Source organism: Somniosus microcephalus, chromosome 3, assembly GCF_052327205.1.
Source record: "Somniosus microcephalus isolate GS21.2 chromosome 3, FLI_Smic_1.0, whole genome shotgun sequence".
NCBI lineage: Eukaryota > Metazoa > Chordata > Chondrichthyes > Squaliformes > Somniosidae > Somniosus > Somniosus microcephalus.
This window is the reverse complement of record NC_140989.1, coordinates 333,516,565-333,580,502: the sequence shown is the minus strand read 5'-3', so window position 1 is coordinate 333,580,502 and position 63,938 is coordinate 333,516,565. Positions and strand designations below refer to the sequence as shown.

The 63,938-nt window shown below is 44.2% G+C and overlaps 1 protein-coding gene across 1 annotated transcript; it reads left to right on the top strand.

Annotated features, from left to right (window-relative positions):
* Positions 1-12,974: 12,974 nt before the first annotated feature.
* On the top strand, positions 12,975-61,302 carry rad54l (RAD54 like). The gene is made up of 14 exons (XM_085983183.1): positions 12,975-14,714; positions 16,666-16,725; positions 17,677-17,796; positions 23,332-23,392; positions 41,856-41,991; positions 44,198-44,267; positions 45,219-45,507; positions 46,782-46,906; positions 47,983-48,133; positions 48,413-48,539; positions 49,135-49,209; positions 57,341-57,480; positions 58,919-59,029; positions 61,175-61,302. Exons 1-14 carry the CDS (start codon positions 14,712-14,714, stop codon positions 61,300-61,302), a joined length of 1,596 nt encoding a protein of 531 aa, XP_085839309.1. The 5' UTR covers positions 12,975-14,711.
* The last annotated feature ends 2,636 nt before the right edge of the window (positions 61,303-63,938 follow it).

Sequence of the window (63,938 nt, the reverse complement as noted above, 5' to 3'; positions counted from 1 at the left end):
GTAATGCTTTGGGCTGTCCTGAGGACATGAAAGGTGCTATATACACGTACATTCTTCCTTATTAAATTTTTATATGTTTGTTTTTAATGTGAGTGCTTATAAGTGGGGTAATTTGCAACCTAAACTGTAGCTCTGGTCGTAACCTGCAAGGTTGACCGTTTAGCAGGTGTACATGTAACAGCCACCGATGTGGCAGATTCTTGATTAGTATATGTTGAAAGTAACTATTTCCTTTCAGCATGTTTTTGTTATTTATTTCAGACCATTACTTATGGTGCATCATTTTCTTATCCCATCTGACTGCTATTATTAACCTAGGGATAATTTGACAGCTCTAGTACTCCATCTGCTGGTAAGGGGAAAAAATGCATCTTTCAAGATACTAGATGCAGAAGATGGCTTGAGAGCTGAAAACCCACAGGCAGTCCGTTCCAGTGTAAGTGCCGGAATTTGTGGGGTCATCCAATTTAAAGGCGAGTGGCAGATTGTGAGGACATCTGAAGAGTCTGCCATGGTGGCTAACCAGCAAAATGTGGCTGAGTGCCTGCTCCAGGGGCCTGCCAATGATCACCCTGCTCCCCCCACCCCTGTCTCCTCAGGAACATTACAGAACAGTTTACAATTCTCACAAAATCTTTGGGGGTCTAGGCCTGGAACGTGGGGCAAGTAGGGCCCACTTCTACCATTTGAGTGGCTAGTATGCTGCTTTCACTGGGTGTACTAGATGCCAGCCCTGCCCCAATCTGTTCCCACATCATTGAGATAGGAATTACTGTCGTGGGGTGCCTGGTCCATTATACACCACTGGCCTTCTAAGTCAGTTTAGTTCTGATAAAGGTAATTATTAAGATTTATTACATTGTCATGTACAGTAGGATACAAATAGGTAGAGTGCTTTCAGCATAAAAATGGAGCATAAACACGGGCATGGACCAGTTAGGCTGAATGGTCTGTTCCTGTGCTGTATAAATTCTATTTATAAATGCACTCCCCATCTAGTAGGCAATCAATATAAAACTGATGTTTCCTATCTTAGGCACCCCTAATCATCATCCAGTATCAAATGGCTACCATCGACCTGCTTTACATTTCATACAGCCAGACGCTGACAGCTCTCATAGGTAACATCATCTAATTAGTAGCTTCATAGAGAAGAAGAAACTATTGTAAATTTAAAACATATCTACTTAAATATAGGGGTAAATTTTGCCATCAATGCCAGCGGGAGACGAAGACATTATAGGAACATAGGAATTGCTAGATGAAAAAAGACCACGGTCCATCTAGTTTGCCTTCTACCATCTTGGTAGTCACATGGTACAGTAATATTGGGGTTCTCTCTGTTAACAAAAACAGTAACATTAAAACGGCACTACCTTAGAATTACCCTCCGTGCTAATGATGCTTGGTTGGTTTTAAATCATTCCTTCCCTTATCTGGAACTTTTTAGCAATGCAGCATGTTTTTAAGTGGCAGGTCAATCGGCCAACCTGTATCCCTGATTGTTCTGATAATTTTAGATAAGCTCCCATCTCCAGTAATTACCCAAACTCTTCACCACAGAGTTTTTCTGAACACAGTTTCATAGCTAACTTTTCCACTAATGACATCCTCTTCCCAATATTTGACATTGTCCATCTCCTTCCATAGAAAAATAGGAGCAGGAGTAGGCCATTCGGGCCTTCGAGCCTGCTCCACCATTCAATATGATCATGGCTGATCCTCTATCTCAATACCATATTCCCACACTCTCCCCATACCCCTTGATGCCTTTTGGGTCTAGAAATCTATCCATCTCCTTCTTAAATATATTCAGTGACTTGGCCTCCACAGCCTTCTGTGGTAGAGAATTCCACAGGTTCACCACCCTCTGAGTGAAGAAATTTCTCCTCATCTCAGTTCTAAATGACCTACCTGTAAAGTCTGTAGGTTGTGCAGTAAATAACTTCAGAGACTTTAGAAGTACAAACAAAACAGGTCTTTACTATTCAGAGGTCTGGGCGATTTCTGCCCTAGTTAACGTATTCCAACCCTTATATACTGGTGTGGTCACTATCGGTATTACAGTATACATGAGCCAATAAATAGTGCCACCCTAAAGTAGTGCTCTTAAAGGCGAACGGTCACATTCTATAGTTCCCTTAAAGGTAAACGGTTACATACACAACACTCCTCCCTTCCTAGCTTATTACTTACAGAATCCCGTTAACATACAATCTTCAATTTTATATAAACAGTTTGCAGCTATACTCTCGATGGAGTCAACGTCATATAACAATTTACAGATATACTCTCGATGGAGTCAACGTCATATAACTTCATGTTTAACATAACATAATAACATATATAACTTCATGTCAAAACAGATCACAGATTCAGTCTCTGTGGAAAACAGTTCATAGATTCAGTCTCTGTGGTGTAGTCGGTTCACATTGCTGGAGTGACTCATTCAATAGTCCTTCCATGGGTTTAACAGTTTGAACTTCCGAACTGAATTGGCTCCGTTCGGAGGGACCACGTGTGTGATCTGGTAGAGGTAATAATGGTTCAGATGGGTCATCTTCTGTTTCAACTTTTCCTTTTCTGCTTCTTGGAGACTCTCTGGGCTCCACTGTCAGCTGCCAGCTGCATGCGCAGTTCCTCCTTCTCTTCCTCCTTTTCCCGTAGTAGAGCCACCTTCTCCCGATGTTCCGTAGACTTTCGGTGCTCCTCCATGATTTCTGTATGGTGGGAGTCGAAGTTACAAGTTGGGCAGGACAGGACATAGTAATATTCGGAGTCGTCCTGAGCTAGGCCAGCGAGAGGGTCTTCTATGTCCTCCCTACCCAGCTGGACGTCAGCCAGCTTTTGTTCCAAATCCAGACATCTTTCCTGAAGAGACTTCTTCACGTGTTCCGCTTCCTCTAACTTTTTCTGGGCTTTCAGCAAGTTGTTTACTAATGACCTCATTTGTGATTTTAATACTTCAACTTCCTTTGGAGATTGATTGATCGGACTATTCAATCTCTCTACCGGAGCAGTTGTTTCAGCGTTCTGTTGTTCAACCTTGACATGAGTCAGCGTACTTTTGGTATCTAAGGGTTGCTCTGCTGCCATCTTCTCAGTCTGTGTTGCAACCTCGGCTATTTCAATAACTTTTGAGAGCTCCAAACCCTTCTCCTCTGACGATTTAAGCTCATGTTCATGGCCCATTCTTACGGTCTCTGTGTTTCTTACAGTTCCCTTTTCTTCCACTGAAAAGATTTCCAGTTGCATCTGTTCTTCAAGTCGTTGGACCTCGGCCATTGCCGCTTCATATTTATTTTGTGTTTCCTTTAATAATTTAACGAGTTCTTGGACATCCTGTATTCCCTGTTCTGGTATGTCTTCCACCACTAATTTTTTTCTTATGGATTGAATCCCTAACGATGAGTCAGCCTTGGCCTGAAGCTCATCAAACATTTCCTGCAGACTTTGTAATTCTTGCTTATGGTCAACCTTTAGTCGTTCATATGCTTTCACTAACACGAGCTTTTCGGAAGTTGCCAAGTTAACCCCTTCCAGGATTGTAGTCCGAGCCTGTTCATACTGTTCTTTCAACTCGTTACACTCTGCTTGCAACAAGTCGTAGAGGTGAACTGGAATACCATCCTGACTTCCTGAAGATTCCTCTTCCTTTGGATCGTTCTGTGTATATTCTAGTTCCTGAACAGCCTCCGGGAGATGTGATTGGTACTTGGCCACGATGGCTCTATGGTCGCTCTCTGCTTGAGCGAGCTGTCTCTGTTGTCTTTCCAGGGACTCCCATTCGGTGTCCCCGAACTTTTTTACCTTTTCCATCTCTTGTAGGAGACGGGCACTCAACTGTTCTAATTGTCGTTGTACTTTGACATAACGTTGAGTTCTAGCCCGGTGTTCCTCCGTAATGCATATGTCTGTAGCTTGAACAGACTCAGAATTCTCTGTCTTTATGCACGCCATCGATTTCCCAACCTTAGTCCGTGAGTTCATGTTAATCTTGTTTTTCATACATAAGCTGGACTTATCGTCTTCCGGCTCGGAGTCTGAGCTGCTTGTCTGCACCGAGTCCTCACTCGTCATTGCTTGTCGGTAGTGCCATTCCATGTCTATTTTCTTGATCCACTCCCGTCCCAGAAGTGGTGGTCCTCCCTCAGGTAGTACGTACAGATACATTCGTGGGTGTTCTTTACCCCTATCTCTCACCTTGACTCGTATTTTTCCCAGGGGGTATACATGATGCCCCGTGTATGTCTGTAATACGAATTTGGTATTTCTTAAGGGTATGTGAGAGAATAGCCGGTGATAGTCCTTTTGGTTGATGACGGATACAGCTGATCCCGTGTCCAGCTCCATTCGTACTTGGACTCCCGCTATTTTTAGTGTGACCCAGATCGTCTGTAGATCAGTGACTTTACCCACATGGTGGATTCTCAGACTATCCAGCTCCTGGCTGTTTGGGTCTGAGTCTGAATTTTGTTCGTCTGAACTCTTTTCAGCCACCTGATGCACCTTGTTGTACTTTCCTTGTGGTGGTGGCTTCCTTTGCTTGTTGGTCTTCTTTCCGGACCTGCATACCTTCGCGATGTGACCCAGTTTGCCACATTTCCTGCACTCTTGGTCCTTAAACCAGCACTGATTCTGGTCGTGCGTTGTCTTTCCACAACGGTAGCATTTGGGAGTGCTTGCTGTAATTTGGTCCACCCCGAGTGCCGCCGCCTTTAGCTGCATTTCCGCCGTCCCTTTCGCTGCGGCTTCGTGCGATGAAGCTATGAGGACAGCCCTGTCCAGTGTGAGGTCGTTTTCTTCCAGAAGTCGCTTCTGCGTTCCTTCTTTGGCCAAGCCGCATACGAACTTGTCCCGCAGCGCCTCTGTTAAATTCCCTCCAAACTGGCAGTATTTCGCTAGCTTACGCAGTTCGACTAAGTATTCCGCATTGCTTTCATCTTGCCTCTGGGTTCTGGCGTAAAATTTAAATCGTTCAGCCAGCATCAACGGTGTGGGGTTCAAGTGATCCTTCAACACTGTTACGATCTCTTCGAAGGTCTGGTCCACTGGTTTAACTGGTGCTATTAGATGTTTCAAAAGCCCGTATGTTTTTGCTCCCATCGAATTTAACAAAGTTATTGCCTTGTTGTCATCCTCAATTTCGTTGGCTACGCAATATATTTCTATGCGTTCCACATACGTGGCCCAGTCTTCTATTTCTGCATTAAAGTCATTAATATTTCCTCGCTTAGGCATCTTCTCTTTTTGAGAACAGTACAAGTATTACTTTACTTATTATTAATTTTCTTCTCTCTTCTTGAGAACACACCAGCCTTTCTGAAAAATCTTATTACTTTTCTGAAATTCTTAATAATTTCCAAGATGGCGGTTTCCCGCTTCTTCCTTCTTCTTCAGCGGTTTTCCCCGAAAAATGGCGGCTTTCCCGCGCTTCTCGCTCTCCCCGCCCACTTCAATGGCGGTTTTCCCGCGCTTGGCGGTCTTCACCCGGTCCCCCGACGCCGTCTGTCAGCCCGAGTGCGGCCCTTATCTATAATGCGATCGCTGGATCGCGAAGCAGCTGCCGGCCCTTATCTGTAGATCCGATCGCTCTCGCGGCTCTCGGCCCTTATCTGGAGATGCGATCGCTGGCTTGCAACGCCTCCCGCTCGGCTCTGGCTCCCCCGCTCGCGCGGCTCTCGGCTCTGACACTCCCGCGCCTACTCGCAGGCTCAGCGCTTCGTGGCAGCGGTTGCTGCACGGCTTCTCACATTGCCCGCGGTCCGGCTGTCACCCGACGCCGTTGGACCCGAATGCTTTGCCCTTCTCCTCCAAATACTTCTACCCCGTTTTTTTTTTTTTTTAATTTATTTGTTTTAACTACTCACAGTCTCTTCGGCCGCCTTGTTTTAGGCTGATTGGCTCGCTCAAGATGTGGTAGCAGGGTAATCTGTGCCTGTTGCTGCCGCAGCTTTGCTGTTAATCTTCCAGCTTCCAGTAAGTACTATACTTTTAGTAGACGGAGCCTCGTGTTTTCTTTTTGAAGCTCTCTGCTACTGGTTAGTCTTGCCGCAGGGTACGATCGGACTCGTCGCCACTGTAAAGTCTGTAGGTTGTGCAGTAAATAACTTCAGAGACTTTAGAAGTACAAACAAAACAGGTCTTTACTATTCAGAGGTCTGGGCGATTTCTGCCCTAGTTAACGTATTCCAACCCTTATATACTGGTGTGGTCACTATCGGTATTACAGTATACATGAGCCAATAAATAGTGCCACCCTAAAGTAGTGCTCTTAAAGGCGAACGGTCACATTCTATAGTTCCCTTAAAGGTAAACGGTTACATACACAACACTACCCTGTATCCTGAGACTGTGACCCCTCGCTCTAGACCCCCCCAGCCAGGGGAAACATCCTCCCTGCATCCAGTCTGTCTATCCCTGTCAGAATTTTATATGTTTCAATGAGATCCCCTCTCATTCTTCTAAACTCTAAGTGAATACAGGCCTAGTTGACCCAATCTCTCCTCATTCGACAGTCCTGCCATCCCAGGAATCAGTCTAGTGAACCTTCGCTGCACTCCCTCTATGGCAAGTATATCCTTTCTTAGGTAAGGAGACCATCTTGGTTTACCTCCATGGTTACTGCCTTTGCTTGTTTTCACTCCAACCTGTCCCATTGTAGTGAGTCCATCTCCTACAGTGCCTTCTGGCTCCAGCACAGTCATCTCAACACGCTACCTCTTGGTGATATTGGCCCTGAATTTGCGGTTGGAGGCCTACCAGAAGAATAAGGCTCCAAACCGAAAAAAAAATCCAAACGTACCTGGTGCCTCTGGAGCTTCGGACTCTTGCGGTGCTGGGCCTGCAGGCGTAGGCCTGCGTAAAGGCCCACGGATCCCGGGGTGCACGTGGTTCACAAGTGTCCTTGGGAACACGTGGGCCTGCCCAACCAATCAAAAAGGGGAATTCCTATGATGCTTAGAGGGATTCCATTTACGTACGGAATCCCCATAAGCATATCAGAAATCCCCAAATAAATAAGAATTCACACCACTTAAATAAAAATAAATGATCACATGTTCAAAATTAATTAAAAGACCCTTTAATTAAGCATTTAAAATAAAAATTAAATTTTTTGAAAAATAAATGTAAACATTTTAAATCGGTCCAAAATGTACCTAAACGAATTTTAAATATGTGTATTTTTTAATCATTTAAAAAAATGTATTTTAACATTTATTTTAACCCTTAAGCTGGTGAAAGAAGGCCTTATGCCTGTTTTTATCAGGCATAAAGGTTTTGTGGGCATTCGTTGGGCAGTAGTTGGACAAATAGCCAACTCTGTGCCAGTGAAAGTGTTTTTGCAGCGGATGTGGTGGGTCTGTCCAAGCAAAACTTGACAGATTGCAAGTTCTGGATTTTTGTGCATGTGGAAACCCAGAACTTGTGGGGCCTTTCTGAGCACTTACGACAGCGTACACTGTCATCGGCCACGTAAAATCCGGGCCATCATTTATAGGCATAGGGTCAGCTTTTATATGTATGTTGACAATATCCAGCTCTACTTCTCACCAAGGTAGCGGGGGGCCACTAAGAGATGAAGAAGGCAAGCTTGTATAGGGGAGCGCTAGGTTAGCATGTGTGACAAATTTCCTCTTGTGCTTGGAGAATCTATTTCCTCCCCCCCCCCTTCACCTTTTTCTGTTTATTGCGCATCTTCCATTGTCTGTAAAAGTTCACCCATCTGTTCTCTAGGGACATTAACGATGTGTTTCCAGTATTTTCTACTTTTCCAGCATGTAAAGTGTAGTGTATGTACCTTTAAGGGGAGAACTACTTTTTACAGCTCCTGTATACTGTAGTACCGGCAGTGACCACACCTGTATATAACCCTGAGTAGGGATCTGTACATTTAGTTTTAGAGTAACCCTCATCCAGTAAACACCTGTTGATTGTTCTCTGCAGTCTCTTGTCTAATTATTGAAGGACACACAACATCAAGATACACGGATCTAACATTGGCGACGAGAAGATTCAAACCTACCTGCAACTCTGCATCACCTCCCAGGGATTCGCTCCTGGAGAACAGTGAAAGAAGAAGGCCGAGTCCAGAAGCACAGGCGTCGACCATCCAGCGGAGACTCCAGCGAAACGGGCTGGCAACAGGTACGGCGCAGACCCTTCCCGGACAGCAGTGGCTAGAGCCGACCGACGGCACAGAAAAAGGCCGAGCAGTGTCGACGGGAGAAGAGAGAGGGTAGAGCGCACAGGGCGCAGCCGGTGTTCAGGACCGAGCGGCGTCGACACGAGAAGAGAGAGGCGCGTGCAGGAAAACGCGCAGAGTGCAGCCGGTGTTCAAGGGTCGAGCAGCGTCAGCGGGGAAGAAAGGAAAGCGCGGGAGACGCCATTTTGAGCCGCAGCGGAGAAGAAGGGAGAGCGCGGGAGACGCCATTTTGAGCCAGTCTAACCACACCCAGGGATGCCAAAGAGTGGCAGTGTCACAGCGTTCGACAATGAAGTCGAAGATTGGACGACATATGTCGAATGCATAGCAGTGTACTGCAAGGCGAATGAAGTGCCAGATGACAGGAAAGCACTGGTATTGTTGAATTCAATGGGTGCAAAAACGTATGGCTTACTGCGAAACCTAGTAACCCCAGAGAAGCCAGTGGAAAAGGATTTTGAAAACATAGTGTCAATCCTACAGGACCACTTAGACCCCACACCGCTGCTGATAGCGGAAAGATTTAAGTTTCACAAAAGGAACCAGCATAAAGATGAAAGTAATGCTGAGTTTTTAACGGAACTGCGCAAGCTATCGAAGCACTGCCAGTTTGGAACGGGACTAGCAGATACTTTAAGGGACAAGTTTGTGTGTGGGCTTCAAAGTGAAGGAACCCAGAAACAGCTTCTATCAGAAAAGGATCTCACGCTGGACAAGGCTTTCAGCATAGCAGTATCACACGAAGCAGCAGCACGGGGCGCGGCAGAGATACAACGGAGACCGCAAGAATATGGCACAAATGAAATGTCATATGGAACAGTGAAGTGCTATCGCTGCGGCAGAACAACACACAACCATAATGATTGCTGGTTCAAGGACCAAGTGTGCAGACAGTGTGGAAAAGTAGGACACATAGCAAGAGTCTGCAGGTCAGAAAAGAAAACCAGCAGCAAGAAATCCCCACAGGAGAAGTACAAGAAGGTACATAAGGTGACGGAGAGTAGTGCAGACGAACAGAAAAGTGATACAGACTCTGGAAGCAAGGAGCTGGGTTGTCTGAAACTACATAATGTGATCAAAACGGAGGATCACCAAACTATCTGGGTCATGCTCAAGATAGCCGGAGTCCAAGTGAAAATGGAATTGGACACAGGATCAGCCCTAACAGTCATAAACCGAAGGGACTACAAGCGGCTATTCTCACATATACCCTTGAGAGATACAGAGATTGTCTTGAAGACGTGCATTGGGCAAAAAGTCTACCCCAAAGGAAAAATAAGAGTGAACGTTATATATAACGGCAAGGAAACACCAAAAATGGACCTATATGTATTGCCAGATGGAGGACCACCACTACTAGGACGTGAATGGATCCGGAAGATACAGCTAGATTGGCATTCCATACAAGCACTGACTGTAGATGCCAAAAAGGATGACAACGTCACACCTGGACGACTGTCAAAAATGCTAACTGATGCACAAGAAGTGTTCCAGGAGGGACTCGGAACACTAAAAAGGCATAACAGCGACGATCAAAATAGAGGAAAATGCAAGCCCAAAGTTTTTTAAGGCCAGACCGGTACCTTATGCGATCCGCCCAGCCGTCGAAGCAGAGCTGGAAGGTTTGGAACGTTCAGGAGTACTGTCCAAAGTGGACTGGAGCGAGTGGGCTACACCCATCGTTCCTGTAATGAAGAGGTCATTGAGTAATACGCCTGGGGAACCAAAGAAGGTTCGCATCTGTGGGGACTTTAAGGTGACAGCGAACCCAGTCCTTCACACTGCACAATATCCGCTTCCGCGGATTGAAGATATTTTCGCCTCGCTATCTGGAGCGAAACGCTTCACTAAGATTGATCTGGCCCAGGCGTACCTGCAAATGGAGGTAGAAGAAGCCTCGAAACAGTACCTCACGATCAACACTCATAAAGGTCTCTACCAATACAACCGGCTGGTGTTCGGGGTAGCATCAGCTCCGGCTATTTGGCAAAGGGCAATGGATCAAGTCCTGCAAGGGATTCCAGGGACCCAGTGTTATTTGGACGACATCCTGGTCACGGGCGAAAATGACAGTGATCACCTCGCCAACCTGGAGCAGGTGCTCACTAGATTGAAGGAATATGGGCTCCGAGCTAATCACCACAAATGCGAGTTTTTCCAGAAGCAGATCTTGTATTGTGGCCACGTTATTGATGAAGAGGGGTTACATAAGTCCCCTGAAAAGATTGAGGCAGGAGTCAAGGCTCCAGCACCGGAAAATGTGTCACAACTGAGGTCGTTCCTCGGGCTGGTGAACTACTACCATAAGTTCTTGCCGAATTTGTCTACAGTACTACACCCACTGAACACCCTACTGCAAACGGGGTTACCATGGAAGTGGAATGACGAATGTAAACGAGCTTTCCAGAAGTGCAAAGAATTGATCACATCAAAAGAGGTGTTGGCTCATTTCAACCCAGCACTACCAATTCGGTTGGCGTGTGATGCATCACCCTATGGCATTGGAGCGGTGCTGTCGCACAAATTCCCGGACGGCTCGGAGAGGCCAGTAGCCTTTGCGTCTCGGTCACTAACCTCAGCCGAGCGTAACTACGCCCAGATTGACAGGGAGGCCCTCAGCCTAGTGTGGGGAGTGAAAAAGTTCAACCACTATCTGCATGGGCAGAAGTTCACCTTGTTGACTGACCACCAACCACTTGTCTCCATCTTTAATCCAAAGAAGGGCGTTCCGGTGATGACTGCGCAATGGCTACAAAGATGGTCCCTTTTTCTAGGGGCGAACCAATATGAAATCGAGTATAAGGGCACGAAACAGCCTGGAAACGCTGATGGGCTATCACGCCTGCCACTGCCTACTGCAGAGGAAGCACCAGCAGTGGACCCTGTCGAAATATTTTATTCGACTATAATTGAACGCTTGCCAGTAACTAACGCTGATATAGAGAAGGAGACCCGAAATGACCCGACACTGTCTCGGGTATATGACTTGACGGTGAAGGGATGGCCAACACATGGTGACTCACTGTTGCCAGCATTCTCATCCAGAAGAGAACAGCTGTCAGTATGCCAGGGGACCTTGATGTGTGGATCCCGAGTGGTAATTCCACCCAAGTTAAGGGAGAGAGTGCTCAATGAGCTTCACGAAGGTCATCTGGGAGGGGTGAAAATAAAAAGCCTTGCTCGGGCTTATGTGTGGTGGCCAGGGATCGATCAGCAAATCGAGGAACTGACAAAGAGCTGCTCAGGATGCCAGAAGGTCCAAAATGCACCACCACATGTCCCTCTACACCCATGGGAGTGGCCCTCATCTCCATGGCAACGGGTACATATTGATTTTGCTGGTCCATTCATGGACTCAATGTTTTTAATAGCCGTGGATGCGCACTCGAAATGGCCTGAGGTGATCAAAATGTCCTCCACCACCACGGAGAAAACTATTGCAGTCCTACGGACCATATTTGCCAGGAACGGCTTGCCAGAGCAGATTTGCTCTGATAACGGACCACAGTTTGTGTCTGAAGAGTTTCGAAGATTTATGAGAAGGAATGGGGTAAGGCATTACACATCCGCCCCGTATCATCCAGCCACAAATGGATTGGCTGAGAGGTTCGTACAAACCTTTAAAAAAGCAGTAAGGGCCATGTGCGATGACGACATTCCACTGCAGCATAAGGTGGACAATTTCCTGTTAGCCTACAGAAATGCGACACATGCAGTCACCAACCAGACCCCGGCCATGATGTTCTTTAACCGAAGGTTGAGATCTCGTCTGGATTTGCTCAGACCAAATGTACGAAGAGATGTTGAGAATAAGCAATTCCAGCACATCAATGAGAAGCCGACAAGGAGCTTCAATGTAGGGCAACCAGTCTTGGCCCGCGACTACCGAACAGAGAAATGGCAACCAAGAACGATATGCACACGGCAGGGGCCACTAATGTACACAGTGGATGTTGGGGAGAACATTGTGAGACACCATGTTGACCAGATCCTAGAGTCACAGGAACGAGTCAGCCCCATGTCTCGCGTACCTGGTGATGAACCCGACATACAGGTAGCATCTACCCCAGAAACAGTAGCATCGGAAGCTGATGAACCAACCGACGACAGGGGGCCAGAATCGCCTCCGCACCAAGAGCAAGACACTGAGGAAAGGCGCTATCCAGAAAGGATCAGGAAGCCTCCCCAAAGACTGAATTTATAAATAGACTATTTTCAGTTAATGTTGCATGTTAAAAGTGTTAATTGTAATTAGTTGATATTTAATTGTTAAATGAATGTTATGGTACTGTTAATCTAAAAGGGGAGGAATTGTAGTGTATGTACCTTTAAGGGGAGAACTACTTTTTACAGCTCCTGTATACTGTAGTACCGACAGTGACCACACCTGTATATAACCCTGAGTAGGGATCTGGAGAGTTAGTTTTAGAGTAACCCTCATCCAGTAAACACCTGGTGATTGTGCTCTGCAGTCTCTTGTCTAATTATTGAAGGACACACATCAAGATACAGGGATCTAACATAACTAGAATATGTTGTACAAATCTCTATTTTTCCAAACTCCCAAACATAAGGTGTTAACAAATTGGCGAACACCATTTCATGAAGACAATGTCGCTTTAAAACAATTGTTTAGAAGTTAATGAAACTTCTTCGATTCCCAATCGAGCAGAGACCTCTCCCCGACTTTAATGGCAGGGTTTGAGGACAAACTGAATGTCAGCGCAAAAAAGCAGAAACAGATTTTTACTTTTCCGTTAAACCCCCTAACGACAACTTGAGAGAGCCCCTCCTCCCCGCCACTCACGGACCCGCCCACTGGGAACTGCAGAATCGGTTGTGAAACGCGGTCCAGCTCAGCGGCTGAGCCTCGGCAGCACCCGTAACCCGGGACTGCGCAGGCGTGCGGTGCTTTTCCGCTTTCTGGGCGGCAAATTTGAGCGAAAAATAAAAAAGAGCGATAGAAAGAGAGGGTGATAGCGAGAGAGAGATAGAAAGAGAGGGTGATAGAGAGAGATAGAAAGAGAGGGTGATAGATAGAGAGATAATGGAGGGAGAGGGATAGTGATAGAGGTAGAGATAGAGAGATACCCCGAGTCACTGCCAGATAACGGGCAGAGTGTGGCGCAGAAGTAAAGTGGTAAAGGGGGAGAAGAAGAAGCAGGCCTGGGAATAGGAGATAGGACAGCACTCGCTGCATTGCCTGAATTAGAGAAAGAACTTGGGCAAGGCGAGAGAGGGGCAGGTGCACAGAGAAACTGACCTGAGCCCTGGCCTGACTGACCTATAACCTGGGGATTGGGACAGGAAGACTGACCTATAACCTGGGGATTGGCACAGGGAGACTGACCTATAACCTGGGGATTGGGACAGGGAGACTGACCTGTAACCCGGCGATTGGCACAGGGAGACTGACCTGTAACCCGGAGATTGGCACAGGGAGACTGACCTGTAACCCGGAGATTGGCACAGGGAGACTGACCTGTAACCCGGAGATTGGCACAGGGAGACTGACCTGTAACCCGGGGTTTGGCACAGGGAGACTGACCTGTAACCTGGGGTTTGGCACAGGGAGACTGACCTGTAACCCGGGGTTTGGCACAGGGAGACTGACCTGTAACCCGGAGATTGGGACAGGGAGACTGATCTGTAACCTGGGATTGGCACAAGGAGACTGACCTGTCATCTGTGGATTCGCAGAGGGAGACAGCTGCAATCGAAGGACTGGAACGTAGAGAAATCAAACAGGGGAGGGACACGCAGTGTAATCCAGAGATTGGGATAGAGGTATGCTTTTTAAACAGTTTGAGTGGGACAGACCGTGAATATAATGGTGCTTTGTTTGACTTAATTATGTCTAAGAAATAAGGCAAAACAGCTAGTGGATTTTGGGCTAATCATGTTTACATTGCATAATAGATGTATTGTAGGAGAAGAAGTGATTGAGATTATTAGTATTTATTGAAAAATTGAGAATATAATTGATATAAAATAACAAAGTGAGATTGTAAAATGAAATGATACTATCCAGGTGATTTTGTACTATAAAGAAAATAAGCAATTAATGAGAGAGGGGAAAATAAACCAGCTCTACATAAAGTTGATAGAACAAGGTTGTGGAAGGATTTCTAAGGGAACAGTGATTTATAAAGTAGCCCAAATTTATCAGAAAATGTTAGCATTTTAAGAAAGAGCTCAGTCCAAAGGGAGAAGCTATACAAGTGGAAACTGGAAAATAATTGCCAGGTGATGGTTAAGACCTGATAATTGGAGTTGCAAAAGCAGTGAATAAACTGCTCAGAAATGGAATAGCGAATGGAAGCGAAAGAACTCCCATGGTTCAATGATTATGGACTAGAAGTTGGATGAGACAGAGACACCTGCGGTTCAGCTAGCTGTTCAAGTAAAGAACATCATGGATTTTTGATGGGGGGAAAAAAATAAACTTTAAAACTGATTGAATAAATAGATATTCTGAGTTGCATTGGAATCACAGTTACAGAAAATGGTAAGTAAAGTAGGAGAGTGATTTGAGCTAGCCGAGTATTTAGGACATGCCTTTCAACTGTCCTGTTTTTAATCCGGATGTCCCAACCAGAACTGCTGAGAAAAGTGTCAGCAGCATATTTATTTGGTAGCGCACTCACCTCTGAGTCAGAGCGTTGTGGGTTCGAGTGTCACTACAAAACTGGAGCACATAACATAGGCTGAGGTTCCAGTGCAGTGCTAAAGGAGTGCTGCATTGTCTGACATGCAATCCTTCGAATGAGATGTTAAACCCAGGCCCCATTGGTCTTTTGTGGCTCCGGTGGGTGTTAAAGACTTCATGGCACTATTTGAAGCAGAACTGCATTTTTCCATGATGCTGGTCAACATTACTCCCTCAACCAGTACTGCCAAAAGCAGATTAACTGCAGTTTGTGAAATCTTGCTGCGTGCAATTGGCTGCTGCCTTAACCTAAATAATAGTCACTGCACTTCAAAGTAATTCATTATTTGGAAAATTTCTGAGAAATGTGAGAAGGCAGTATATAATGCAAACCTTTCTTTCATACAAGATTCCCAAGCTGGCAAAATCAACCGATTTGCTAACTGTGCAGAAAACTGCACTCTTGCCCCAAATACCAGCTTAAGTTCTACCCACCAACACATTGCAGGTTGGATGTATGTTTAGGGCTTGACACCAATTTTTGTTATATTTACTTAGCAAGCAAATGATCCCAAGTTTTTACTTAATTGAGTACAGTACCTGCTTTACACTTAAAATATACTCGCAGCATTTCTTAGATGGGTTGCCATTTGCATGTAAACCAAAATGTTAGTTATTTAACACTTTATGGAGACCTTTCAAACAGATGCAAAAGCTAAATTGCATTTTTGAACTCTTGACTGTTTGCATGCTGTAGTAATTTGAATCTTATTTCAATGAAACTTGTCCTAATCAATATTTATCTTTCAACCAACATCACTAAAAAAAACATTATCTGGTCATTATTACACTGCTGTTTGTAGGAACTTGCTGTGTGCAAATTGACTGCCGTGTTTCCCATATTACAACAGTGACCACACTTCAAAAGTACATTAGATGTAACACCTGCCCCTATACCAACCCCCTTCCCACTGTCCAGGGTCCCAAACACCCCTTCCAGGTGAAACAGCGATTTACTTGTACTTCTTGCAATCTAGTATACTGTATTCGCTGCTCACGATGCGGTCTCCTCTACATTGGGGAGACCAAACGCAGATTGGGTGACCGCTTTGCGGAACACCTCCGTTCAGTCTGTAAGGGTGACCCCGAGCTTCCGGTCGCCTGTCATTTTAATTCACCGCTCCATTCCCACTCAGACCTCACCGTCCTTGGCCTCTTGCATTGTTCCACGGAAGCTCAACGTAAATTCGAGGAACAGCACCTCATCTTCCGATTAGGCACTTTGCAGCCTTCTGGACTCAATATCGAGTTCAACAATTTAAGATCATAACCTCGGCCCCTATTACATTTTTACTTATATTTTTTTTCCACCCCTTTGTTTTGGGTTTCCCCCCCCCCTTTCCTCTTTTTTTCTCTCTCCCACATGGCAGCTGTCTCTCTTTCTGCCAGTACACTTCACACCTAATCTGAGTCATCTTTTGTCTCCACTGTCCTATTACCATCTCGTCTGGTTTTGAATACCTCTTAATGTCTCTTTACTTCTTTTGTTCTATCGCAGCCCTGCCTTCGATCTATTTAATTTCCCTTCCAGTTTTGAAGAAGGGTTCACCCGAAACGTCGACTCTACTTTCTCTCCACGGATGTTGCCTGGCCTGCTGAGTTTTTCCAGCATTTTCTGTTGTTACTTCAAAAGTACATCATTGGCTGGAAAGGGCTTTGGGATGTCCTGAGGTTGTGAAATACACTATATAAATGCAAGTCTACCTTTCTTTCTAACTGTTCTTGTAAATTTGTCACTTTCCTTCTATAGAGAAGAAGTCTTGCCCCGAGTCAGCTTGCCAAGCGACATTTGTCTGATGACGAGGATGCGGTACAGTAAACTAATGCAAATTTGAAATGGCTGAACTATTAATGTCTTTTATTTATGTGCTTGTGTGTGTAAGTTGATTCGGTGCTCCTGAGCTGTGCTTTGTAAAAGAGTTTTTTCTAATTGATACTGCACCTGGTGCGAATAACATTGTGACAAAACAATGGAATGTGTCCTTTATAGTACATCAGGCACTAAAACATTGGTTAGGGGTTGGCAAATGTAAGGATGCAGCTCTCTGGCTACGAAGAGCAGAACATCCATGTGATGGCTTCTCAGTTGATATTGCAGTTCTTCAGGTGAAGCCTATTGAAATTCAATGAAAAACAAGTTAAGTCAAAGAAAACATGTTCCACACTTTTCCTCTTATACAAAAAAACCTGGCTTGTCTGGACCACATTTTGCAATTGATCATGTTCAAAATTGCAATATAGTGGACTCTCCTTTTTACCTCATTTCCAGCACTAATGGGACGTGCTTCAGGAGGCCAGTGGGTTTTTCTCATCTTATACTTTTCTTATGCTCTTGGGAATATCACAGGCAAAGCTTCCGGAAAGAATTTCTTCCTCAAGCACTGAAAATAATCATAAATGCTTAAAATATATTAAATGATTTATAGAGGTGTGAAATCAAATAGGCAAGGACAGGCGGAGTGAAGGTTGGCCAGAATTGAAGGTATTTGATTTTATTGATCTGTACACTTTAGGCTGGTAGGTCAATTCTTGTCTTAGTTTCCCATCTGACAGTAGGGAGTCACTGGGCTAAAATCCACATAAGATTACTTCTGCACCACATTGTGTCAATACATGATGGCGCTCTTGAACGTACAGTATCTTTGAAATCTCTGATGTTTTGTCTGTATGTATGAATGAATGGATGGGAGAAGAATATGTAGTTTGCATAAAATCAAAAAGTGTAAGATTTTTTAAAAATGGAATTCACCTTTTCTTACAGAATCCAAAAAGGCGAAAGCTAGGATCCGAGCGTAACAACAGTGAAAGTTTTGTATCACCATTTCGGAAACCACTAGCTCAGCTGACCAATCGGCCTGTGTGCCTTGACAGCAGCCAGCATGTGAGTGACCAGTGCTACAAGTAATTGATTATGGGGAAGGAACTTGGGAGTGGGAGGGTCCTGCAGGTGTATCATTGGGTAGAGCTGAAGGTGATTGACTTCTGTTGATTCCATTTGTAGCAAACTTTACATTTGCAGTGAAATCTACATAAATACAACAGTGGTACTGTACAAGCAAAGATTCTGCTCCAACTGGTACATTTTATGGATTCAATAAAGGTTTAACTGTAGTGTATTGAACCTATTATCTTCCATTCTAATCATCTCTAACCGATATGAGGGCAGGTAATCTGGGCTCCAGAATGTTGCCTGAGCCCACTCACCGTGTGGTGTGGTACTGAGGTACATAAACCAGGAAAATCTTAGGTTTGTACCCTAGTCCAGGATGTCCAGGCATTTTGCCTTTGGGGTGCGTACCATGGAGCTTTGGGGGCTATGTATAATGTTTCAACCCGTGATCCCATTAATTTACACACATGTTAAATTGCTGATACTAACAGATCTAGGTATTCTAATTAGGATTCATTCAATAAGACAACAGTAAGAACAGCCCTTTCCAGGCCTATAAAATAAAAACCGGACAAGACAACACAGGAGAAATATAAGTGCAAATAGGACTGAGCTGCCTGGGCTTCAAGACCAGAATTGTCTGAGGTGGGGCACGTTTTGAACACCCTTGCACTAGACTGTGTTGAATTGGCTGACCTTGATGGCGGTAGGACTGCTGCAATTGGTCTTGCTAGCCCTGGACTAAGGAGGGGAGAACACAAGTTGCCTGGAAAGTGTAGGTGTGGACAGCAAGTGAGGATAGGATTGGGTTTGGTTGCGATGCCTTTCACGCCCATGATTGGGCACTCGAGTGTAAGCTTATGTGTTTCTAAAAAGTAATTATTTTCCCCCTCCGAAGAGGAAGGGCGAAAACGAACAAATTTATAAACCATTGCTCTGGCTGCTTGGAGATGCATGAGAATAGCATGAGTTCACTTGGCTTTCAAATTATATATTACGTAAAAATAAATTAATTCCCAAAGCATGTTGCCAGGGTGGCTCGGTTGAGAACTTACAGTATGGTAATGATGTGTTTCAGGAGTAGGAGACAGAAACCTGGATTCTGTACGTTACAATACTGTGCTTTGTTGCACCAAGGTGCTGCGTCATTGGGCTGCTGAGGAAGCTGTTAGTCATAGAGTCATAGAGTAATACAGCACGGATAGAGGCCCTTCAGCCCATCGTGTCCGCGCCGGCCATCAAGCCCTGTCTAATCTAATCCCATATTCCAGCATTTGGTCCGTAGCCTTGTATGCTGTGGCATTTCAAGTGCTCGTCCAAATGCTTCTTAAATGTTGTGAGGGTTTCTGCCTCCACAACCCTTTCAGGCAGTGAGTTCCAGACTCCAACCACCCTCTGGGTGAAAAAGTTCTTTCTCAAATCCCCTCTAAACCTCCCGCCCTTTACCTTGAATCTATGCCCCCTAGTTATTGACCCCTCTACTAAGGGAAAAAGCTCCTCAGCATCCATCCTATCTATGCCCCTCATAATTTTGTACACCTCAATCATGTCCCCCCTCAGCCTCCTCTGCTCCAAGGAAAACAAACCCAATCTGCCCAGTCTCTCTTCATAGCTGAAGCGCTCCAGCCCTGGTAACATCCTGGTGAACCTCCTCTGCACCCTCTCCAACGCGATCACATCCTTCCTGTAGTGTGGCGACCAGAACTGCACACAGTATTCCAGCTGTGGCCTAACCAGTGTTTTATACAGCTCCATCATAACCTCCTTGCTCTTATATTCAATGCCTCGGCTAATGAAGGCAAGTATCCCATATGCCTTTTTTACCACCTTATCCACCTGTTCCGCCGCCTTCAGGGATCTGTGTACTTGCACACCCAGATTCCTCTGACCCTCCGTCTTGCCTAGGGTCTTACCATTCATTGTATATTCCCTTGCCTTGTTAGTCCCCCCAAAGTGCATCACCTCGCACTTTTCCGGGTTAAATTCCATTTGCCACTGTTCCGCCCATCTGACCAACCCATCTATATCATCCTGCAGACTGAGGCTACCCTCCTCGCTATTTAGCACCCTACCAATTTTTGTATCATCCGCGAACTTACTGATCATACCTTTTACATTCATATCCAAGTCATTAATGTAGACCACAAACAGCAAGGGACCCAGCACCGATCCCTGTGGTACCCCACTGGCCACAGGCTTCCAGTCACAAAAACAACCTTCGACCATCACCCTCTGCCTTCTGCCACTAAGCCAGTTTTGTATCCAATGTGCCAAGGCACCCTGGATTCCATGGGCTCTTACCTTCTTGACCAGTCTCCTGTGCGGGACTTTATCGAAGGCCTTACTGAAATCCATGTATACCACATCCACTGCGTTACCCTCATCCACACACCTAGTCACCCCCTCAAAAAATTCAATCAAATTAGTCAGACATGATCTTCCCTTGACAAAGCCATGTTGACTATCCCTGATTAATCCTTGCCTCTCCAAGTGGAGACAAATTTTGTCCCTCAGAATTTTTTCCAATAATTTTCCTACCACTGATGTTAGGCTCACTGGCCTGTAGTTCCCCGGTTTTTCCCTACTTCCCTTCTTGGATAATGGTACTACATTAGCGGTTCTCCAGTCCTCTGGCACATCCCCTGTGGCCAGAGAGGTCCTGAATATATGTGTTAGAACCCCCGCAATCTCTTCCTTTGCCTCACCCAGCAGCCTGGGATACATTTCATCCGGGCCTGGGGATTTATCCATTTTTAGGCCAGCTAAAACCGCCAATACCTCCTCCCCCTCGATGTTAATATGTTCGAGCATATCACAGTCCCCCTGCCCTATTTCTATGTCTACATCGTCCTTCTCCATCGTGAAAACAGATGCAAAAAATTCATTTAGAACCCCTCCTACATCTTCCGGCTCCACACACAGATTGCCACTTTTGTCCCTAATGGGCCCTATTTTTTCCCTAGTTATCCTCTTACCCTTAATATACTTATAAAACATCTTAGGATTTTCCTTTATTTTGCTCGCCAGTGCTATTTCATGGCCCCTCCTTGATCTCCTAATTTCTTTTTTAAGTATCCCCCTGCACTTTTTGTACTCCTCTAGGGCTTCCTCCGTCTTTAGCCTTTTTTATCTGCCAAAAGCCCTCCTTTTTTTCCTAATCCATTCTCGTATATCCCCTGACATCCAAGGTTCCCTGTGGCTTTTGGAACCACCCTTGACCTTTACGGGAACATGTTGCCATTGTATGATCTCAATCTCCCTTCTGAAAGCCTCCCATTGCTCCGATGCGGATTTTCCTACAAGTAGCTGATCCCAGTCCATTTTGGCCAGATCCTGCCTTATCCTATGAAAATCGGCCTTCCCCCAATTTAGAACCTTTATTTCCGGCCCATCCATGTCCTTTTCCATGACCACCTTAAATCTTACCATATTATGGTCACTGTCACCAAAGTGCTCACCTACTAGCACTTTTTCCACTTGGCCAGCCACATTCCCTAGAATTAGGTCCAGTACCGCCCCCTCTCTTGTAGGACTTTCTACATGCTGGCTCAAAAAGCTCTCCTGGATGCACTTTAAGAATTCTACACCCTCTGAGCCTTTCACACTCTGACTATCCCAGTTAATATTGGGGAAGTTGAAATCCCCCATTATTATTACCCTATTATTTGCACATTTCTCTGAGATTTGCCTACATATCTGTTCCTCTATCTCCCCCTGGCTGTTTGGAGGCCTATAGTACACTCCCAGCAAAGTGCTTGCCCCCTTTTTGTTTTTAAGCTCCACCCATATGGCCTCATTAGAGGAACCTGCTAATATATCATCCCTCCTTACTGCAGTAATTGACTCCTTAATTAATATTGCGACACCCCCTCCTCTTATACCTCCCCCTCTGTCTCGCCTGAAGATTCTGTACCCCGGAATATTGAGCTGACAGTCTTGCCCCTCCCTCAACCATGTCTCCGTGATAGCAACAATATCATACTCCCATGTGTTTATCAACACCTTCAGTTCATCCACCTTATTTGCAAGACTCCTTGCATTAAAATAGATGCCATCCAGCCTTGCCCTTATATGTTTGCCCTGTTCTGAACATGCCTCTGTTATCTAATAAAAAAAAAGGCCTTCACATTACCCAAATATTCTCACTTTAGTTTGGATTATTCAGTGTGAAAAGTATGGTCCTAAAACATCAGACAGTATTTTATTCTGTAATTCCTAGAAACCTAATGATATCAGGCCACCTACTGGTTCTCCTACTGGCATTGATAGTGACCCAGGTAATAAAGAATTTGCATTTGTATAGTGCCTTATTACCTCTCAGAAATATCCCTTTACTGCTTTACATACAACGAATTGCCTTCAAGTGCAGTCGTTGTTGGTGTATTGATGAATGTGGCAACTATTTTTTGCACAGCAAGATTCCACAAACCAATCAGATGAATGATCAGTTAGTCTATTTTTGATGGTATTGGTTGAAGAAATAATGTTGGCCAGGATATCGAGGGAAAGCCCTGCTGTTCTTTTGAATAGTGCCATAGGATCCACTTAAATCATCGGAACAGGCAGACACAGCATTGATTTAACATCTCATCCGGAGGACAGCACCTCTGATAATGCAGCACTCTCTCAGTACTGCACTGAAATGTTGGCCTCAATTATGTCCTCAAGTCCTGGAGTGGAGCTTCAACCCACAACTTCCTGACTGGCTGTAACCCTCTATTCTGATGTCTTGGTTTGTGGGATCTTGCTGTATGCAAAATAGTTGTCACATTTATCTATACAACAGTCACTACAATGTGTGAGAATGGCCTTCAATTCCCCCCCCCCCCCCCCCCCCGATTATTAAGGTGAACACGAGAAATGGAACACCTTTCCATGTTTGGCACCCACTCTCGGCATCACACAATCATAGGCCAGGGACTGTGCTGATTAGATGCAGAGTAAAGCTAACTGCCTCAGCAATCTCGGAAGACTGCTTCTTACTTTACCAGTGTCACCATTCCATTGGCCGCATCAGCCATATTTGTGGTATATCTGAGTGAGACTGCCTATTTAGTGCTAAATTTGGGGTGATTTTGTGCTGTGAATTCCCATCCATTTGGAACTTGATTGAGGTGGCCTATACCTCTTTATTGTAGAACCCATATAGCCATTGGATACTGGTGACTTTTATCTATCCATTTGAGCTGGATTTGAAGTCCGATCCTAGAGATGAAATGACACTGCACTTCCAATCTGTTTATTTTGAGGTTTTGCACTCCTATTTCCCTAGTGGGGAGCCTTCACTTGAGAACTACATCAGGTCATATGACTAACCTTAGGAACTTGTCACAGTAGAGGGAAATCTCAAAAATCTCAACATTACTATTCAGGATGTCAATAGAAATCTAGATGGATTGCAATGGTCTTTTACAATCCTGTAGTCAATCTCAATGGCTATTCGAAACATGTTTCAAAGCGATTTATTATAATTGTATTAGTAAGAATGATGTACTTGTTGACATTTTCTTTTTCTGTTCCCCACAGGAGGCTTTCATTCGCAGCATCCTGGCCAAACCTTTCCGAGTGCCTATTCCAAACTACACAGGTATAAGCAACAGCCTTTCTGGAAAGATCTGCTTTGTCTGTGAAATACTATCAATAGCCTCTGGTAGAATAGCTACATGATAGCGTGACTAGATAAAGTAACGAGATTATATATTAAAGAGCTGTAATGTACTAGCTGCCTCAATAGTAAGAATTTTTAGTTGATCTGTTAACTTTGAAAATTGTAACTGGGTCACTTTTATTTATGATATACAGGAAACTTTGTGCTATCCGTCACCGACGGGACCGAGCTGTTGCCGTTCCCTCAAAACTGCCGGACATACCAGCGTTAATGTTGAAACATACGGAAGCTTTTGAGCTCCGTATCTGTCAACAAACCCACAGCTTCTAAACAGTCCAAGCGTCTCTGCAGCTTAGCAACAGCTTCAGCGAGACCTAGCAGAGCTTGACTGTTGAGAAAAAAGCAACGAGAAGAAAAAAAACCTAACGAAACGGCTCCTGATTTTTGCCGGTGGCTCGAGCATTCCAGACAGTTAGCCTCCGGATAACACAAAGTTTCCTGTAATGGATATGCCAAAGTGAGTTCCAAGACTCTAATCTAATTAAGAGGCTCGGATGGCTTTTATATAGAATTATTGTGCAGCTTTTGAGAATTACTACAGTAATTTAACCAAGGAGATCATAAAGAGCAAAGGTGAAGCTTGAATAATTCACACCATTCTGCTATTAAATTGTAACCATGAAATAATTACCTGGTGTCTAATATTATTTACAATATTGATCTCTTATGACATTGCTTATGAAAAAAAGTAATTAAACTTAATTTTAAAATATTAATATCAAATATAATCTGTTATCTCCTAATTGTTATACATTATTTGCTCTCAATATCAAATTTATTTTTAAAATGCCTTCCTTCTATTCCAATATTTAGCTTGTAATCCTCAGTTTACATTTGTACTTGATGTAATTATCTTTCTGTCATAATTCCTTCTATTGCTTTAAAATGTTGAAGAGCTGGAGTCCGAGCTTCAAACACTGAGACACATCAGGGAGGGGGAGAGTTACCTGGACTCTGTGTATCACGAGGTATTCACACCAATTAGATTAATTAATTCAGATGTAGTCCGTGGCCAGGGTCAGGATGGTGTGACTAGAAGTGAGGCAGGTACGGGGATCCAGGAGGTAGTGTTGGAGGAGCCACAGCCCTTGCACTTGTCCAACAGGTTCGAGGCTCTTACTCCCTCTGAGGATGGGAACAGGGACTGCGGGGAGGACGAGCAACCTGGCCACAGCACCGTGGAGCGGGGGGCCATTCAAGTGGGGGGAGTTAAAAGAAATGTTGTGGTAGGGGATAGTATCGTTAGGGGGATAGATAGAGTTCTTTGCAGCCGAGAGCGAGAGTCCCGAAGGCTGTGTTGCCTGCCCGGTGCCAGGGTTAAGGACATCTCCTCTGGACTGGAGAGAAACTTGGAGTGGGAGGGGGAGGATCCAGTTGTCGTGGTCCATGCTGGTACCAACGACATAGACAGGACAAGGAAGGAGGTTCTGCTGAGGGAGTTTGAGCAGCTAGGGGCCAAATTAAAAAGCAGAACCACAAGGGATTATTACCTGAGCCACGAGCGAATTTGGCTAGGACAAATAAAATTAGAGAGTTAAATGCGTGGCTCAAAGACTGGTGTGGGAGAAATGGGTTTTGCTTCCTGGGACACTGGCACCAGTACTGGGGCAGGAGGGAGCTGTTCCGTTGGGACGGGCTTCACTTGGCCAGTGCTGGGACTAGAGTCCTGGCGGATCATATAACTAGGGCTGTAGAGAGGGCTTTAAACTAACTAGTGGGGGGGAGGTTCCTAGAGAGCAAATAATAAAAATGACAACAGAGAAGGTCATAGACTTAGGTAGCAGTGGGGAAATTAAAAACCAGAACGTGTCAGGAAGGGGCAGAGGGTATGGAGTAAAAGGTAAAGTAATAAAAAGGGCAAAAGCAGGAACTAAGTGTCACAAAACATCTTTGAAAGTTCTCTATCTGAATGCACGTAGCATTCGTAACAAAATAGACGAGTTAATGGCACAAATAACTACATATGGGTATGATCTTGTGGCCATTACAGAAACATGGCTGCAGGGTGACAATGCCTGGGAATTAAACATACCAGGTTATTTAACGATCAGGAAGGACAGGCAGGAAGGAAGGGGAGGTGGGGTGGCTATGTTAATAAAGGAAGGAATCACTGTAATACAGAGAAATGATATTGGGTCAAAAGATCAGGATAATGAAACAGTTTGGGTGGAGGTAAGGAATATTAAGGGGAAAAAAACACTAGTGGGCGTAGTCTATAGGCCTCCGAACAGTGGCAACTCTGTTGGACGGAGTATCAATCAGGAAATAGTTGAGGCTTGTAATAAGGGAACATCTATAATTATGGTGGATTTTAACTATCATATTAATTGGACAAATCAAATTGGGCAGGGCTGCCTTGAGGATGAGTTCATTGAGTGTATTTGGGATGGGTTTCTTGAGCAGTATGTAACTGAACCGACCAGGGGGCAAGCAACCTTAGATCTGGTCCTGTGTAACGAGACAGGATTAATTTTAAATGTCCTAGTAAAGGATCCCCTTGGAATGAGTGACCATAACATGGTTGAATTCCATATTCAATTAGAGGGTGAGAAGGTTGGATCTCAGATAAGCATGCTAAGCTTGAATAAAGGAGACTATGAAGGTATGAGAGCGGAATTGAGTAGAGTGGATTGGGAAAATAGATTAAAGGGTAAGACGATACATGATCAGTGGTGTACATTTAAGGAGTTATTTTACAACTTCCAAAAAATATATATTCCACTGAGAAGAAAAGGGTGTAAAAGAAAAGACAGCCATCCATGGCTAAGTAAAGAAATTAAGGATAGTATTCGACTAAAAACAAGGGCATATAAGGTAGCCAAATCTAGTGGGAGGATAGAGGATTGGGAAAACTTTAAAAGACAGCAAAAAATAACAAAAAGATTGATTAAGAAAGGGAAGATAGATTATGAAAGTAAATTAGCAAAAAATATAAAAACAGATATTAAGAGTTTTTATAGTTATATAAAAAGAAAAAGGGTGGCTAAAGTAAATATTGGTCCCTTAGAGGATGAGACCGGGAAATTAATGGTGGGAAATATGGAGTTGGCAAAAACACTGAATGAATATTTTATATCAGTCTTTACAGTCGAAGACACTGTTACCGCTGAGTTGGAGCCTGAACGGACCAAGTGATATACAAGGTCGACGTATACCCAACCTCAGCTTGATAGAGTAATAAGACTCAGACGACTGTGGTTTGATTGAAATGTGAGAGTACACTTTTATTTGCAGAGCGCTCTGGGAGAAGTGCTATGCACCCCTGTGCAACCGCCAAGCTTCTCGTTTCACACTCTAAATGCGTTTACCTTTATACACAAATGAAAGGTTAAGTGGATTAATCACAGAAATGCCTCATGACATTGTAGCAGTAAAATATTGTAAACAATGTTCAGCAGAACTAGGACTTCTTTGGACTTTTTACCGCGAGATAGGATAAGCAGAAATAAAAACAATTAGCAGACTGTCTGTCCTTGCAAGATAACCGAAGTACAAAACAGGATGCAGCTGGCACTACTCATTCCAGGGTACATGCGCAGCTCAAGGTCCAGTTTTAGCCTGTAACGAATGTCAAGTATCCCGACGAGCTTTGCAAAGTCCTTTAGTACCGAAATTCCCTCCAACAAACCCTCCTTTTGGTCCTGGAGCACGATCCTCTTGCTCCAGGCGACCACCAATCTTCTTTCTTCACAGTGTCGATCTTACAACCACTGACTTAAGGGGGAGTCGGCCGGATTAGCTTTGTCCTCCGTTTGCTGTTCTTCAGGCAATAGCTCGTCTATCATACTGACTGGCATTAACTGTGCAACAAGTTTTTAAGATGGTTAACAGACAGCATATTGCAACACATATCGCGACAATAATTACCAGCGCATGCATTATCCAGGGGCCCCATCCCGTTAGTCCTAGCCAGTCCAACCATCCCTGCCCGGGATTGGTATGGAGTTTCTTCACTTCATCCCTCCTGTGGGTTACTAGGTTTGTGATATTCTCGGAGCTATCTGGGATATATGTACAACATTCCTGCCCTATCAAGGCACATGTACCCCCACCCCCCCCCCGCTCCGCTAACAGGTAGTCTAATGCCATCTGGTTCTGTAAGGCAACCGTCCGTATCGCCGTCATCTCATCACTTATTTCTGCCAGTGCCTCCTCGGTGTCATTAGCTACCTTTTCTAACAATGACGCGACAAGCTGGATTTCTTTTATGGCTCTGCCTGTCCCATAAGGAGGGAATAAAATGGCGAAATACCGTTCGGTTTCTGTAATGTCGCGTTTGGCTCGATAGTGACGGTGGTCAGTTAGGGAGGACAGATGGTAAACATATAGTAGCACATATCCCAAATAACAAGATCCAGTCCAAAACCGGGGGAGCCACGGGTAGGCTCTGTGACTCCATATAAAATAGGTCCTATTATATGCGGTTAGATTGTCACCCAGTGACTTACGAATCCTCCACCTCCATCTGATTTCCTCCCCTTCCCATGGTCCCCCAGTTGTTTTATTGGGGGTTCCGATATGATTTAATTGGAAGAAACCTTGGCCGCAGCCTTCAGTGAGGTTGCATTTTGTTATATTAATCTCTTGGAAACATTTACTGCGTCCTACTTCTGTGCCTCCGGACACATTCTTCGTTAAACATATTGGCCCCTCCGGCCTACCAACCCCTGAAGTATTAGTAATGATTAAGAATGGAGGCTGCCTATTCCGATTATAATTAGGCTGGTACCACCCCTGGAAAGTGGTTAGGTCATAACCTGCCGACTTCCATTTGTCTCTGTCACCCTCCTGGTTGTATGAATCTTTATAATCGCCGCTGATGTTCTGGCGCATGACCCATTCCGCCATCTCTGAGGCATTGAACGGGATGGCTCGCAACGGAATTCCTCCTTTACTATGTGACTACAGACCCAACAGCTGGACTGTCCCTTTTCCTTAGCATACTCATATGACATATATATATATATAAGTATTTACATGTAATTCCCACTTACATAGCGGTCTTCCCCCGGCTACCGTAACAATGCATATTATCGCAACTAAACATATTACGGTCTCCCTCATCTTTTATTAAATACTGTTGTTCTGGTGTTATTTTAATCTTTCTTTGGCCCTCCCGATAACACTCTTGTATTAACACGTTTAAGTAAAAGCACATAAGCACAAATGATGCAATAAGCCACAAAACAAACGCGCACACAGATCAAAGAATCATACATTAATCAGCCGTTATTGATCTGTAAGACAAGTACAAAGGATGTGTCATTAGTAATTTGCTACACACACACACACCCTCCTTTTGTTCATTATATCCCACTCGACTCATCTTCCCTTTGCTGAGGTTCTCTACTGGTATTACCATCCCCGGGATTTTCTTCCTGTATTGATGGTTTGGGCTCGACTGAACCCGCCCTTTTCTCGTAAACCTTCCGTTGAGTCCAATGTTTCCAAACCCCCTCCCTCTTATGTCCAGACAGGCACAGGTGTCTCCACTAATTATAACTTCATACGGCCCGCTCCATTTTGGAGCGAAACCTGGTTTTGCAGGCAACATCTTTACCATGACCTTTGTTCCCGCTGGGGGTACCTCGGGGAGCATATTGAGCCGTAGCTCCTCATCTCGCTCTCTTTGGTGGTCTCGGACTTCTTTGCGCATCTCTTTTAACTGAGTGCCTAATTCCAAAACGTATCGTCTTAATTTATCTTTTAATGGGCCTACGTCGGCCCCACCTGTTATGATACCTTCGGGTAATTGCATCGCTCGTCCTGTCATTAGTTCATAAGGGGTCAAACCGGTTGTCCGGTTTCTGGTGGCTCGGAGTTTAGTGATTTCTGGTATCCATCTGTCCTGCAAAAATTTATTAATTCTAAAAATGCTCGTATTCCTCTTTTAGTGGTAGGTTCTGGATGTTGGGATATTGTTTGGATCCTTTCTGAGAGCAGGACTTTTTCATCTGGTGTCAGAATGTGTCCTTAATACGTGACACACTTTTTACAAAATTGAATCTTTGCTTTTGATACGACATACCCTTCCCTTGACAAATGGTTCAAAATGAATTTTGTATCTATTTAACAATCCATCGCTGTTGCCGAGACTGAGCTGAAACCAATAATTCCCCCAATCTCACCAACGTTTGAGTGATAATTTCATCATACTCTGATGCTTCATCGTATGGCAATTGTTCAAAAGCTTGTTTCGTAATTAACATATCCTGCTCTACTTTATCCACAGCTACCTTCGTGTCTTTAGCCGATTTCTCAGCCATCGGGTACATTCTCATTTCGTAATTCATTGCACATTAGTTGACACACACACGAACCATGCAACTTCAATCACAACTTCTAGCTGCAGTCATGATCGCGAGAGAGAGAGAGAGAGAAGCACAGGCTTTTAAAGGGACAGTACACTGAAGATGAATGAGCACACACTCGGCAGGTTTTTTATTATTCTTAACTACATCTTACACTCTCAATCACTTTCCTTTAATTATCATTCATATCTCATTCATGAGTCCTGGAGAAACTTTACTGTCCAGTACAATATTTAAGATAGAAAACATAGATCAAACGTTCTCACTTGATCCAAGTTATTAACACTTTTTTATTTATCATTATTTTAGAGGATATTTTATTTTCCCAAAAGTAACCCAATATATATATTGCCTGAGTCCATTTCGTCATTTCAAAATTATCCCAAAATCCAAACAGCAGTATTATTGTACCAGCAGGTTTTATCAATGTTCAATTTCATTTCTATCAATTTATCCTCCATTTCCAATTTCAGAAACAAGTAATTCTCAGGCTAGGTAGCTTACACAGTGTTTTAACATTAGTGACAGAAGTGCTGCAATTAGTTTACAAGGTAACTTCCATATAACAAAAGAAAGAAGAGACTCCATTGTGACTCTGCTTAGAGCCCAAGGTTAAGTTATCAAATCATAAATTCCTTCTGTCACTGGGGAAATATTAACTTAAAATTAAGAAACTTAAATTATTTAACGTCCAATATCTTTAAACTTCATACTAAAGTTGGGTTAACTCCTTTGCAGGATTCTAAGAAGGTGGAGCAACACATTATCAAATGCACGCAACTGCGTCAATTCACGTAAATCAAAAAGAACTTTCCCTATCGAAAGACAGTTGTGTTTTCACACTTTAACTAAACACGAACACGGAGGTAATATGGACAAAGACGGGATTTGAGCAAAATTCACAAGCTAAGTATTATTCAATTCGGTCTACACAAATTCACACCAACCAGAATTTCACCGTGGCCACAATGAAAGTCTGGTCTTAATAGGTTAATTAACCTCAAAACTCCAATTTATTCCAGATCTTGTAAACATTCAAATTAATTTTTTCTTCCAAGCACATTGGCAACTGTAACTTTAAGGCAGAAGCCCATCTTTTGTAAAACTATGAACAGACAAATAAAACAAAATAGCACACTCTTGCAGAAAACAATAAATTATGTCATATTAATTTTCTTATTGTCCTTTCTTCAGATGTCTTTCCAAAATACTGTAAAAACATTGAATATAACTGGAGAAAAATTAGTTTTCACATTTAAACAAATCAAACTGCTTTGGAAGATTTCACCATAGCAACCACGACTCCAAGGTTAAATCTTAGGCTGAAACTTAATCTTTTGTTAAACAAACTTTTTGTTGTTCTTCTCAGTTTTTACACACCAGCTTAATTTAAATTGTAGTTCAAAGATTTTTTCTCTTGGGGCACAATCTTATTCGCACATTCTTAAAACTTCCAAAATCCAAGACAAGACAAACATTTTTAAGTGCTTTTAACACAGAGAAGTGGGTGGAGCTTTTAAAGACAGACTTTTCAGACAAAAATACTCTAACTTCTTAAACATTCAGAGTCAGAAAAACAGTCACACTTTAACACACACTTTCACACAAACTGAAATTCCAGCATTTTTTTAAGGTTCCTTTCCTCTATCCCAGGGGCACTTGGTCCTAGGGGGGCGTACGGGGGAAGAGGTTCATTATTCCATTGTCTGGACCATCCCCCTTGGTACGCTAATGTCCTTTCTTGTTCTTTATTAATGCTTTCCAAAATTTCTACCTTCTTTCTTAGTTCTGCATTTTCCTGATTTTTAGCTTTGATTAATTCTTGCACTTTCTCAACCTGTTCTATTAATCCAGTCAGTTGATGGACCAAGAGTACCCCTACCTTCTTGGTCCTTTCTTTCTTTTGCTTATCTAGCCACTTTCTTTGTGCTTCCAATGTCTGTGATACATCCCATCTGTCCCTCTGCATTTTCTCAATTAACGAACTTCTATCTGTCATGTAACTGTAAATGAGGGAGCCCGGAGGCCCCCCTCCTAAGAATCCTTACCTGACATCAGTTGCTCGTCCCGAATCACGGTCTCCGAAACCCCCGTTACCTTAACTGGCGGGTGTCGTCACGTGCTAGTGGCAAAGTCTGTCCGGACTCCTTTGCCGAAATTCCCAGCCTTAACCTAAGCTCCTTCTTAAGTTAACCTGAGACCAAAAAAATTAATAAATGCAGACGTGCAGATGTCTAGAACCACATAGTGTTTTCTCACATTCCGATGGCCCACTTACTTTGTTCTTTGGATCACTCGAGCACGTTAGCACTTGATCAGGGTGTTTGAGCACTCGGTGACCCTGCTCGCAGCGCCAATTTTTTACCGCTGAGTTGGAGCCTGAACGGACCAAGTGATATACAAGGTCGACAACACTAAGATTCTAAGAATATCCCAACACTGGACAAACAGGGGGCTAAAGGGGAGGAGCTAAACACGATCAAAATCACTAAGGAAGTGGTACTCGGTAAAATAATGGGACTCAAGGCGGATAAATCACCTGAACCTGATGGCTTACATCCTAGGGTCTTGAGGGAAGTGGCAGTAGGGATTGTGGATGCATTGGTAATAATTTTCCAAAACTCCCTGGACTCGGCAAAGGTCCCGGCAGACTGGAAAACTGCTAATGTAACACCCTTATTTAAAAAGGGCAGTAGACAGAAGGCTGGAAACTATAGACCGGTTAGCCTAACATCTGTGGTAGGTAAAATTTTGGAGTCCATTATGAAGGAGACAGTAACAGGACATTTGGATAATCATAATTTAATAGGACAAAGTCAGCATGGTTTTATGAAGGGGAAGTCATGTTTGACAAATTTGCTGGATTTCTTTGAGGAAGTAACATATAGGGTGGATAAAGGGGAACCAGTGGACGTAGTGTATTTAGACTTCCAAAAGGCATTTGACAAGGTGCCACACAAAAGATTATTGCTTAAGATAAAAAATCACGGGATTGGGGGTAATATTCTGGCATGGATAGAGGATTGGCTATCTAACAGAAGGCAGAGAGTTGGGATAACTGGTTCATTCTCAGACTGGCAATCAGTAACTAGTGGTGTTCTGCAGGGGTCAGTGCTGGGTCCCCAACTCTTTACAATCTATATTAACGATTTGGAGGAGGGGACCGAGTGTAACATATCAAAGTTTGCAGATGATACTAAGATGGGAGGGAAAGTAGTGAGTGAGGAGGACATAAAAAACCTGCAAGGGGACATAGACAGGCTAAGTAAGTGGGCAGAGATTTGGCAGATGGAATACAATACTGGAAACTGAGGTTATGCACTTTGGCAGGAAAAATCGTAGAGCAAGTTATTATCTTAATGGCAAGAAACTGGAAAGTACTGAAGTACAAAGGGATCTGGGGGTCCTGGTGCACGAAACTCAAAAGGTTAGTATGCAGGTGCAGCAAGTGATTAAGAAGGCCAATGGAATGTTGGCTTTCATTGCTAGGGGGATAGAATATAAAAATAGGGAGGTATTGATGCGCTATCAATTACTCATAAAAGACTGAGAGTTAGAAGAATAACCAAAGGCTTTTATTAACAACAGAATGGAGGTCTGCCTCGAGTGGTCGACCGGTCCAGAAATACAAAGGGCTGGGGAGCAGTCACCTTTATACTAGGACCTGTGGGAGGAGTCAGCCGAGGCATGTCCAGGCATGTACACAGTGGAATACAAACAGGACAAACAGGAATACAAACAGTGGTTTACCACATTCACCCCTTGTTTAAAATTGAGTCCGGCGGGGTGAAGTGTATTAAAAGTTAGTGTATTGGAGTCTCTCCGGAGGTCTTGTCTGCCGCTGTGATCGGCGTGGCGACGGCAGGGGTAGTGAAGCTTCCGGCGTCGAGTCCAGCGTAGGCTGTGGCACAGGCGTGTCGTCCTCGTAGATGTCGAGCGGGTCGCGGGGCCCCGGCCTGCCGTCTGCTGGGGCTGGATATCGGATCGTGGGGGGGGGGGGTGGTAGTGGGTAGTGGGTTACTGCGGCCCCCGAGGGTGCAAGGTCTCTTATGGAGACTGTGTCCTCCCGCCCGTCCGGGTATGCGATGTAAGCATACTGGGGGTTGGCGTGGAGGAGGTCGACCCTCTCGACCAGGGGGTCCGTTTTATGGGTCCTCACGTGTCTTCTCAGTAGGACCGGCCCTGGGGACGTCAGCCATGGCGGTAGCGATGTCCCCGATGTGGACTTCCTTGGGAAGACAAACATTTTCTCATGAGGGGTGGCGTTAGTGGCAGTGCAGAGCAGTGACCGAATAGAGTGGAGCGCATCGGGGAGCACATCCTGCCAGCGGGAGGTTGGAAAGCCCCTAGACTTTAAGGCTAGCAGGACGGCCTTCCAAACTGTCGCATTTTCTCTTTCCACCTGTCCGTTCCCCCGGGGGTTGTAACTGGTGGTCCTGCTTGTGGCAATACCCCTAGTTAGCAGGTACTGACGGAGTTCGTCGCTCATAAACGATGAGCCCCGGTCGCTATGGATATAGCTGGGGAAGCCGAACAGGGTGAAGAGGTTGTTCAGACATTTAATGACCGTGGCACTGGTCATGTCCGGGCAGGGGATGGCGAACGGGAAACGGGAGTACTCATCAATAATATTGAGGAAGTACACATTGCGGTCGGAGGAGGGGAGAGGCCCTTTAAAATCAACGCTCAGGCGCTCGAAGGGGCGAGTGGCTTTTATCAGGTGGGCCCTGTCTGGTCTATAAAAGTGCGGTTTGCACTCAGCGCAGACTTGGCAGTTCCTGGTCATGGTCCTGACCTCCTCAATAGAGTAAGGCAGGTTGCGGGCCTTGATGAGGTGGAAGAACCTGGTGACCCCCGGGTGGCAGAGGTCATTGTGGAGGGCCCGCAGTCTATTGATCTGCGCGCTGGCGCAGGTGCCATGCGATAGCGCATCCGGGGGTTCATTTAGCTTCCCGGGCCGGTACAAGATCTCGTAGTTGTAGGTGGAAAGTTCGATTCTCCACCTCAAGATCTTGTCATTTTTGATTTTGCCCCTCTGCTTGTTGTTAAACATAAAAGCAACTGAACGCTGGTCAGTGAGCAGGGTAAATCGTTTTCCGGCCAGGTAGTGCCTCCAATGACGCACAGCCTCCACAATCGCCTGGGCCTCCTTCTCAACAGCGGAGTGTCTGGTCTCCGGGCCTTGGAGGGTTCGTGAAAAGAAGGCCACGGGTCTCCCCGCCTGATTGAGGGTAGCGGCCAGGGCAAAGTCGGACGCGTCGCTTTCCACCTGGAAGGGGATGGATTCGTCCACTGCGTGCATGGTGGCTTTGGCAATGTCCTCCTTGATACGGTGGAAGGCTAAGCGGGCCTCTGCCGTCAAGGGAAAAGAGGTGGACTTGATCAGCGGACGGGCCTTGTCCGCATAGTAGGGGACCCACTGGGCGTAATAGGAGAAAAACCCTAGGCACCTCTTCAGGGCCTTGAGGCAGTGGGGCAGTGGGAGTTCCATAAGGGGACGCATCCGGTCAGGGTCGGGGCCGATGACTCCGTGTTCCACAACACAGCCAAGGATGGCGAGGCGGTTTGTGCGGAATATGCACTTCTCCTTGTTATATGTCAGGTTTAGGAGTTGGGCGGTGCGGAGGAATTTTTCGAGGTTTGCGTCATGGTCCTGCAAGTCACGGCCGCAGATGGTCACATTGTCCAGATATGGGAAAGTGGCCTGCAACGCATTTTGATCTACCATCCGGTCCATCTCCCTTTGGAAGACGGAGACCCCGTTGGTGACGCCAAAGGGAACCCTAAGGAAGTGATAGAGGCGGCCGTTTGCCTCAAAGGCAGTGTACTGGCGGTCCTCAGGGCGGATGGGGAGCTGGTGGTACGCTAATTTCAGGTCAATGGTCGAGAAGACGCGGTACTGCGCGATCTGGTTGACCATATCAGCTATACAGGGGAGTGGGTAGGCGTCCAGCAGGGTGTAGCGATTTATTGTCTGGCTGTAGTCGATGACCAGGCGCTGCTTCTCGCCGGTCTTAATGACCACAACCTGGGCTCGCCAGGGGCTGGTGCTGCCCTCAATAATCCCTTCTTTCAGGAGCCGCTCCACTTCGGTTTTAATGAAAACCCTGTCCCCGGCACTGTATCGCCTGCTCTTTGTGGCGATGGGCTTACAGTCGGGGGTGAGGTTAGCAAACAGTGGTGGGGGGGTGACTCTGAGTGTGGAGAGGTTGCACCTGGTGCGCGGCGGGCAATTTGGAAGCTGCTGGCTGCGGACTGTGAGTGGGGGTAGGGGTCCACCGTACGCCATCGTAACACTTTTAAGGTGGCACTGAAAATCTAACCCCAGCAGGACGGCAGCGCAGAGGTCAGGCAGGACCAGAAGTTTAAAATGATCGTACACGGTCCCGTCTACTACGAGTGTCACCACGCAGTAGCCGCCGATGTCCGCCGACTGGGACTCGGAGGCCATAGAAATCCGCTGTTGCGCAGGCAGGACTGGGAGAGAGCAACGCCGCACCGTGTCGGGGTGGATGAAGCTCTCCGTGCTCCCAGAGTCAAAAAGGCAGATTGTATCGTGACCATTTACCTTAATGTCCATTGTGGAACTGGCCAGTTGGTGCGGCCTCGCTTGGTCCAGTGTAACGGATGCCAGCGTAGGGGTCGGTGTGTCGCTGCGGGTATCAGATGAGGCGGTGTCGGGGGCCTGCTGCGTCCCGGCTGTCGTCCAAGATGGCGGCGTCCATGATCCCCATGTGGCTGGAGGCGTCCAAAATGGCTGCTGTACCGGTGATTCGCACATGGCCGGGGAGGTCCAAGATGGCGGCCCGCATGGCCCACACGCGGCGCTGCTGGGGTTCGGGGTGGCTTTGGCCCTGCAGACGCGAGCGTAGTGTCCCTTCTTCCCGCAGCCCGAGCAGATCGCGTTTTTCGCCGGGCAGCGCGCTCTGGGGTGTTTTGCCTGGCCACAGAAGTAGCATTTCTGGCCTTGGGGCACTGCTGTCTGGCCTTGGGACACTGCTGCGGTAGTTGGGCCGTTGTTGGGGTGTGGCTGGGGTGGCACGGCGCTATGAGGCGGTCCTACCGTGTCCCAGGCTGTCATTCCCCACGGCGTCCACGGTGCAGAGGAGTAGGCATCCATGCCCTGGTAGGCTGCATCCAACGATAGTGCGAGTTCAGAGGCCTTGTTGAGGTCGAGGTTACTCTGCTCCAACAGTCGCTGTCGGGTGTAATTGGATCTGTGGCCCGCTACAAAAGCGTCCCGGATAAGTTCCTCTGTGTACACGGCGGCCTTTACATCCTTACAACCACAGGCCCGGCCAAGCACAGACAGTGCCTGAAGGTATTCCACGGTCGATTCCCCAGGTTGTTGTTTACGACTCCCCAGGAGGTGCCTGGCATACACTTCGTTCACTGGGCGCGTGTACTGGTCCTTGAGGAGCTTGATAGCGTCCGCGTACGAGGTCGCGTCTTGGATGACCGAGTACACTCGGTGGTTCACTTTGGAGGTCAGGACATCCAGTTTGTCCTCGTCCGATTTGATGGCTTCGGAGGTGGTCAGGAATTTTTCGAAACACTTAAGCCAGTGAGTAAACTTGGTGGATGAGTCCGCCTCCCGATGATCTAAGTCCAGGCATGCTGGTGTGAGGATCTTCTCCATTATAAAAATGTTGTTAATAAAATTGATGCGCTATCAATTACTCATAAAAGACTGAGAGTTAGAAGAGTAACCAAAGGCTTTTATTAACAACAGAATGGAGGTCTGCCTCGAGTGGTCGACCGGTCCAGAAATACAAAGGGCTGGGGAGCAGTCACCTTTATACTAGGACCTGTGGGAGGAGTCAGCCGAGGCATGTCCAGGCATGTACACAGTGGAATACAAACAGGACAAACAGGAATACAAACAGTGGTTTACCACAGGTATTGCTTCAGTTGTACAAGGTATTGGTGAGACCGCACCTGGAATACTGCATACAGTTTTGGTGTCCATACTTAAGAAAGGACATACTTGCTCTCGAGTCAGTACAAAGAAGGTTCACTCGGTTAATCCCGGGGATGAGGGGATGGACATATGAGGAGAGGTTGAGTAGATTGGGACTCTACTCATTGGAGTTCAGAAGAATGAGAGGCGATCTTATTGAAACATATAAGATTGTGAAGGGGTTGGATCGGGTGGATGCGGGGAAGATGTTCCCGATGATGGGTGAAACTAGAACTAGGGGGCATAGTCTTAGAATAAGGGGCTGCTCTTTCAAAACTGAGATGAGGAGGAACTACTTCACTCAGAGGGTGGTAGGTCCATGGAATATGCTGCCCCAAAAAGCTGTAGAAGCTACATCATTACATAAATTTAAAACAGAAATAGACAGTTTCCTAGAAGTAAAGGGAATTAAGGGTTACGGGGAGCGGGCAGGAATTTGGACATGAGTCTAGGTTCGGATCGGTCATGGCCCTGTGGGTAGCGGAGCGGGCCCAGGGGCCGTGTAGCCTGATCCTGCTCCTATTTCGTGTGTCTAATTCTGTTAGATTCAGGAGATGGTTCTGTGATAGTGGATTGGCGGTTAGGATCAGATCAGCCATGATCTTATTGAATGGCGGAGCAGGCTCGAGGGGCGATTGGCCTACTCCTGCTCCTATTTCTTATGTTCTTAAAATATTTACTTGTGTTAAATTATATTTACCTTTTTCTATTTAGCAACCTATGCATATGGTTTTTAAGGTATATATTCCTTAACTGCATAAATTTGAGATTTTTATTAAAGCTATTGTTATGTTCACATAGTTATAGAAGGAGTGAGCATTGACGTTTGAGGCATGCATGTGGCTAGGGCCGGGGTGAGGAGAGGGAGTGATGAAGCCTGGTATTGTAGTGGGGCTCAAGCCTATAGCAAGGCGTGCTGCTAGGCAGGAACAGGGATTTGAAGGTATGTGTGTGTCTGGACTGAGGATAGTGGGAGAGTGCCTCATATTAGGAATGAGAGTGGAAGAATCAGTTATTATGTGGGGCATTGAACAGAGCCTATAAATTGGGAGTGCAGGCTTGGGAGTGTGAGACAACCAAATTGGGGTTAAGGCTGGGAGGGAGGAGCAAAGTGTGCAGCTTGAGCAGCTGTAGGTTGGAAGGGAACGAAGGAGGCTGCGGGGATGTCCAGGACCTGGAGTCGTACATTGACTTCTGGGAGTTGTAGTCTGGTTATATCATAGCAGCCTCACAGTTGTATTTGTGTTTTTTGATCATGTATTCTGATAGAGGTTGAGTCGTAGGAGTTGTATGGCTCAGAACCATGGACCTCAGCTGGACAGTTTATGTCCAGGGATCCTGGGGGAAGCAATAGCAGAGGCTATGACTATAAGTTTCCAAAATTCTTTGAACAGGAAAATTTTGGCAGAGGACTGGAGAATGGGTATTGTGATATCTGTCTTCAAAATTGAGGCTGGGATAAGCCAGAAAATTAGTCTTACTTCAGTTATTGATAAACTGCAGGAGTCTGTAATATAGGATGAAATTACTAAGCACTTGGAGAAACATGAATGCATTAGGACCAGTCAGCATGGATTTCTAAAAGGCAGATCATGCTCGACCAATCTTGTAGAATTTTTGAAGAAATATCCGAAAAGATACACAAATGAAATGGAGTGAATGTGGTTTATATGGTTTTTCAAAAACATTTGATAAGGGGAATGTGACCACATGCATAGAGTAAAAGGAAGTTTCTCAATGGAAAGATGTTCGTGCTGTTCCATATGGATCAGCTCTTGTTCATTTTTACATAAACGATCTGGACTTGGGAATTAAAATTTGCTGATGACACCAAAGTGAGGCTGTGGCAAATTGTGACGAGGATTGTGAAAAGCAGCAGGATGGACAGATAGGTGGCTGATCAAATTCAGTGCAGAAATATGTGAAGTAAGACATTTTGGAAGTAAGAATAGGGAAAAGGAATACACCTTAAATGGGAGGTTTTAAGTGGAGCAGAGGTAGCTTTATTTGTAGATAATACTTGTCATTAAAAGTGCGAGTAGACACGGCACAGAAAGGCAAACAGAATCTTGATTTTTTTACCTAGAGGGAATATGAACACTGTGATCCAGGAGGTCTCGAGCACCCTGACCTCCCTCAATTACACCCTCGGACAGATTCTACGGTCTCCTGCAGTCGCCGACAGAGTGGACAAGAATAAAAGTAGCAGCATCCATGACACATCACCACTAGAGCAGTTTTAGGATCTCTCTCAGGATGGGAATTATCTAACTCCCTCTACTAGTCATAAAGTCTCAGAGAAACATAATTGCAGGATAAAAGCATCGTGGTTGCTGCCAGGATAGTGGGCATTGACTCCACAAATCATTTTATAAATGTGCAGCTTATAGTTTTCTATTAATGTTGTAAAATCAATGTTAATGCAGGCTTTGTGTGGCTTGTGTAAAGTGTTTGTCACGACCGTGATGCTCCCCATGAGTTTTAGAAACTGCTTTTTTGTAGAACATTCATTGACAAGCAGGGATTGCAGCATTGAACACTTGCAGGTAGCATGGGAGAGTATGTCAGCTCTTTGGTCACAAAGTTAATCCTGCTCCAAACTTGCTGAGTCGTGCAGCAAAGTCACGTTTGTTTGCTGAAGAGGAGTATTAAACAGGATGGGAAGCGAGCAGACCATGGAATTGCGTAGAGTGGCTCATGAGGCTACGATTTATGTATTTTGTGTGTTTGCTTACTGAAATGCCAATCAAAATGTAGGATGGAAAATGTAACCCTCCAGAAGAGTGGTGCCTGCTCTGAAGCCATGGATATGAAGTGCATCATTACATATGTTCAGTCTAATTTAGGCTCTGTATTGGAGCTGCCCTCTCAGTGGTATCATGTTACAGGAAACTTTCGTTTATCCGGAGGTTAAATGTCCGGAAAGCTCTATCTACCGGCAAAATTCAGGAGTCGGTTCAGATAAGTTTTTTTCTTTTCGTTGCTTCTTTTCTCCAGTCCTGGCTCTGCAAGCGTCTCTGTAGCTAAGCAACAGCTTCAGCTAGACGCTTGCAAGCTGCGCCGACTGTTTTGAAGCTGTTGCTAAGCAACGGGGTTTGTTGCTTCACACGGAGCTCAAAAGCTCCGTATGTTTTAACATTAGCGCTGGTTTCTACGGCAGTTTTGATCTAACGGCACCAGCTCGGTCCCGTCAGTGCCGGATACCAGAAAGTTTCCTGTATTAACTTTTCCAATGCATACACACATATGCAATGTTTGGGCATCCATCACTGTATACACATGCAACCAAATAAATGTGTACCAGATTGACTAACACTTGTACCTCTGGGTCAGAAGATGGGGTTGAGCTCATAATTTAGGCTGATACTCCAATACATTAATGAAGGATTGCTACATTGTCAGAGGGACCACCCTTTGGGTAAGATATTAAACTGAGGCTCCATCTATTTGATGTTGAAGATCCCCTGGCACTATTCAAAGAAGAGCAGGACACCCTTCTGGTATTCTGGCCAACATTTCTTTCTCGACAAACAACTAGACATCCATTTTATTACATGTTTGTGGAATGTTGTTGGCATAGAATGGCTACAGTCTTTGTATATGTAATGATCACTGCACTCCAAAAGTAATTTAATGTATCAGAAGCAAAACACTGGATGCTGGAAATCTGAAATAAAATCAGTAAATGCTGGAAATACTCAGTAGGTCAGGCAGCATCTGTGGAGAGAGAAACAGAGTTAATGTTTCAGGTCGTTGAACTTTCATCAGAAATTAGTGTGTGACATCTTGACAGAATGTGAATACTAATGCAAGTACTGTAGTTTTTTTTAAAGTTCATTAATAAGGAGTGGATGTCAGTACATTTCTGGTAATCACTGACACTTCAATGCTTCCAGAATTGTTCATAGCATGAAACCTATCCCAAGGTTAATTTTATGTTGGGTCCAATTCAGAGCCAAGAACCTAATCAGTCTGGAGGCTGAATCTGCTCTGGACACCAATTTTCATTGTTAAAGGAGTGAAAGAGCGAAGACCTGGATGGTTTATTCTACATCAGTGATATGTGAAATTTTTGTGACTAACTATCTCTTGCCTGCATGTCGTACTTAAGGTTCCCTTGGACTTAAGGCACTGGGGATTAAGCGTGCAGGAGCCAGGCGATCACTCCATGATCCGTATGAAGAAGGTGCTTTGGTACTCTATGAACCCCCACCTCTGAGTGCACACGACCAGCTAAAAGCTGACAAGTGAGTAATAAATATCAATTCTTCTTTGTCAAAAGATTTATGGGATATCCCAATAACATCGTTATCTTACACTTAAATGTTTGTATCAAGTTATCTCAATCAACTGCAGTGTGTAAAATCCATGATAATTTTATCCATTTTCCTCATTTTGTCATAAGGGAATCTGTTAAGTAGAGTCTGTGCACTTAATCAAAATATCTGATCTGACTGATTGTACTGTGGTGGGTTCAGTCTTGAGCTAGGCAGTAAAAGCATAAGATTGGAGTGTGGATGATTTTGGAGTACTAGCACATGACAGATTCCTAGAAGCTGCTGGTGACTGTTGGTCATTGCATGGGACTGTTTCAGCATACCAGACCTCTGGATTATAATTTGTATTGCATTAAACTGTACAGTTCAGTTTGGACAGACCCTTTCCTCCTTTTCCCCAAAGAAGAATGCCGTGTTCTCCATGTTGCTGATAAAATTGGTGGAACCTGTGACAAAAATAGGTATTTTTTGTCTCGTTTTGGCTTAGTGGCTGTCCCTTTTTAATTCAGTCACTAGTCATAAGGAATTTTTGTTTTAAAGTAGCTACAGTTGGATTCTTATCCGAAGCTTAACTCAATACAAATGTTGCAAACTTCTTTGGTTGTCTGCTAAGTTTGAGGGAGGAATCAAACTACTTTCAATCAAATTCCCCCTGTATGATTTGTATTAGCCTGTATCAGTCGTGCATATGACAGCCAGTTATTTTCAAATGTGGTAGACCATTCAAATCTAGGAAGTCCCTGCCAATGGCCTTCAGGGCTATTTAAGCAGCTGCTGCTGTTTAAATCTGAAAGTCAGTTTACAACCTGCAAAAGATGTCATTTAGACTACCACAGCTCCTGCAATGCTAAGAAATACAAATAGCAGTGCTTATAAAGGTTAGCTATAAAAGAACAGCCCAGCGTTTAGATTCTAACCTTTTATTACTTTGCTTTCAAAGAGCAAAATAGAAGGATTTCTACTGTAAGGAAACTTTCGTTTAACCAGCACCTAAATATCTGGAATTCTCTAATAACTGGCAAAATTCTCACTCTGAAAACTACAGTATACAGTTGTTTATAAGTTTTGTTTTACTGTTAAGTAATTAAAGAGTTATGGATTACCCTCAACTGGCATTACTGTACTTAATCAAGCATCTTCCACCACCCATTTAACACAACATTCTGTAGGTGAGTACCCAATTATACTGCACACTTCTTGATTTTTTTATTTTTGTTTGTTAAAAATAGCCTCGGTAGATATACCGCTCCGTTATCTGGAATTTTTAATCAACCGGCAACACGCCGGTCCCGTCGGTGCCGGATACCAAAGAGTTTCCACATATATATATATATATATGTCTGTCTGTATATTATCACTTTTATACGCTTATTCATCTTTTGTTAAATAAATTTGCTTATTAGCTTAAACTTAAAATGAGGTCTGATGTTGCGATGCTCTATTGCTTATTGAAGATCCTATGGAAGCACATTTTAAGTTGAGTAGCTAAAATAATTAACAGAAGGTTGTTCCGTTCATTACCGAAAGCTTACAGAGATAGCAAGGTTAGTGCTCTAAAAGACGTAAGAAGTTGGGACTCATTTTTGAAAAAAATGTCAAATATGGAGACTGAGACTTTTAAAGTAATAATATAAAAGACCCAAAAATATATCAGAACCCAGCACTGCTCGTCAGTTTAAAATTCCCTCCATTTGAAAGTAGTGTAAATCCTACTAAATGATTGCCTTTCTTCATAAATGACTTTTACAGTGCGAGAATGAAAGTGGGGAAAGTTCAGATCAACGCATTGGGATTGTACCTACGATCATTTGACTTAAAATGATTGTACTGATTTTTAAGTAAACAAGAATGGAAAGAGAGGAATCTAAATATAAGAAAATTAAACCTGACAGAACTGGAGAAACAATTCGAAAATGATTTGTACATTGAAAATATTTGTGATATTGGAGCAGTAGAAGGACTAAAATTGCCTTGCACAGCTTTCTTTACTGCAAATTTTAAACATCAAAAAACAGATAATTAGGAAAATAAAAATATGCACAACAAACATAAAACGAGAAATGTGATGAGTGTCGGGTAATTAAGTAGCCAAGCCAGGCAGTGGACAGCTATTAATGCCAAGATCAACCAACATCATTTGCGTAATTCTGATACTTGAATTTTCCCCTTCCCTCAGAGAGAAACTTCCAGTACATGTGGTGGTGGATCCTGTCTTGTCTTCTGTCTTAAGACCACATCAGAGAGAGGTGGGTTCAGGAACATTTTTGGTGTAAAGCTGTTAATGTCATTTGTGGCTGAGAAAAAGATGCTTTGTTGATTTACTGTGATGCACTTGAACATAATTATTGCACTGCTTAAAGAAATGGACAAACCCTCAATTCATATGAGACTAATATGAAATAGATTTATCTTGGTCCGTGGGAACATAAGAAATAGGAGCAGGAGTAGGCCGTTTGGCCCCTTGAGCCTGCTTCGCCATTCAGTAAGATCATGGCTGATCTTCTACCTCATCTCCACTTTTTAGTGTTGGGGAGGGAAGTTAAATGTTGTGGTGTCACAACACACTGGCATGAATCTGGGCTTGTGCCTGCAGCTTCTCCACACTGTGAGTTGTTGCTCTCGACTATGTCACTACAGGGAGGTGCAGAGCGGTAGTTCGTGTTTCCCTGCAGAGAGAAGAAAAATGAAAGGGCCTGATCTAGGCAGATCTTGGGTATGCCCTCGCATCCAGTTATAACATGGTAGTAACAGTGATCTGAGAGTATGTGCCCAATCCATCCTCTCAGCTGCAAAGATTTGTGGCACGGAGAGACGACCGATGGGGAAAAGAGGAAAGAAAACATCCCAGGAAAAAACTCAACCGTTTAAATCTGAATATTCCACTCTTCTCTTGCTCTGTAACAAAAAAGGTCAGGGGTGCAATCTGCTTCTAAATCTCTGCTGATGCAGTTTGTGACCTGGTTACTAGTCGGTGCACCAGAGTAGAATGGGGATGACACTTTGTATTTTCCCTCCGCCCTCCCTGTGGAGGAAGGACCTGGCCTCCATCGGTGTCTTCTATCAGACAGCACGGTTGAAATTGGGATCTGTTTAAAATAATGAATGTAAACCTGTGCCTTTCCATTTGAGATCCCAATATTAATTTGCTGCCTCTGCCTAGCTTGAAGTAGTAGTTAAATTACGTGTCTGTCTTTCAGGGTGTGAAGTTCATGTGGGACTGTGTGACAGGCCGGCGTATTGTGGATGGCTATGGCTGTATTATGGCAGATGAGATGGGACTGGGGAAGACTTTGCAGTGCATTTCCCTGATGTGGACCCTCTTGCGACAAAGCCCAGATGCCAAGCCAGAGATTGAGAAAGTCATTGTCGTGACTCCATCCAGTTTGGTGAAAAACTGGTATAATGAGGTGGAGAAGTGGCTGGCGGGAAGGTTACAATCACTGGCTATTGATGGAGGAACTAAGACAGAGATTGACAAGAAACTGGGTAGGTAAATTAAAATTGTTTTTGCAAGACAGTTTTTCATTGGCTCAGCTTGTAGCATCGTCATCTCTGAGTCAGAAGGTTATAGTAGTTTCAAACTCCACTCCAGGACTTGAGCACCTAATCAGCTGACATTCAAGGGTTTGCCATCTTTCAGATGAGGTGTTAAATCAAGGTCCTACATAAATGTCAAGGTGGATATTTTTTTTTCAAAACTCTAATGAGAGGATGGTACTCTGGAAAGATGAGATCAAATGGGCTGAAGGTTTGGATGCCGAAGGCTATACCATGTGAACAGTAATTTCACTTTGCAACTTTTTGGCTGGAAGCCAAGTGTAGTTGGATAAAATGGACTTCTGCTTGGTGGCTACTGACTGTACTATACTGCAGATTTGGACTGATGGGAAGCATGCTTGGCAATAGTGCAGGAAAACATACTGTACAATTAATTGGAATTTTAAAAAAATATTCAGCTAATCCTATTTACAAGGTTTCTCTTGTTTAATTTTGCTAAGACTGGAGTGAATGTTACATTCCCCTATGAATTCACTCCTTACTCTAAGTGTCAATGTGTTCAGTCTGTTTAGAGACTGAACTTGGGCACATTTCTCTCTGTTTTCAAGGTGTCAGCCTTGGTTCAGTGGTAGCACGCTTCTGTGTCAGAAGGTTTTGAGTTCAAATCCCACTCTAAGAGACTTGAGCACATAATCTAGGCTGACACTTCAGTGCTGTACTGTGGGAGCACTCCACTGTTGGAGCTGCTGCCTTTTGGATGAGATGTGTACTGAGGCCTTGTCTGCCCTCTCAGGTGGATGTAAAAGATTCCAAGGCACTGTTCGAAGAGAGAAGCAGAGTTCTCCCTGGTGGCGTGACCAATATTTAGGAAGGGAGAGTTCAGGGTGGGAATTGCAGGCTGGAGGAGCTTACAGAGTTAGCGAGGGGTGAGGCCATGAAGCGGTTTAAACGCCAGGATGTGAGTGTTCAGTTTGAGGTGCTGGGGAATCGGGAACCAATGCAGGTCAGTAAGGTGATGGGTGAGTGCGGCTTGGTGTGGGATAGGATACAAGCAGCAGAGTTTTGGATAAGCTAAAGGTTACAATTGACAGCAATTATAAAAAGTTTTAAGAAAATTAATACTGCATAAAATTATTTTACTGATAAACCTCATAGTTTGAGAATACTCAAGCTTGATGAGCCTCCATTGTAACTTGCCGCTTTAAGTAGAAACCTATATTTTGACTGATTTATTCATCTTCATCTTTTATCTCCCTGCACAGCTACGTTCATGAGCCAGCATGGGTTGCGGATTCCAACTCCAATCCTCATAATCTCTTATGAGACATTCCGGCTACACGCTGAAGTGCTTTGCAGGGGTGCTGTTGGTTTGGTCATCTGTGATGAGGTAGATTGCCATGTAACTTAGTTTAATCTTCATGTTATTCTGTAATTTAATCACACTGTCATTCTGTGTGAAATCTGACCAAATTGGGTATATTTGGTGCTTGACCAACATACATTTGCTTCATATTTTGCTTGTACTAACAGTGTCTCAACATGTATATGTGATTGCAGACCTACTCACTTCACAAGATTACAAGATAATTACAGATGGGGCAAGGCTATTTGGCCCACTTTAATTCATCCATCCGGAGAGATCCTAATTAATGTCCCCCGCCATTGTAGCATCAAATTGTTTCTTGAATGAATTCAGGGTTTTTTCCCCCCACTGCTGAAGTTAATTCCACATACTGATTACTCTTTGTATGATCTCAGTCCTAAAATTACATTTTACTAGTATGAACCCATGTCCTCTAGTTCTACGCCTACAGTTTAATTTAAAGTAACATTCTGGGTTACGGTTTTCCATACCCTCAGCAATCTTATATGCCTTTATAACTTCACTTCCAGACACATCCTTTCCAGGCTGATTGCAAAGGTATCTGTTCAACCAACATTTATTCACAATGTTGCTTAAGTTCTACATTTTATCTACAGATTTGGAACATCCCACCTGCAAGCTGATTATTCACTCTTGACATATGCCTCAGTATCAGTTCTTGTTATATAGTGTGCAGCAAAAGCTAAGGTTTCATTTAGGTCTGGTATTCTATGGGTTGTGTGTGGTGCTGTAGATTGCGTAACCTGTGTACCCACCATAGCAGAAGAGCAGGTATTTGTGAAGAGCCTACACGTTGGTGTTAAGGATCTCCAAGGGATACAGTACCTCTGTAAATAGTGTATATCTGCTGTACGAGTGATGTACAGGTCCTGTGTGAAATACATTTGGTATCTGCTTGGGTGCATTGCTTACTGTATACCTTTTTGAAAGAAACATTTCACTTTTACCCCGAGTTAAATTTTAATTTCTTTCATGTTTTTGCTAGTTTTTAAAATGAAAAATGATACTTTAAAACCTAAATAGAATTATGCAGGTGAAAGCTTTCTAAAGTACTCTGGCCTCTTTCATTTACATCACAGGGCCACAGGTTGAAGAATTCAGACAACCAGACATACCAGGCTCTGAACAATCTAAATGCCAAGCGCCGTGTGTTGATCTCCGGAACTCCAATCCAGAATGACCTGCTCGAGTACTTCAGCCTTGTACATTTTGTTAATGCAGGAATACTCGGTAAGTATTTGTTTCAGTTGTATGATTTGCACAGGCCTGTTTTCGTTGAAATTGGGCCTTTACAAGCATTTAGCATGGCTACAGAGTCCTTTCTGTAACTAGTTGTTGGTTGCACTCTGTAAATGAAATATCAGATTCTGTGTGGAATTCCTTTGTGCTCAACATGATGGGGGTTAAAAGCTGCAAAGATAATCTAGTACCTAAAGGTTCACGTCATGTGGCTATTGGGACTTAGTTCTAAAGAAAATTAATAATTGTTCAAACCTTTCTTCTCTTAAGGGACTGCACAGGAATTTAAAAAGCGATTTGAATTGCCCATCTTGAAGGGCCGTGATGCAGATGCGAGTGAGAATGAAAGACAGTGCGGTGAGGAGAAACTAAAAGAATTGATCAGCGTTGTGAATGGGTAAGGAAATAAATTTGAGAAAATAAATCTTTGGCAAGAAAATTACAGGTATTATGCTGGAGTACCTCCTAAATCGTTTTTTTTTTGTTCTCGGGCTGTGGGTGACACTGACACGGTCTCATTTATTGCCCATCCCTAGTTGCTCTGAGAGGAGGTGGTGGGCCTCCTCCTTGAATTGTTGCAGTCCTTCTGGTGATGGTGCTCCCACAATGGTGTTGGGGAGTTCCAGCATTTTGACCCAGCGACGATGAAGGAATGACAATATACATATCCAAATATGAATGTTGTGTGTCTTGAAGGGGAACTTGGAGTTGATGGTGTTACTGTGATATTGCTGCTCTTGTCTTCCTCGGCGATAGAGGTCGCAGGAGAGATAGGCGCTCAAGCTTATGGATGTAAAATATGTCGAACTGTGACTTGTATACTTCATCTTGCAATATTCACACTTCGTGGTAAAGACTCCTTCCTTCTTTGTTGCTTATATATGAATGGCCTCAATTGATAGGTTTAACCTGGGTTAACAAACAGTGCCTTCACCGGGGTATGCGCTTTTTGATTTATTTTAGCTGACTTATTGCCCAAATCCTCATTTCAGGTGTTTAATTCGAAGAACATCAGATATTCTCTCCAAATACTTGCCTGTGAAGATTGAGCAGATTGTCTGCTGCAGGTAATATCACTAATATATTGCATCTGTTTACTTATAATATGCCTAATTCAGATCATTTAATGCAAAGCCAGTTGACCTATTCCTAGTTACAGTTTAAGTCCTTCACATCGATTCAGCAGGTCTGAACCAGGACACAGGGTAATATGCTCCTTATTTTGTACTGACACACAAGTCAACAATATAGAGAGCAGGGGGGTAACGTGCTCCTTATTCTGCAGTGATACACAGGGGTACTAGACTTCTGCGTGCAGTTTTGGCTACTGAATCTCAGGAAAAATATATTGGCCTTGGAAGGTGTACAATACAGATTCACCAGAATGAAACCAGGGCTTAAAGGGTTAAATTATGAGGAGAGGTTGCGTAAAATTGGCTTGTGTTCCCTTGAGTTATGAAGGTGGACGTGCCAGGGTAAAGGATGTCTTCTCGCGGCTGGAGAAGAAGTGGGAGTGGGTGGGGGAGCATCCAGTTGTGCTCCATGTAGGAACCAACGGCATAGGTAGAACTAGGAATGAGGTTCTGCTGCGAGAGTTTACATAGAAGATAGGAGCAGGAGTAGGCCATTCGGCCCCTCGAGCCTGCTCCGCCATTCAATGCGATCATGGCTGATCATCCAATTTCAGTACCCGGTCCCTGCTTTCTCCCCATACTCCTGGATCCCTTTAGCCTTAAGAAATATATCCAACTCCTTCTTGAATATATTTAATGAATTGGCTTCTACTGCCTTCTGTGGTAGAGAATTCCACAGGTTCACCACTCTCTGGGTGAAGAAATTCCTCCTCATTTCTGTCCTAAATGGCCTACCCCTTATCCTTAGACTGTGACCCCTGGTTCTGGACTCCCCGACCATCGGGAACATCCTTCCTGCATCTAGTCTGTCCAGTCCTGTCAGAATTTTATAAGTTTCAATGAGATCCCCTCTCATTCTTCTAAACTCCAGCGAGTACAAGCCCAATCGTCCCAATCTCTCCTCATACGTCATTCCTGCCATCCCAGGTATCAGCCTGGTGAATCTTCGCTGAACTCCTTCCATGGCAAGAACATCCTTCCTCAGATAAGGCGACCAAAACTGCACACAATACTCAAGATGTGGTCTCACCAAGGCCCTGTACAACTGCAGCAAGATTTCCTTGTTCCTGCACTCAAACCCTCTCGCTACGAAGGCCAACATACCATTTGCCGCCTTAACCACCTGCTGCACCTGCATGCTTACCTTCAGCGACTAGTGCACAAGGACACCCAGGTCTCGTTGCACTTCTCCTTCTCCCAATCTATTGCCATTCAGATAATCTGCCTTCCTGTTTCTGCCACCAAAGTTGATAACCTCACATTTATCCACGTTATATTGCATCTACCATGCTTTTGCCCAATCACACAACCTGTCCAAATCATCCTGGAGTTTCTCGGCATCCTCCTCACAGCACACACGCCCACCCAGCTTTGTGTCGTCTGCAAATTTGGAGATATTACATCTAGTTCCCTTGTCTAGATCATTAATATATATTGTGAATAGCTGGTGTCCAAGGACCGATCCCTGCGGTACCCCACTAGTCACTGCCTGCCACTCGGAAAAAGAGTCGTTTATTCCAACTCTTTGCTTTCTGCCTGCCAACCAGTTCTCTATCCAAGTCAATACCTTGCCCCCAATCCCATGTGCCTTAACTTTGCACGCTAATCTCTTATGCTGGACCTTATCAAAAGCCTTCTGAAAGTCGAAATACACCACATCCACTGGTTCTCCCTTATCTATTTTACCAGTTACATCCTCAAAAAATTCCAGTAGATTAGTCAAGCACGATTTACCTTTTGTAAATGCATGTTGACTTTGTCCGATCCTGTCACTGTTTTCCAAGTGCTCTGCTATTACATCTTTTATAATGGACTCTAGCATTTTCCCCACTACCGATGTCAGGCTTACTGGTCTGTAATTCCCCGTTTTCTCTCTACCACCTTTTTTGAATAGTGGGGTAACATTAGTTACCCTCCAATCCATGGGTACTGTTCCAGATTCCATCTAATGTTGGAAGATGATCAGCAATGCATCTACTATTTCTAGGGTACTTAAGGACCTTAGGATGTAGATTATCAGGCCCTGGAGATTTATCGGCCTTCAATCCCATCAATTTCCCTAACACCATTTCCCTACAAATACTGATTTATTTCAGTTCCTCCCTTTCATCAGACCCTATATTCCCCGACATCTCTGGGAGGTTATTTGTGTCCTCCTTTGTGAAGACAGAACCAAAATATGAATTTAATTGGTCTGCCGTTTCTTTGTTCCCCATTATAAATTCCCCTGATTCTGACTGCAAGGGACCTACGCTTGACTTCACCAATCTTTTTCTCTTCACATAGCTATAAAAGCTTTTACAGTCAGTTTTTATGTTCCCTGCAAGCTTACTCCTCCTTTGTTGAATCCTAAACTGCTCCCAGTCCTCAGGTTTACTGCTTTTTCTGGCCAATTTATATGCCCTCTCCTTGGATCTTATGCTATCCCTAATTTCCCTTGTTAGCCACAGTTGAGTCACCTTTTTTGTTTTATTTTTTATGCCAAACTGGGATGAACAAATTCTGTAGTTCATCCATGCGGTCTTTGAATGTTTGCCATTGCCTATCCGCCGTCAACCCTTTGAGTGACATTCCCCAATCAATCCTACCCAAGTCACGCCTCAGACCATCGTAGTTTCCTTTACTTAAATTCAGGACCCTAGTCTCTGAGTCAACTACTTCATTCTCCATCTTAATGAAGAATTCGATCATATTATGATCGCTCCGACCCAAGGGGCCTCGTACAACAAGATTGCTAATTAATCCTTTCTCGTTACATAATACCCAGTCTAAGATGGCTTGATCTCTGGTTGGTTCCTCGACATATTGGTCCAGGAAACCATCCCGTAAACACTCCAGGAATTCCTCCTCCACAGTATTGTTACTAATTTGGTTAGCCCAATCTATATGTAGATTAAAGTCACCCATGATGACTGCTGTGCCCTTATTGCACGCTTCTCTAATTTCCCTTTTAATGCCATCCCCAACCTCCGCATTACTGTTTGAAGGTCTATATACCACTCCCACTAACGTTTTCTGCCCCTTGGTATTTCTCAGTTCTACCCATACAGATTCCACATCATCAGAGCTAATATCCTTCCTTACAATTGTGTTAATCCCTTCTTTAACATAGTTTGAGGAGCTATAGTCGAAATTAAATCGCAGAACCTCACAGCTAATAATATCTCAATTGTTACCTGAGCCACGTGCAAATTGGCATAGATACAAACAGATTAGAAGGTTAAATGCGTGGCTCAAAGAGTGGTGTGGGAGGCCGGGGTTTCAATTCATGGGGCACTGGCACCAGTATAGGGGAAAAAGGGAGCTGTTCCGTAGGGATGGGCTCCACTTAAACTGGGTTGGGACCAGTATTCTGGCGAATCGAATAACTAGGGCAGTAGATAGAGCTTTAAACTAATGAAGGTGGGGGGTAGAAGGATTCAGGAAAGGGTAAATTCAAAAGCCGTGAGAGAAATGTCAAGGCTGCAGAGCAGAGTAGTGATCTGGGTAAAGATGAGCAGAGTGGGTGAGGAAGGGACAGAAAGATTAACAAAGGTAATAGGGCATTAGTGACTAAAGTCACATCAGGGTAAAATAGAAAAAAGTTAAAGCTAAAGGTACTATATCTGAATGCATGAAGCATTCATGACAAAATAGATGAATTAATAGCGCAGATAGAAATAAATGGGTTTGATTTAATAGCCATTACAGAGACGCGGTTGCAGAGTGACCAAGGTTTGGAACTAAATATTCCAGGATATTTGACTTTTAGAAAAGACTGGCAGAATGGAAAAGGAGGAGGGATAGACCTGATAATAAAAGAGGGAATAAAGACAGTAGAGAGAAGGAATCTTGGCTTGGAAAAAACAAAATGTCGAATCAGTTTGGGTGGAGCTAAGAAACAACAAGGGGCAGAAAATCTTTTAGTCTGTAGGCCCCCTAACAATGGTTGTAGTGTCGGGCAAAGTATAAATCAGGAAATTAGAGATGCATATAACAAGGGTAATACAGTAATCATGGGGGACTTTAACTTTCATATAGAGTGGGCAAACCAAATTTGCAGAAGTAGTGCAGAGGAAGAGTTCATGGAATGCATTCAAGATAGTTTTCTAGGTCAGTATGTCAAGGAACCTACGAGGGAATTGGCTATTTTAGATCTAGTACTGTGCAATGAGACAGGATTCATGAATAACCTTGTAGTAAAGGAGCCTCTGGGGAGCAGTGATCATAATATGATGGTATTTTATGTTGAGTTTGAGAGTGATTTAGTTAAAACATAGAAACATAGAAGATAGGAGCAGGAGTAAGCCATTCGGACACTCGAGCCTGTTCCGCCATTTAATGAGATCATGGCTGATCATCCAAATTCAGTACCCTGTCCCTGCTTTCTCCCCATATCCATTGATCCCTTTAGCCTTAAGAAATAAATCCAACTCCTCCTTCAATATATTTAATGAATTGTCCTCAACTGCCTTCTGTGGTAGAGAATTCCACAGGTTCACCACACTCTGGGTGAAGAAATTCCTCCTCATCTCAGTCCTAAATGGCTTACCCCTTATCCTTAGACTGTGACCCCTGGTTCTGGACTCCCCCGCCATCGGGAACATCCTTCCTGCATCTAGTCTGTCTAGTCCTGTTAGAATTTTTAAAGTTTCAATGAGATCCCCTCGTTCTTCTAAACTCTAGCGAATATAAATCTAATCGACCCAATCTCTCTTCATACGTCATTCCTGCCATCCCAGGTATCAGTCTGGTGAATCTTCGCTGCACTCCCTCCATGGCAAGAACATCCTTCCTCAGATAAGGCGACCAAAACTGCACACAATACTCAAGATGTGGTCTCACCAAGGCCCTGTACAACTGCAGCAAGACATCCTTGCTCCTGTACTCAAATCCTCTCGCTATGAAGGCCAACATACCATTTGCCTTCTTAACCACCTGCTGCACCTACACGCTTACCCTCAGCGACTGGTGCACAAGGACACCCAGGTCTTGTTGCACTTCCCCTTTTCCCAATCTATTGCCATTCGGATAATAATCTGCCTTCCTGTTTTTGCCACCAAAGTGGATAACCTCGCATATATCCACATTATATTGCATCTGCCCAATCACCCAACCTGTCCAAATCATACTGGAGTTTCTCTGCATCCTCCTCACAGCACACACGCCCACTCAGCTTTGTGTCGTCTGCAAACTTGGAGATATTACATCTAGTTCCCTCGTCTATATCATTAATATATATATTGTGAATAACTGGGGTCCTAGCACCGATCCCCGCGGTACCCCACTAGTCACCACTAAGTCCGAAACTAGGGTCCTAAAGCTGAACAAAGCAAACTACGTAGGTATGAGAGGTGAGTTGGCTAAGATAGGTTGAGAAACTAGATTAAAAGATATAACAGTAGAAAAGCAATGGCAAACAATGGCAGAGAAATTAAACAAATACTTAGTGTCTGTCTTCACGGAAGAAGGCGCAAAAAACATCCGGAAATAGTGGAGAACCAAGGGTCTAGCGAGAATGGGGAACTGAAAGAAATGAGTATTATTTAGTACTGGAAAAATTAATGGGACTGAAAACTGATAAATCCCCTGGACCTGATGGCCTACATCCTAGGATTTTAAAACAGGTGGCTATAGAGATAGTGGATGCATTGGTTGTTATCTTCCAAAATTCCATAGATTCTAGAACGGTTCCCGCGGATTGGAAGGTAGCAAATGTAATCCCACTATTTAAGAAAGGAGGGAGAGAGAAAACGGGGAACTACAGACCAGTTAGCCTGAAATCAGTGGTAGGGAAAATGCTAGAATCTATTATTAAGGACACGGTAACAGGGCACTTAGAAAATAATAATAGGATTGGGCAGAGTCAACATGGATTTATGAAAGGGCAATCATGTTTGACAAATCTGATAAGAGTTTTTTGAAGTTGTAACTAGCAGAATAGATGAGGGGGAATCAGTGGATGTGGTGTATTTGGATTTTCAGAAGGCATTCGATAAGGTGCCACACAAGAGGTTATTAAACAAAACTAGGGCTCATGGGATTGGGGGTAATATACTAGCAAGGATTGTTGGTTAACGGACAGAAAACAGAGTAGGAATAAATGGGTAATTTTCGGGTTGGCAGGCTGTAACTAGTGGGGTACCGCAAGGATCAGTGCTTGGGCCTCAGCTATTCACAATCTATATCAATGATTTGGATGAGGGGACCAAATGTAATATATCCAAGTTTGCTGATGATACAAAGCTTAGGTGAGAATGTAAGTTGTGAGGAGGATGCAAAGAGGCTTCAAGGGGATATAGACAGGCTAAGTGAGTGGGCAAGAACATGGCAAATGGAATATAATGTTGAGAAATGTGAAGTTATCCACTTTGGTAGGAAAAATAGAGAAGCAGAGTATTTTTTAAATGGCGCGAGATTGGGAAATGTTGGTGTTCAGCGGGACCTGGGTGTCCTTGTACATGAATCACTGATGGTTAACATGCAGGTACAGCAAGCAATTAGGAAAGCAAATGGTATGTTGGCCTTTATTACAAGAGGATTTGAGTATAAGCGTAAAGACGTCTTACTTGAATTACATAGGGCCCTAGTGAGACCACACCTGGAGTACTGTGTACAGTTTTGGTCTCCTTACCTAAGGAAGGATATACTTGCCATAGAGGGAGTGCAACAAAGGTTCACCAGACTGGTTCATGGGATGGGGGGATTGTCGTATGAGGAGAGATTGAGTAGACTAGGCCTATATTCTCTAGAGTTTCGAAGAATGAGAGGTGATCTCATTGAAACATATAAAATTCTTACACAGCTTGACAGGGTAGATGCAGGAAGGATGTTTCCCCTGGCTGGGGTGTCTAGAACCAGGGGACACAGTCTCAGAATAAGGGGTCGACTATTTAGGACTGAGATGAGGAGAAATTTCTTCACTCAGAGGGTGGTGAATCTTTGGAATTCTCCACCCCAGAGGGCTGTGGAGGCTCAGTTGTTGAGTATATTCAAGACAGAGATCGATAGATTTTTGAATATTAAGCGAATCAAGAGATATGGGGATAGTGCAGGAAAGTGGAGATGAGGTAGAAGATCAACCATGATCTTGTTGAATGGTGGAGCAGGCTCAAGGGGCCGAATGCCTACTCCTCCTATTTCTTATGTTCTTATGGGGGTGATCTAATCAAGGCGTTTAAAATGATTACGGGATTTGATAAGAGTAGATACAGAAACTATTTCTTCGAGTGGGGAAAATCCAGTACAAGAGGACACGATCTTGAAATTAGAGCTAGGCCATTTGGGAGAGAAATCGGGCAAGGGTAGTGAAAAATCTGGAACTCTCGCCCCCAAAACCTGGTTGATGCTGGGACAATTGACATTTTCGAGACTTTTGTTGGCTAAGGATATCAAGGCGGGTAAATAGAGTAGTGGTACAGATCACCATGATCTAATTGAATGGTGGAACAGTTTAGAGGGGCTGAATGGCCTGCTTCCATTCCTATGTTCCTCCCATTGAACATGATCATGACTGACTGCATAACGCAATCCTTATTCTTTACTGGTAAACAGGAGCAATCTTATGGTGAGCATTATCGATGGAATTAATACACTCTAAAATAGCACAGCCGTTTCAGTGCAATTTTTCTGGAATCTGCTCAATAACTTCTATTCCCTGAGTATCAAAGAAATCCTTCTGTTGGAGGGGAGGATAAAATAGATTTGAGGAGGCTCAGCTCTGCAAATGCAATGACAAATGTGCTAACAGAGGAGGCTTCTGCTGTTAATAATGATCATACTCATTACTATTACAGTCCTATTGATTTTGCTCTGCATGACATTTTTAAAATCAAATAATATATGATTAATATAACCTGGGCAGCTATAATTGAATTGCATCCTTCCAATTGAATGTATTTATGCCCACCTTAAGCAGATAAATGCTTCTGTCACTGGAGCCTGCTTTCTTTTGCACCGCCCCCCCCCCTGTCCACAGCAGGAGAAGGGTAAGACAATTGGGCAAGTCTGCATTTCTCCTCCCCCCCCCCCCCTCCATGTCCTTCATTTCCATCATTTTAATTAAACTTCTTCCTCTTTTCTTCAGTCTCACTTCTCTGCAGTCCGAGTTGTACAAGCTGTTCTTAAAACAAGCCAAACCGGCATTAGAAATGGAGCAAACTCACAGTGGGAAGATGAGCGTGTCCTCCCTCTCTTCGATTACCTCACTGAAAAAACTTTGTAACCGTAAGTAGTAAAATAATTGGATTTGGAGTCATTGTTTTTGTGTCTTAATCTCTGAAAAGCCAGATTTTTGAAATAGAGATTTCATACTTTATTGGCACTATACTAATGTATTTCAAAAAAATCTCAATTTTCTTTTTATTGAGAAACCAAGGTTTAAAATAGTAAGATATTTAAGTGACTCCAACTATAATTTTAGAAGTTTGAAGATTGTAGCGGAAAGGCAAGACAAAGGGAAGTAAGAAATGTCAGTTTTGAGATCCTAGGAAAGAATGAATTACAGTAGGGGAGTATGAAAAGAATTTTAATTTCAACATAATAGATACAGGAAAAGCAAGTAGGAAGACATATTTGAAGCTTAGCAGCTACAAGGTTTTGGAGGAGCACTGATCATTGCAATATGGGACAGTGATCATTGTAGTATCAGTAACATAAAGAGAGTTTGTGATGGATTTTGCCAATTTTGCACGCAGCAAGGTCCTACAAATAACAATATGATAATGACCAGATAATCTGTTTTGTAGTGGTGTTGTTTGAGGAATAAATATTGGCTAGGACACTGGGGAGAACTCCCCTGCTCTTCTTCGAATAGTGCCATGGGATCTTTTACATCTACATGAGAGGGCAGATGGGAATCTCAGCTTACCATCTCATCGGCAACTCCAATTGTGCAGCACTCCCTCAGCACTGCGCTGGAGTGTCGGCCTAGATTTTGTGCTCAAGTCCCGGGAGTGGGACTTGAACCCACAACCTTCTGACTCAAAGGCGAGAGTGCCACTACTGAGAGACAGCTGACACCTAATGTCAATAGATTAAAGATGATGCCATCAAAGGTAAGATTGTACTTTTGCAATTGAAAAAAGCAAAATTTCATTCCCCCATTGAAGAACAAGATCAGATGAATAATACCAGTAAACACTATATGTCGGACTAATAATACTAATTTTGAGATTGGATAATGCAGAGTCTCCTTCTGCCTGGGACCTGGTTTCAAATCTACCCCAGACTGATTGGTTTGAATTCTTCTATCTCAGCCTAGTTTCTGTGGGCATGCAGAACAAAACTCTGTATTTTTGCCACAAATTGGCCTTGCTCAGATACCACAGTTTACAGATGGAAACATTCAGATGGTGCAGTAAATGTGTTCTTCTGAGCTTGGGAGTTAAGTCAAATTGCTGGGACAGAGGAGGAGGGAACAAGCTTGCTGTACATCTCATAGCAACCAGTTGTAATGCAGAGGCCTGAGAGCAGTTTGCCTTCGAAGTTGACGGAATCCAAAGAATGGGAAGGAAGACGAATAAAAAGTAAAATTGTACAGAAATCAGGGTACAATTTTTTTGACACCGTGAAGGAATTCGATTAAAAATGAATAATTCCTTTTATGTGAGGAAAGCTGCCACTTTTGTTTCTCTTCATGTTTTGTATCTTCTTTTCTGCCCAGACCCGGCATTGATCTACGAGAAGTGTGTGGAAGGTGAAGAAGGATTTCAGGGAGCACTCGATCTCTTTCCATCAGGATACAGCACAAAATCAGTGGAACCTCAGTTGTCTGGTGAAGCTTCAAATCAATACATAATTAAACTTGGGCTTGGGAAAAATCCTTTCTTAACTCAGCAATTGGAAAACATGTCACGTGACTTTAAAAGCACCAATTAAATTGAAGTACATTTCCAGGTTTAATATTTAGGTTATCCCACTCCTAATCGCTGTCCAGTGACCCTGCTGGAAAGTGCATGTAAGGATAGAATTGGGCTCGACAGTCATGTCCCCGTAATTGAATGGCTTGTTAACACTTACTGTGTAGCAGAAAGGTCACTTGGGCGAGGTGCCTGCGGGTGCCCGGAGTTCATAGAGCCAATCTGAACATTCTGTGCATTCCTTCCATTTGCTGAGTGCACCAGCTGCTTTTTGTATTGTCGTTTAGCCCCTGTATCCTGCAGCTGCCAGTGACATCAATGTACACTTGTCAGATTCTTTAGGTCGATGAGAGGAAGTCCTGTTTCTCATCTGGCTGTTGCTGCAATGGCAGCAGCCTATTTCGGTGATGACATTGTGATTTTCTGTCATGACGTTATTACACATGAATGTTTCCATTCTTCTGTAGTGACAGCATGACGTCCACACATACACGTTGGCCAAAATGTCATGGCCAGCCTGTATGTGTGCCGAACATTTGGTTGTCACAGTGCAGCTCGTTTACAGGAAGGCTGGCCACACGTTACTAAACTCAGCTCGCTGTCCTCAGACTCGGGTTGCAATGTAAAAGCAGCTGCTACTTTCAGCCAGATAGTAGGCAAGCTTTACTTTTTTAATACACGTATATACACGAGTGTGCCAAGGACTAGTTAACATTATAGGATTTAAATGAATGTTTGGAATGACTACATATTTTGTAGCTGATACTGGTACTCAACAAAACAAAACACTGGTACTCAACAGTTTTGCGAAGGAAATGTCTGGAAACAAAGTAATAGGACATCAGTCAGGAGACTCACTAATGACTCACTGATACAAGCCTAGCTTATATTAATTCTACATTATAGAAAAATGTTTGCTAACAAATATTTATTGTGGGTTTGTCTATACAGTGGTGCATCCCAATACCCTGCAGATCAGTGACGTAATCACTATTTTGAAAATAAACCATCGATGCTCACTGGGAGGTTAAAAAAATCTTTGTCTCCCAATCAGAACAGGTCTGTGAAGAATGACTTGGGTATTTCTTTCCTCTGGTATGTTTTCTAGGATTAGTTGAATTCTAGAAATTTCAGACAGATGGAGGTCATTCGGTCCATCATACCTGTGTCGGTGGTAGCTCGAGATTGAAGCTATCCATTCTCATCCCATTTGCATACTCTTTCCATGTACCCTTTAATCTTTTTCTCTTCAAGTATTTATCTAATTCCCTCTTCCTGCGATTGACTCTACTTCAGTAGCCACGCAGTGAATTTATATTCTTGTGACCCAGTGCCTGAAAAAAAAATCCTCTAAATTCTCCCTTTATGCTTTTAATACTAATCCTGAATGTATGCTCCCTTGTTACTGATTCACCACTGAGTAGAAATAATCTCTTACTCTCCTAAACTCTTCAAATACTTTGAACAACTCTATTAAAACTTCCTTAACTTTCTCTGCACTAGTTTCTCAACCCTCTCACCATAACTACTGTTGGGGGAGTGTCTGGCTGCAGCATCTGTATCTAGTAGAAACGGATCCCCCTTTATGAAGGGTAGAATTTTCTTTTCTGGAACGTTTCAGCCTTGGAATACTATTGTGGGTCCCACTTGTGCTGTTCCGTTGTACTGAACGCTGGAACAGCATGCAGTACATTCAGGGAAGATGATGTGCAAGCAGTGGGAATTCTGGCGGAATTTTTTTGATGTCCGACTTCCAGGGGGCAGACAAAATTACTGCCCGCCCGTGCTCCCAGAGAAAATTCCCTCAACGCTATCTTTGGGCAGGGACCTGCGTTACCGGGTTCGACCCCATTTTCCACTCTGCCTGCAATCACCCCGGGTTACTCCCTAGGTATACCTCCGGTCGCGAGGAAATTCAGGGTCCAGGTTTTACAAGCGAGCAGTTTTTCTTAAACAGCACGTGGAATACCCCTGTTTCTGTATTTAAATGGCAGGGTGGGAAATATGCTTTTAATAATTTTTTTAAAATCCTTCCACCTTTTTACTATTTCTTGTTCCAGGCAAGATGCTTATCCTTGATTATATCTTGGCCATGACTCGAAGTACTAGCTCTGATAAGGTGGTGCTAGTATCAAACTACACCCAGACTCTGGATTTGTTTGAGAAGCTCTGCAGAGACAGGAGGTGAGTTGTGTGACATTGCAAGTAAATAAGTGATGTATTGGGCCAGTTTGGATCTCCTAAATAATGTGGAAAAGAGGAACTCCCCTAACTACAAAAAGCTTTACAGATAGAATTATGTGACTAAATCCTACAAGATATTAGTCCAGGTATTTTGGAGAAAAAAACCCAGATACGAGGATTTGATTGTCTGATTTGGGCTGAAAGTGACAGCAGCTGTAAATGTTGGCCGCTATGGGTTGTAAATGGTGTTGAATCAATTTATTGTACATTCAGGGCATCCCAAAGTGAGAGGATACAATGAGAGCTCCCTGCTCTTTGAATAGTGCCATGGGATCTTTACTGTCAACTTGAACAGTACAAATGTGGTGATTAACATCTCTGAATGATGGTAATGCAGCACTCCCTCTGAACAAAAGAGTCATCCTAGATTATGTGCTGAAATCTTAGAGTGGGGCTTGAACCCACAACCTTCTGATTCAGAGGTGAGAGCACTACCAGTTTGGTCAGTTGTGTTTCTTCTCTGATGCTGCAAAATCATATCAAAAATTGACTTGTGTGTTTGTGATGTCAATCTTTAGACTTCTGAGCGCTGATCCAAAACTCTGCTGCCCATACCCTAACTCACACCAAGTCCTGTTCACCCAATGTGTTCGCTGACCTACATTGGCTCCCAGTCCGGCACGCCTCTTTAAAAAAATTCTCATCCTTGTTTTCAAATCCCTCCATGTTCTCGCCCCTCCCCATCTCTGTAATCTCCTCCAGCCCTACAACGCTGGCGGCTGTGCCTTTTGCTGCCTAGGCCCAAACCTCTGGATTTCCCTCTCAAAACCTCTCCGGCTTGCTACCTCTCCTCCTTTAAGACGCTCTTTAAAACCTACCTCCTTTAGAGGTCATTTTCAGCAAATCGGAGGCCTTTTTTTAAATGTGGTTTGAATCTCCAAAATGGATTCTGTGATACGAGCATTACAAAAATAAAAAGTTCAAAGAATGTTACAAGGTGTCTTCCTTAGCTCAGTGGGTAGCAATCTCACCTGAGTTAGAAGGTTGTGGGGTCATGTAGAGATTAACTTATCTCTCTGGTCTTTCAAATAATCAGGAACGAGTGCAAACTAATATGGTGGGTATATTGTGTTTAATCGGAGTTTAGGACGGAATATAACCCACTAGTTATACAGCAAAAACATACGACCGTGACAAGCAGCTGGTACCGAACCCGATCAGACAGACCGCTGGCGTGCACGAACAACTCTTATTCATTCTCCTTCTTGTCTCGCGTGTCTCTCTCTCTCTCTCTCTCTCACTCTCCTTCTGAACTACCCAAGAGTGTTAGACTAGGGTCAGCATGGATCCACCCTCGGAAGAGTGTTAGTCCACCGATTTCACTCTTGCGAGCCCTTCGCTCCACGGTCTGAGCTAAGGGCTCTATAGGTCTGTCTTTTATTCTCTTTTTAGGGGTGGGCCTGGAGTAGAATATGAACAAGACCATTTAACCTATAGAGGTTCCCCTTAAAATAAGGTGCCCAATGACTGGTCGAGTTCTTTGTCCAAACTATGGAAAAAGGGTCAACCCTCCTGTTAGCTGCCACCTGTCAGGGGTCTTCTCACAGCCATTACACATGCTTTCTGTACTTGACCAATCATGGCCTTACAGTATCTTGAGGACTGTCTTCCCTTATCTCATCCGGCCCTTTCCTTCCAAAGCTATAGGGGGAGAAATTGAGTATAGCCCCGTTTGGGGCGCCAGCCTCGCCAGGGCGCTAAAAGTAGCGCCCTGGAAGCATTCGTGGCCGCCCGCCGGAAATTGAGTGGTAGCGCCCCAAAGGGAAGCGTGGCGCTACTGGAGGCGCCCCGCATCCCTCTTGGGGCGCTGTGACTGAATATCGTGGCATTACATGCCGCAGTGCCACACGCTGTGGCACGTCGCGCTGCAGTATTGCAGGCCTTCCTCCCCTTCTTAAAGGGGAGGGGCCTTGTGCAGCGCGATCTGGGGCCCAGCTGGGCCCCCGAGGATCGGGAGTGCAGGCAAAAGAGCCCGGCACCGAGGAGAAGTGCCAGGCTCTTGGAATGCAGCCGGCACTCCGCGGGGGGCGGTGTTCAGGAGGCCGGGGATGGGAGCGCAGGCAGGTGCTGGCAGGTGGCCAACAACAAAAATGGCCGCCCCACACCTCCTTTAATTTGCGCCTCCCTGGCCGCAGGTTGGCCCCCCTGAACCGGTCGGACATAGCGTCTGGCAGTAAATCAGGGGGCGCTGCCAAATATCGCAGCTGGGGCATCAGCGGGGCGCTGCGCACACCGATGATGTCATCGGTAGCGGCGCAGCGCTAACGGTTAGTGCCACCACTAACGTCCCGTGGAATTTAGCGGAAGGCGTGGACAGTGCGGCGCCCGGGTGCCAGTTGGCTTGCGACCCACTTAGCGCCCTCTTAAGGCGCTAACGGGTGGCGCAGCCAACTGAATTTCTCCCCCATAGTCTCTTATCTCACTCTGTCTTATCCCCCCTGGTGCAGCCAGTGCATGTGCCAGGCACAACCTTGGGCAATTAAATCAAAGGCCCCAAGCTAGAGCTGTCTGCTCAACCAGCCGCTATCCAAACTATCTCCCCTTAATCTAACAGACTGTTCCATCCTGAGATGATACCTT

Bases quoted from the DNA above. Each gene is read 5' to 3' on its own strand.
- rad54l (XM_085983183.1), top strand. The intron at 48,540-49,134 runs GTAAGGAAATAA...TCCTCATTTCAG, and splicing joins TTGATCAGCGTTGTGAATGG to GTGTTTAATTCGAAGAACAT. The intron at 59,030-61,174 runs GTGAAGCTTCAA...TTCTTGTTCCAG, and splicing joins AGTGGAACCTCAGTTGTCTG to GCAAGATGCTTATCCTTGAT.